A 70,188-nucleotide genomic window follows, 5' to 3' on the forward strand; every position below is an offset into this window, starting at 1 on the left:
GCTGAACTGCATGTGACCCTCTGAAGAGACACATTAGCTTAAAATATTACTACATGTTATTTAGTGAAGATAAAAGAATATTAGAGAAAATATACAAGGCTTGAGGTCAAAGATCCCGGTGCAGTCCATTTCCCATTGAAATTGAATGGCCAAATTGAAGAGGTCAGCAAAAGTTTGCTTGAATTTGGACTGAGAGAAAACAAGGGAAGCTCTTTGCTCACTCCAGGGAGTGCTGTTATCAAGAGGATTTCAGCATAACAGACCGAGGCCAGGATTTTCATACGGAGTTAATTGGTTTGCTTGCCTCTCTTGAAGCATGCTGACCAGAGCTGCTTTTGGGAAGGTGTGAGAAGCCACAGAGCACCCCGGAGACCCACGCTGGCCCTGGAAATCTTAACCAGCACCCTGAGTCTGATTTGCAATATCTGCTGTCAGATCAAGCTCCAGGAAATAGATGAATTTTTGACGTGGGCAAATGTGGATGAAGTGAATGCTGTTGAACCTTTTCAGTGCCCTCTTGGGCATCCCCACTCAGTGTCCCTTTTTGTGCCAAGACAGGCACACAGAGCCCAAAGAATGGAGATACCTCCTGCTAGTTTTAAGATTTTGGGATGTGCTGAGCTTACCAAGGCAGGTGGTGAGACCTCGGGAGTGGTGCTTGGAAGACAACAAGGTTGAAGGACTCCTGCAGTTCCCAAATGCTACTTTGGAACTGGAGAGTCAAGTACTGCCAGTTCCTAGAATCAGCTTAAAGTTAACAGAGCGATGGCAGGTGCCCAAACATCCTCGCAATCCTCCATTTGCGAGGCAGATTTCATCACAGAACAGACAAAATAAAATGGTTTTTAAAAACAACACATCCTGCAGGTCTCTGTCCTTGCCACTGACGATATGAAATGAAAACTACCAAAAAAGAAAGGGGGGAGAGATGAATTCTTATAAATAATGTAATTGGATAACCTTGAAAGTGTCAAGAATGTGTGAGACTTTGATGCATTTTTATCCTTTTAAAATAAAACAGATGCTGAGGGGAGGTTATAGGAAGGCGTCTCAGGAAGGCTGGTGCAAAATATTGAAAGAACTGAAAAACTTTTTTTTTTTTTTTTTTTTTCAAGAATAAAGGAAAGATCTGGTCCTGTGTACGTGGATGTAGTAATGTATGCTATGGAAATAGGGTGTTTTGGCATGACCTGCAATTGCAGACTTGGAAATGAAATAGGTTTATGGAGGTTTATGAATGAAATAGGTTTATGGTTTATATGTGTATTACTCTGAATTTTTAATAAAGATTTCAGATCACCTCAAAGGAATGATTTTCAGGAACCTGGTGGGGGACTTTCACCAGAGATGGCATTTTTCAGGTTTTATGGATTCCTTCGTGATACCTCTGTGGGGTTGGTAGCATCCTTATTTTAATGTTGTAGCAACAGAGACACAAAAGAATTAACATGTTTTGTCCACGATCACCCAGCAAGTCCCATTTCTTCTCACTTGACTGATGATGCCACCTAACTTTGCTGCTAATGTACACTGACAAATTAAATCTCACATCTACGGGTAGTGATAATAGGGGTAAAATATGAAATAAGTTAAGAAATGGATGTCAGGGGAGTCCCACTGGTGTACCAGGCATTGGGATTAACACCTGGCTCCAGAGGGATGCTTTGTACTGCCCTGAAAGCATAATCTAGTCCCATGGGTGGATAAAAAGCAAGAAAGTGAGAATAATGCTCTTGAGTTTCTGCCTCCTTTGTCTCCATCCCTGTCTTGGGCAAACCTCCTCCGCTCTCTGAGCAGTTAACTGAGCACAGATCTCACTATTCTCCTCCCTATGGTTTATTATGAATTTATTAAGAAGAAAAACCCAATCCCTTCAGCGATGAAAATTACCCTCATTTGTCTATAAATAGGCTTAACCTCTTAAACTGTTTCAGATGCTGCTGATTCACCAATCTGATCTAGATCTTCAGATGTGCTCTGCTCCTACGGCTCCAGGGCAAGTGACTCAAGCTGTCTGCAAGTGCAATATCCCACTGAGCCTCTGCTGGCCGTGTCTGCACGTTTCTGCTGAAACCTGGGCAAGGGATTTTCTCCTGATCAAGGTGAGCTCGCCAACATCCTGCAGCCCCAAGCGCTCTGCTGTATTTGCATGAAAATCCATGTATTCGCACTAGTCCAGCCACAGATCAGCAGAGGAAAAACGTGTTCTAGAACCAAGGAAATATGATAAAGGCAAAACCCTATGGATTCGTGTGATCCCTTCCCCAGCTGTATTTCCCTTCCCTGCCTGTCAACCCTAGGAACATCTATCTGCACTACCTGTCACCTTACCATTGAATTTGCCTTGGAAATATGAAAGGAAAATGTCCAAATTATTTCCGGACAACCTAAATGGCTTTTATAGCTTGTTCCTGGAAATCAGAGAGCCCTGGGCTATCTGAGTGTTCCTCCCTCCTCACGCATTGTAAAACATGGTTTTTTAAAAGCGGAAAAGATTTACATTCACATTTTTAAAATTTATTTTTTATATTTTTTCGCCAGTTCCAGGAATTGTCCCAACCCTTTCTTGGCTCTTGTCTGATCCTGTTTTTGGGCTGATCTGTGGGAAGGTCTGTGGGTCAGGGAGACACTGGGAAGAGCTGAGTTTTGGCTTCAGTGTACTTCAGTTATCCAGGTTAAGGTGTAAGGTGTTGCTCTTGCCTAATGCATGAGCTGGATGCTCTCAAACTCCAGCTGATGATGCTCTGAGGATCATCTGTGTTCTCTGCTCTGAGTCTGTTGCAAGGTTTTTGGGGTAAGAACCGGGGTATTTTATGTTGCCATCATGACAAAATGGACTCAGCTTGAAATCTGTGATTAACTGGACATGTTTCCTGCCTTTAAAAACATAAGATCAAGCTTGGAAGGGCAAACACACTTTTTGCTTCTCTGTCAGCTGCATTTCACTCTGCAAGTACCCCTTCTTTCGCTGGGCGTTTTTCTCCTGAAAACACTTCCAGAGCCCTGTATGACTGGAGAAGGAACAGACCACTTTGACTGGCATTTCTTCGAAGTTTCAGTGAGTAAAAAGACAACTCTTGTAGGCTCTAAACAGGGCATCTCAGCTAGAAGCCATCAGCTAGCATCTCCCAAGCCCAGGAACTGCTATACTGCAAAAAGGATGAATTCTCCATTAAAAAATAGTGTCTTGAAGAACATCTGTAGGACCTCCCCGTTTTTATAAAATCATCTAGGTTGGACAAGACCTTCAAGATCATCAAGTCCAACCACCCACCTGACCTACCGACTCCCAGCACTAAACCATGTCCTGGTTCAAGGCTTGAGCTGGTGCCCAGCGTAGCTGCTGGGATTCTTCTCCTCAGGATGCCCTGCCCACATTTGTTCTCCTTGCACGAGCACGAGTTTGTTCATCCCACACGGGGAACTGTGGGATGCCATTAATCCGGCTGCAAGCTCCTCTGAAGGGACGACCCAAGGCTGAAGCGTGGCCTGAAGCCCAGAGCTGGAGGCACCACAGGCACAGCCTGGGTGACAAAGAGACCTTCCAGCCTTTTGCCCAGAATGATCTCTGGGAAAACACCTGGCAACGGCAGAAGAAGGAGTTGTTCTCTGCCACTGGCATCCTATCTGTGAACCTGAGTCCTGTGTCACACTTGCTAATGCTCCTGGTGCCAAAGGCAAAATTTTCCTGCCAGGGGCCACGCTCTGCAGTGCTCAGGCTGTCTCTAAGAGTAAGAGCCCTACCCGGGGAACAGATAAACAGAACAATGTTTGAGCCTCTGGTACTCTTTAATGTCATTTGGGGGGAAATATATGTGTCATAACAACATAAAGCAGGCGTATTTCCCTCACTTTCGACCCGCCTAGTGCCAGGGTCCACGTCATTTCGGCATCAAAACAGATCCAGCAAGTGCATGGTGCCTTTGCTCACCCCGGTGCTGCCCGTTTTGCCCCCTTGGTACAAATTTGCCTCTTGCCTTCCAGCTTTCCTTGCCTCTGGCAGCTGATGTCACATCTGTTGTGGTTAACGTCTTCGTTTTCATTGGAAACCCTTGGGAATCGTGCCCTTATCTCCACATACCATGCACATCAGAACTGTTTAATCAACCCTATTAATTCCAGAGCTGGCTGTTGAGCTGGATAAAACCGCCCGCTCTCCCAGCACTGAAGGTTTGTGGCCAAGCTGCACATTGCAGTAGCCTCCACGCAGTTTGCACGTTCCCCGGCTGTCCCTGTGCTCCTGCAGAAAGGCATCAGGACTCTGCACGAAGGCTCAGGTTGGTTTCAGCTGTTTTGTGGACCAGGAGCATCCCACCAGCTTGAGAACAGCTTTAAAAGGAGTTGAGTCCTTGGTATTGTTCCCTGCTGTCCTGGGCAGTCGCTGCCACCTCAGGGCACCTGCAGAGCACATCTGCTACAAATTTTGGCCTAAGAAGGTGCCCAGGAGCAGGAAGAAACCTCAGCAAGGAGCCAAGACCAGGGCAAAACTGGTCCTTATGGCTGTGGTGGAGCTGAGGAAAGCGATGTGCCTCTGCCTTGACCCCGCGTGTCTGCCTTAGGGAGGTGTGGTGGGACAGGGCCTATTCATCAGGTCCAAGAAACAAGCACAAGAAGATTAGATATGGGAGGATGGGATATCAGAGGATGGGTTATAGATATCTTCCTGAACAGGTGAAGAAGTGGAGCAGATTCTGCCCCCTTTCTTCGCCCCCAGCAGTGTTTTACCCCATGGCTTGCCCCCAGCAGCTGTGGGGATGCCTTGCATTGGCAGGCACCACGAGGGATGCACCGCGAGGCCCAGGCCCGCTCGAGACGTGCTGCTCCTTGCTCTTCTCGGAAGCGGGTCTTGCAACACGACAGCAGCGCAGGCAAACAAAGAGGCACCCAGCAAAGTGACAAGCGGCAGCTGGAGCACGGGGGGTGCCTCGCGGAGTGACAGGGCACTCGGGCTCCGCGCCGCCCTGCTGCTGTTTTGGAAATCTCAACAAACAGAAGAGGCCGGATCAATCTCAGTGCCCTGGCACCAGCCCTCAGCAGTCCTGCTGACTTCAGTGGCAAAGGCAACCTGAGATACCTGTTCCCCCCAATGCACCAGGCTTCATTTGCACCCTGGGCAAGCTAGCCCGAAATAGCTAACGAAAACATCATTAGCAGCCCGCTAATTAGCAGGCCTCAGCTCCTTTGCTGGTGCAAGCTTGCACCTAGGAATTTGTGCTCATTTGTGCCGTGGAGAATAAGGCTGTTTAATTTCTGCGGGAAGCTTTCAAGCAGCTGGAAAAAAAAAAGAAAGAAAAAAAAAAGTATGGATGTTTATATTTTGAAACAGGGATTGTTTTTGCCACTGTCAATTATTAATGGCTCTCAGGTCAGGCTGAGGAACAATGCCAGGGATAAGTTACCCTGTAGGCTGCTCAGATGTGCTCTGCCCAATTGTTTCCTTCTCGGCTACAGGATTCACCTCGCGGTGAACTCCTCGACGGCTGGAAAAAAAGGGCTGACGAGGGGCTGAACTCGGTGTGCCCGTTTATTTATGCAGCAACAGCTTTCCTACTTTGTCAGGTGTGTTTAATCAAGAAGGAGCAGGAAATGCATTATAATTATAAACACATATTAGCGCGCAAGGAAAAGGCTGCCCTCGGAAAGGATCGTGTTGTTTGAGAAATGGTTGCAGTGAGAAAACACAGGCTTAACCTACGAGGCTCTTTGCTAAGATCAAAGCAAAGCTGCCTACCGCCGCAAGCTGCCTGTGCGGCGGGGTCCAGCGTTGAGAGCGCAGCAAGGGAAGGGGAAGAAAGCTAAAAAGCAAATGCTATCATCTCCTTTCTTCTTCTTCTTCTTTTTTTTTTTTTTTTTATATTTTTTTTCCCTGAAACTTTACCCCTAGTATAAAAAATGACTCAAACGCTAAATATTTGCTATAAAAAATTAATAGAATTAGTGAAGAATCCAGCTGAGAACACAATAATTAGGGCCCGGTCCAAAGCCTGTGGAGAAATTCATTGTTTTCAGCAGGATCTGGCTCGGGGCCCCGGCGAGCCAAAGCAGAGATGGAGTTAAGGCACAGCACTGGGACAGCCTGCGTCTCCCGCAGTCTTTCCATGTCACCCTGCCCGAACTTGAGCACGTTGCTCAGTGCTGAGGCCAGAGGACGACTGAACCCAAGCTTGCAATCTGGCAAAAAGCAAATATCCTGCTGGGCGGGCGGTAGGTAAGATGCAGGAGGGCTTCGCTGCTCTGCTCAGCACCGCCAGGCTGAGGCAGGGCGCTGCGCTTAAGTTAAAAGAAGCAAAACAAAACAAAACAAAAAAATGACAAACTGGAAATTGTCCAGGGGAGAGCAACAGAAATGATCGGAGGTCTACAAACATGACTTATGAGGAAAGATTGAAAGGGCTGGGTTTGTTTAGTCTACAGAACTTGGAAGTGCTAATAAACTTTAAAGATGTAAAAAAGATAAAGTGTAATCAATTGCCCTCTCCCTGGGTGGGGATAGCTGAATGTATAGCAAAGAGGATTTAGGGTAGCTACTATTAAAAGCTAAGAGGTTAATAAAACTCTCCGATATGTTAGGGAGTGAGCAGAGAGTCTGTCACGGGAGATTTTCAACGTGTTAGATATGTACCTGCCACGAGGGGCTGGGAACTCGCTGTCCCAGAGAGCAGCCTGCTTTCAGCCTCTTCACCCTACAGTTTCCATGATCTGGAGACTGTCTTGGGACACCCGGTCATGAGACCTTGGAGGTGCTGAGCCTTCACAGCCCTCCCTGATTTGGAAAAAGGCAACAGCTGCTCAGACCTTCCAAAAGCTGACCCCCAAATCAAATCAAGGGTCCTTTCTGAAGACCTTTTTTATTTTATTAAATACCTGCTTCCACATGGGGCCGTGGTCATATTTGTGGAGCACGTTGCTTCTCTCTCATGGGGGTTTCCCATCTAAGTGGGCTCTCAAATGCTCAAACGTTAGGACAATGAGACCTCTGGAAAAGCATCTGGTGGCTCCAGCAGCTGCCTGCCCTCACCCAGATGTCTGCCTCCGTAACGCGCAGCATGGTGCTCTCATTTCAACCCTTTCCACAAAGCCCTTGGTCAGAGTTTGCATCAAAGCCAATCAGCCACAGGACAGAAGGCTCTCAGAAACCACGCTTTTTATTTACTGCCCAGGGAACACAAATTCATTGAGTTATGGGCATGAGGAGAGGAGCCTGTGAAGGGAAGGAGCAGGGTTCACAGCTGGAGCAGAGCCCTTTGCAGCACAGGGGACGTGGGGGTGACAGGAGGCTCCCCGAGGGCCGGGGGAATGATGCTGTGCTCATCGCTGCTGCGACTTTGCCTCCTTTTTGCACTCCCTGCCCAGCTTCAGCTGTGCAAGGCACTGTTTGGCCCCTGCATGTACACCAAGAAAATTGGTGGTTATATGATACGGGAATTAAACAAAACCGCTCTGCTTCCAAGTGAAAGCCAATGGCTGTGGCAATGGTTTGCAAACACGGGGTTATGACCCCAAAACGGCTTTTTTTTTTTCTTGGTTCTGGGTACAGTCACGAGCCTGGCAGGGATCTGTGTCAGCTAAAATGCGTGGCAGCGACTGGCGTCTCCCGGAGCCTTGGAGCTGAGTGGGGTCACAACAGGAAGGGCTTTGGGAAGGCGGTACCGAGGGGTTAGGAATAAACATCTCCCCTGGGCAGGCTTTCCATAATTGGCCATGACAAGGCTTCTTTCTCCAGGGAGCTGGAGCTGGCCTGTGAGGAAGCAGAATGAATCATTGCTCCGGTCCAATTTGGCAAGTGCTGTGATTTAGCCCTGCTTTGCACGGGAGGAGATGATGATACAGGCTGAAAGGCAGGAGAAGCCTAGCCAAAGACTTCCGAGCTGGGGGATGAGTTTGGGTTCCCACTCATTTTTTGCAGGTTTACTCAGATCCTTAGAAGGAAACCCTGGCAAAAACTGCTGGTACAAAAACAATTCCCTCTATCAACAATGCAGAGGGAACAATGGGGACTCCTCAACACAAAGCTCGCACAAACAATTATAACCATTTTATTTTGCATTGTTAAAACAGCAGTGGATATCCAAGTCCTCCTTCCAGCCCCCTGCTTCGTTAACTATTTCTGTTAACCTCCTGCTCCCAGACACAGATTTACAGGAGGCGATCACAGTGGTTGGAGTTGGTGTCCTGCAAGGTGGTGATGACCGCATACATGGTCGTGCAGCCTTCCGCAACGAGGAAGGTATTGTGGTTTCCTCGAGCCACCTTATGCCCTCAAAAAAGTCCTACCTTCTTCCAAGCACAAGGCAAACAGGGTGCAGTTTATGCCATTCCTTTCTGGATGTTGGTCACCAATGTGATCTTAAAAGCTCCTTGCTATTTCAGCAGTCTTACCAAGCCTGCTAACCTGACGGTAGTTCACAGCCTGTTCAGTATCTGATGATTAATCCCCTCCCATTGAAAATATGCAGTTAGTGGCAGAACCCCACAAAAATACTGGTGGAGCCAGAGCTGCTTTGCCAAGTGGCAGACTTAGATTTGCTCTTCTTGGAAAGCCGGTTTCCTGTCACTGGCGTTTTCTCATCACTGCCTTCCAGTGGTTTGGAGAGAGGAGAAAGGGAAAAAAAAAGAGCTCCTCCCAAATACTGCTGCTCTTTTACATCCCCTCCCTCCATGTGCTCCCTCTGCTATTCCAGATTTCAGGAATGACATCACCTGAAGAGCTTCCTAACCAACCCCACATGCAAAGGGAGAAACAAGCTTCCAGGAAAACAAGAGCCCTCCAAAAAGAAGACACAGACAATCTTTATTTCCATTATCCCTTCTCCTGCTCCTTTGGAGTGCAGGCAAACGAAACACAACTCTTCACTGCACCATGAAACAGAGGTAGCTCAAGAAAATCAAATGTGCATCTTGTAATATGAGCATTCAGACCAAAGCATCAGCCTTTTTCTAATTTCTAATTTGATGTCATTAAAATTCTATGTCTTACGAGATGATTGCTGTAGCTAATGCAGATAGTTGCTACTGGGCTAGCTACACAACCAGGGCTTGGGGCTTCCTATTCCAAATGCTCCTGCCACTGGAAATTGAAAGCTTGGTCAGCACCGAGCAGCAAAGGGCCATGCCATGCAGCTGAGTAGTTCTGCTTCTTCACATGCTAACATAAATGCAGGTTACCCAGATCTCACGTTCTCTGGAGGTGTCAGCACTCCTATTCACCTTTCATTTCAAAGTCTTCACAAGACCAAATCCTGCTCTGGGTTCTTACCCAGTATTTTTTTTTTGTTTTCTGCTGAGCTGCTGGGTAAGGCCTCGGGGCTGGACTTCAGCAGCACCACACGCGATACTGGTCAGATGGCTATGGTACAAACACAAAGCTCGTGACCTTTGTGGCAGAGTATTTGGGGAATGACCAGCCCCACTGGTACCTTCAGGAACAGGAGTCTGTGGGACTCCATAAGGATTCCCCATGTGCTCTGTGCAGAGCAAGGTGGGTCCTTTCTGGGAAGGAAAACACCAGGAATGTCCTGGGATGCACCAAAAGTCATTTAGAGAAGGTTAGAACAGGGGACGCACTGGAGTGTAAGGCACCCATGGTCAAAGAGTTTGTGTGGCAGTTTTCCCTTTGTTGTCCATGTGTCTGTCTCTGGGTCATAGCAGTCCAAGGAATCTGAGTCTTCGATGATGTTGTCCACAGTGAGACACCGTCCTCCCGTGACATACAGCTTGTTCTTGATGACAGTGGCCCCGTGATGCATTCGCCTGTCCTTCATATCTGCACATTTAACGAACTTGTTGCCTTTTGTATCGTAAGCAATTATTCTCCGGGTGTACCCTAAATACAAAACCAGAGGTGGAAGAGACAGATGGGAATTAGGGTTTCTGTTTCAGTTTATACTGGTACATAATTTGGCAGAATTAAGCTATCTAACTGGGAAGTGATGATGTGTCACAAGACTGCCTGCCTGTCTTCCCTTCTTGTTTGTCCTCACCCTGTCTCCTATCACCTTGGCAGCTAAGACTTGATGAGCACAACAAAACCTATCAGATCAGGCCTCTCAAATACAGCTGGAGCTTGCAGTTTTGCGCGTGCACCTTCAGAAGTCACAGAGTAATTGTTTTTACCCAAAAGGCTCCTAGAGCCTCATTCAGAAATATAGAAAACAGTGATGTGGGAAGCCAGAAAGGACAGAGGGAGTGACAATGCCTGGTTGGGTTGGAGTTAGCTCTGTACCCCATGGAGCTGGGTACTTGACAGCGCAGTCCCACCACTGCTCGCTCCACTTCCTTACCTTCTGTGCCACTTCTGTGCTGGTCACCATGCCAGCGCAACAATGGATAGGGTGGTTTAACCTCACATTGCTGAGAGGGTCCACTGTTATCCAGAAGTAGCTTGTCTATGTACCCATGTAGATAATCAGGACTGCCCATGGCAAGCAAACTGCTTTGGGCCTTGCTATGCAGGCCTTGAAGCCACTTCCCCTAACCTGAAACCATCACTTGGGTCAGTAGAGGCCCTTCGGATAAAAGTATTTGAAGATAAAAGACTTGAAAATACTGTATTTTGGGCACTTTGGTCTGAGATCAGGGTCATCTGTCACACAGGATGGTCTGGGACCTTTTGACCCATCTCTCCCCTGCTCTCATCGCACAGGGTAGCAGCAGCCTCGTGCAGGGGGAACATACTGCATCGAGGCCCTGTGTGATTTGGGTTCACTCCTCTGCTCTGCTAAAGCTTCCCTATGCCTCATTCTCCCTTAAATAATCTAACACGTGCTTCCTCTTGCCAGCCTGCAGTCAGGGAAGCTGCATGAAGGACTATGGAGTGCCAAAGTACCAAGATCTGATCTCTCCAAGTGCCATGGGCAGAGGCTGATCTCTGAGTTGAATAAGACACTGAGAAGTTTCTCCTTTCCAGATGTTTCATGCCCCTTTTGGGCCATTTCACCATCACCCTCAGGAGGAGCCCTATAGCCCCCTCCACCCCAACAAGCCATCCTTGGCCTCGTGGTAGCCGTAACCTCCACCCTTCCAAGAAGAGCTGTCAGGGAGGGCCAGGCTGTGAGTCAGCAGGGGAGGAGCAGGGCCCCCATGGCTTTTTGTTTCTTCCTTTCTCTGCAGAAAGTTTTCCCCAGTTTCCTCCTCCCAGTTTTCCCCACTGAGATTTTGCTACCCAGAGTGAGCAGGTATTCTGTGGAGAGCTTTTCCCCACTGCCACAGCCTTGAGATCCCTTGAGAGGTGCATATTTCTTTTCTCTTTCCCAAGCTTTACAAGCTGTTACAGGCAGCACAGCCCTCACATGATGTTCACCCCCGCAGCGTGATAGCCATGCTTGGCATCAACACTTCTCACTGCCAGCATGGCTGGCTGCAGCTCTGACCATCCCTGGCCAGAGCAGGGGGCATCCTAAAGAGGAAGGGAGTGAAATGTTGCAGGATCTGGGCATGGTCAGGCAGCAGGGAGGGTGAAACAGTGCCCTTACCTCCTACTATGATAATCTGGTCTCCAATCACAACAGCTGGTGCACAGACATTCTTCACCACTCTGGTCTCCATCCGAAACCATGTATTCCTTGAGACATGGTAAACCTGACAAATAAATAAAGATACACACAGCTGTTTATGTTGTTTTTTTGACTGGCAATTGTAATTACAGAGGAACTTATGGTTTTTATTGTGTCTTAATGAATACAATCCACTGGCTCAAACTGCTGGAAATTTGAGAATTTACCCACTCTTTTTTTTTTTTTTTTTTTTTTTTTTTTTTTTTTTTTTTTCTAGTACATCCCCTTGGAAAGCATTCTGGTTCTCCAGGCTTGTCTGCTCAGGGGATGCTAGCACACACACTAAGGCAGAGAGTTTCTGCCAGAAGCAAGCTTCTTCTGGCCATTAAATTGCTGTAACTCCTGGCTAACACTCTCCCAAAATGCAGGTCACTTCGTTTCATTTTCCAGTTACTCTGTGTAGTCCTGCCTTAGCCTTCCCCATTTCCTGGGCAAACCAACCACAATGTCACCCAGCTCTGCTGGTGGCCCCCGTGTTTGCTCTGCAGCTGTATTTGTGTTGGTGGCTGGTATGTGATCAGATTAGCAAAGAGACTTGCTGATAGGACTTAGAAGGATATCAAAGTCATCAATTTACGTGAGAAAAAGAGCTGCTGCCAGATGACAATCACTCAGTCATCTGTACGTGGGTGACACCAGCTTCTGTGTCATGCCATATAGAGATGAATATAGCAAATATCTCCAGGACATCTCCCCATGTTGAAAAACACATTTCCTTTCCCCTGATAATTAAGTAGGATTATCATCGTAAATAAGTATTGCTCGTGTGCTGGTTGCCATCTTGGCTGCTAATGATGCTTCTTAGTTAAACTACCTAAACCACTGAAAAACACTCAAGGAGAAAGTAACATTGCATCACTAAAGCTTCAGATCAGATAAGGAAGGATTTCATGTCTTTTTTCCTCCTAATATACTTTAACCACTGAAAGCAGGCAGAGATCCAGCAACATGTGGCAGGACCCACGCTTTTAACACAACTGTTTATGTGAAATAACTGTCAGTTTAAGCTCTGGCCCTTTGATGAGTGAGAGGCTAATTGCTCTAATGATCTCAAACTGGCATCTTTGCTGTCATTGCGAGGGAGCAGGTGCGCAGCTGAGACCCCAGCTCAGCTGCAGGCTGGCCAAACAGCTAGCACTGATTTTGGTGAGATGATTACAAGCATGGAGATAAGCACAGAGGTCAGTTGTAGCCTGCTGTAGCATCACCCACGGAAACTCCCAGGACCTCTGTGGGAAGCAACTCACCTGCACAGAGCTGGCACCTGAGGAAGGGTCTCAGGGCTTGTGCCTGAGAAACATTCAAGGGGGAGAATGAAAGAATTGCAACTCTTCTCACAGACAAGACTTCCCTGAAGCAGTGTGTCAACTCATCTTGCCTGTTGCTGCAACTCACAATAAAGTTTTTTGGGGGTGTAATTCCCTCATCAAGGTGATGAACCACTAAATACTTTAGATAAAACTGCCTCTGACAAGCAAGACTGACTGTTACCTGGATAAGCCGAACGGGGTTTTGCATAATGTCTTCTCCCCCAAAGAGGTAGACCCTCTGGTCTTTAGCAGCAACAGCAGGGTGAAGAACAGCAACAGGCATGTTTGCCATGCTCTCGCAGGTGTTGTAGATGCTGTCGTATCTTTCCACGGAATTCAGGATTTCTTGGTTTTCACCAATTCCGCCAAATGATAAAATATAATTTTTATATGCCAAGCTTCTGTGGGAGTAACGTGGAACTAACATGGGCTCAACCAACCTCCACTGATTGAGTTTGAGGGAGTAAATGTAAATATTATCGCTGACCGGGCTTTTCTTATTGCTAACAGGCATCCCTCCAAGCACATAAATATTGCTGTGTAAGCTCACTGCAGAGGGTTTGTAGAGGCGCACGGGAAGTTTGGCCAGGCTTAGCCATTGGTTGGTCTTGTCATCGTAGAGCAGGACATCCCTTGTGGTCTGCTTGTTGTCCTTCCTGCCACCAATGATGATGAGGAACTCTTGGTTGGAGTACCTGCAAGGAACATGCACCATGGGCTTGATGTCAGGTGCGTTGGTGCTGTACAAGGAAAACATCTGTCTCCAGGCTGATTCGAGAATGCTCCTGCAAGTGGGTGAAGACTGAACAAGGGAGTCATTGGCGATGAAATGGAAGAGGAAAGTTGGGTGGACGTACTGAAGACGGACCTTCTTGAACAACTCTTGGATGTAGCCTTGTCTTGCCTGGAGGTCATGCCGGATCCAGACCATCAGTGTCTCAAAGACCTGCTCCTCCTCCCCGCAGAGGTCATCGTCCCCGAGGTAATCAAGGAGCTCCAAAGGACAGAGGTCCTTCAGGTCCTCGGAAGAGGCCACCTCAGGAAAGCATTTCAAAGCCATAGCCTTGGCTTTCTTATTCAGGCTCTGGCAGTTCAAGATTTTTGACAGTCTGACCATGCTCAGACAGTTGTCAGGAGTCAGCTTGTCTTGGAGGTAGGCAGAGCAGGCCTCAAACAGCTTGGCGTACTGCAGCATGGACGCCGTCTCCAAGAGGCACAAGACATTCTCGGCAGATATGAGAATCTCCCCGGTGTAAACATAAAGGATAATCTGGTCCAAAATCTCAGCATCAATGCCCTTCAGGATGACTTTAGCCTGGTGACTCTCTTTGAAGTTGTTACAGAACATTGCCTTGAAGTACGGGCTGCTGGAAGCCAGCACATTTCGGTGGCAGGGGACTTCAAAACCCCCAGAGCAGAGAGTAACATCAGTCAGCATCCCGCTCTGCCGCAGAGCATTCAGCTGCCTCAGCAGTTCAGAAGAGAAGTCCTGGTCTTTGAAGAGGAGCTCCTCAGCAGATCCCTCCTCCATAGCAAAGTAAGAGAGAGATGACTTCTGGACTTGGCAGAAAAAACAAATTCTTAGCAGCTTTTATTGAAATATCCAGCTCCAAGGGAACAAATCAGGACTTTGATGTTGCTCGAAATATTTGTTTGCTGTTATGCATAAAAATGGAACATGGGTTAGGCACAGTGGGAAAATAATAAAGAGGCTATAAGGTCACAAAGACCCTTTAAAATTTTTATAAATTTGTCAGATAGGTTGCAACTATGGGGTCAGCATCGCCTGCATCCCTGGCAAGAAGCAAAAGCACTGAAGTTATCTTGCTGATTTGAGATGAAAGCTGAACTGCTGAAGCAACTGGGTTGTTCATTTTAATCACATTGAATAAATGTGCTTAGACATTTATTCACTGTTTTAAAGTATTAGCAGTTTAGTAACTTGCGCCTCTTTTGCCTAGAGTTAGTCATTCCCAAAGAATGTAAATCTGGCAGAGCTGAACTCTGCAGCAGGGCAAACTAAACCCTAGAGACTGGGAATCTGCATTAAAACAGTTATTTGTTAACTCTGCTTAGCTGTGTTGATTTTTTTTTTTCATGTTAATCAGACACACAATGACTAAATTAACTGCCAGGCAGAACAATCTGATGAGTATTTCATGACTAACTGCTCAATCTGCAGTGAAATCGTACGGTAGAAACGTTTACCTTCTGTTGTCCTTCCCTGCATGCACTTACTCTCTGTCGCTTATTCTCTGCTGAGATTTTCCATAGCTAGAGCCTGGGTAAAAACTATAAACCCACAGGACGTTTCTTTCAGTAGGTAAGTGATTCATAGAGGGTGATTTCTGGACGTGTTTATTCTGAAGTCACTTTTGCCGCTTTCGGGAGCTTTGTGCAGGAGCGCAAGGCGGTGGGGCATTGTATACATTCCAGGGCTAAGAATAGGCACATATGGGCTTCTCACTGTTATCACATGTGACGCCGCCGTTGCCTTTTGCAATGACCTGGCCGGTACTGAGCATGCCCAAGTGGTGTTTTTCTGGCAAATGTTTACATATAATAAATAGACACGGAGAGGAAAGTTCACTTATAAAAGTCCTGGCTGTCCGTTTGGAAACAGCAACAGGACCCTGTCCTAAAGTGCCTGGGAACTCGAGAAGCCTGTAAACAGTCTGCAATGCCTTGCGCTAGGTGATGCACTGTCACGTATTTTCGTGCAGAAAGAAGGGCCTCCAGGGATCCTGCTGTGGCGGATCGTGTCTCCACCTTATGGACAGGCCTGGGGAGCACCTGCCCGTTGTGGTCTGCGCTGGTGGACAGGTGGGAGATGGTGCACAGGGACTCCGTGCCCAGGGCAGTTTGTTGAAGTGAGGGCAGCAAGCTAGAAAATCACCTGAGGCATCCAGTCCCAGGGTGGCACATGGCTCCCCATTGCAGATACCTCATTTGGGTCTTTAAGCACAGACACCTGCAAGTGAACAAGGTGTCTGAGCTCCCCTTGCAGCTCCTGAGGCCTGGTCAATACAGCTACAGAGTTATCCAGGTGACCGACAAGCACCACCTGTGTTTGGGTGGGTGAATTGTCCTCCAGGCACCTCTGACTAAATCTCCACAGGCTGTAAGCGCTCACCTGCCTTGGTCATGTGTAGGTGTCTGTGTGACACTCCCATGCAGGTGTCTGATGATGAGCCTAAATCCATTCCTACGGATCAGTTGAGCCCCTTGTGCAACCAGAGGACCCTCTGCATCCCCGACTGGCCCCACAGAAGGGCCAGGATCTCCAGCAGGTCCTGTGTGATGTGTCCCAGCTCCCTGCCGATATTCTGGGCATTTCAGGAAAAATAGCATGGGATGCCCCATGGGTGACTGACCCGGACCCCTTGTCAACACTGCAGTTCCTGCCTTTGTTTTGGGACGGGACTGGCTCTAAAACACCACTCCTAAACGCTGCAGTTAGAGGGAAATAGGAGGTTAAAGCACAACTCCTTCTCATGTTCTCAAAGCCAAGGCTCACTGGTGAGTCATGTCTGCGTCTGGTCACCGCGAGGCAGATGAAGGAAAATCGCTGGGAGCCGCTGTGCCCTCGTGTCAACCCCCGCGTGGTGTTCGCCTCCGCAGCCCTCCGTGGGCTCCTGCCTCCACACCGCATCCCGTGGGGATGGGGACGGCCCTGTCCTCTCAAAACAGCAGCTTTGCATGACGGGCCGTGCCATACGTGGCCTTTCCCAGGGACTTTGTCACCCAGCCTAGCAACATGGTAATGTGCCTGAGCCCTGAAGGCCCAGCCCTGTGTCAGGGATGGGCTGGGGTCGTCCTGGCGTCCCTTCCTGCAGGCTACGGCATCTCCCCTCCCTGCACAGCCTGCGTCTGTGCCCGGTGAAGAGATGGAGGCAAAGGGAAGGAGCACGGGAAGGGTTTTCCTTGATGGGTCGCTGTCAGGGTGCACATGGCAACGTGCAGCCGCTTCCCTCTCCTCGACCAGGGCACGGGCTGGAGGACAGCGCTGGGGAGAACGAGCCCTCCCCTCCATCGCTGCCTCACCAGCTGGCCAGGATCTCGCTGTAAATATTTAGAGTGGCATTAAGAACCCGAGGGAGAATTTCTCTCTCCTCGTCCAGGGAACATTAGCTACCCAAACAAAACGCCCTCTCGCTTTCTTTCTTGCTCTGTATGTATACGCTCTCCTCGCGGCCCGTTTTGATGATTGATGTAGCTTTACGTCTCTGTCTGGCTTGGACTCTTTGCTGCCTGTTTAGTTCTGTCTCTGCTTGGCAGTGGCTGTGGATTATTTTTTTTAACCCTTAAAGAAACAAATGACGCTCTCTGACTTCACTGATGACACTGCTTTATGGGGTCGGGGAAGGGTAGGTGGCATGTTCTGCTTTAGATACTGATAAATGTGGCATTTATTTAGAAGATCCCAAGCTTGGAGGTTTTGCACGGTTATACAAACTCCTGCTAGCACAGAGTACAGCGTGTGCTGTTTGAAAAGCTTATTGCTCTCAGTGTGTGTGTGCTGCTCCCTGCCCCGTCCCCACACAGGTCCCTGCCAATTTGGGGCCAAGACTCCCAAGCAATGAAGCTCCCACTGCCTGCTCTCTCCTTTCCTTCCCAGAGCTTACGGTTTCAGACACATCTCCAACCAAATGGAGATGCTTAGCTAGGATTTCCTTTGTAAATAAACTAGGAATCATTATTTTCATGGCATATTTTACAACACCATGCCCCGTATAGCCCCTATTGCTGCAGCATACCTCAGAATTTAATGCTTTTTCCCTCATGACCGCTGGTAAGAGAAGGCAGAGCTGTTTCTTCTGTGGGGCAGCGTAACTTGTCAGAGAAAGTCTGCTCCTGAGTGAGTCCTTGAGGCAGGTTCCCTAGGTTAGCACGCTAGTTGTCGAGCCAGCCTCACGAAGGCTTAAGTGGTCTGTTTTTTAGGATGATGGGATATTGTGCTAACCATGCAGTGGGATATTGCATGGATAATGGTGACCGGTCTGAACACCATGTGCAGATGGGAAGCGGGTTTGTTGGCAGGTTATGTCGCCCAATGGCACCGTGGGACTTGATGCTGCAGGTCCCCATGCTCCTGAGGAAGGCTGGAGCCATCGGGGCTGTTAAAAACAGCGACCCTCTGCAGCCTCCAGCTTATGAAATCCTTCAGTTGCCAGTTTCTTGAACACAGAAATGTCTACAAAGGAACAAGCGCCCTGCTGCAATGCTGTATACTCACGCTGTTTTCTCCTGAAGTGTTTAGGATTGCTCAGTTTTGGGATTAGGGTGGTTGAATCTTTGATCTGACCCAGAGTAGCTCTTCTTATGTTCTAGTGTAATGGGATGATGAAACGCCTATTATCGCGCACTAAGCAGCAGAGTGGAAAAAAGCTGTAATCTAATCAGCCAGCAGACAGGTGCACGGAGAGGATTGGTGATGTCAGACAACTTCTAAAACTCATACGCTGATCCTATTACAATTCAGGTGAAAATGAACAAATACGGATAAGGAGAAAGGCAGAGAGTCCACCGAGCTTATTCAGCTGTACGTGCACCCCCTTGATAACTACCAGATGCAAAGAACTGGGATAGTTCTCTGCCCCATGCGCAAAATTTGCACTCTAAATAGGCAGGGCAAGAGAAGAAAATATTCCTTATTATGGTCTTTATAAAACCGGGAGATGTAACAAAACCCAGGATTATCATTCCTCATCATAAAAAGAGAAAATTACAGGGATCACAATTAATCAGATGCCATGAGCACGGGGAGATGCCCCAGGCAGTGGCTGCAGCCGGCTGTGGTTCCAGGCTGGGAGAGCAGCCAGCACTGCCTGGGATGCTGCCTGCAGTGGCATGGAACTTGGTTGGTGGGTATCTGACACCATTTTGTATCTTACAAGCTGGAGAGGAGAGAAATATGTGAGCAGATAGGAAGGCTAATGATACAGGGAATTATTAGATTTATGTATCGCATATTTATTACGTATAAACATGTATAATTAATATCTATAGTGAAACAAAGAGCAAAGATACGTCTATACTAGCAAATTAGTATCAAGAGATATCAAGATATCAAGATATCAAAGTGTCAAGATATCAAGAGGGACCCTTTACTCAACACTTACGTCTGTATCTTAACCAGCTGATAGCACCAGGAGACCTAACTCCACACATGATGTCTGGGCCAGACCTGTGAAGGAAATGTTTCCTCGTGGCCAGCACTGGAGTTTGGACTCATCCTGATACTCCCCATTGAAGCATCCTCCCTGATCCGTGTCCATGTTCAGCCTGAGCTGAGTGTGGATTCACTATTCGACTTACTGAATTGGGAAAACAGACCTTTGGTCCTGTCCTCCAGCTCCCTGGTTAACATCTTAGGTTCCCTGAAGGCAACAAAACTCCCCATGCCAGCAAATAGCAGAGAAGATGTTGAAAAGTAAACAGAATCCAAATTGGATACTGGGAATTAGTGGAAAATCATATGTGACAATGAGATGAAGTCCTTTGTGTTACTTCAGGCAACAGAAACGCAATGGCTATTCCATGTGGCACTGCCAGGTGTGGTCTCCTGATCACAAATGCCCTAATTCTTTTAGATTTGTTGGAGGAAGTGAGTTGGAGAGACCCTGAAAGCTCACCTAGCAGGGCTACCCTCTAAGTTTGATAAGGTCACTCAGGGGTTCCTTTTGAATTTTGGAAGTTTTGAAAGATGGAGAATTCACAACCTCTCCAGGCACCCTGTCTGGGCACCTGGTCTTCCTCCTCTTTTGTAAGCCCAGATACCTTTGTGATCCTTCTCTCTCATTTCTCTCTAACTGGTGCATCACTCATTTTCTGTTCGGCTGCTCAGTAGACATGATTTCAACAGGTGCCCTACCACCACCGCTGTCAGTCACGTTGGTGTGAGACCTGGTCCTGATCTAAGGCTTAGTTTAAAACCCGATCAAATCTGGATTCCATTCAGATCTAGTGGTCTGGGTAATGGGCTCTATCTGTAGATACTGGTCTTGGGATTTCAACTTGGATTTTGAACCCGTGACCTAAACTTTTGTCAGAGAGGCATGGGAACAAGTTTTACAGCTTTGGAGACTCAGAGCAACTTCACAAGTGTCACAGCCATCACTGCATGTATTGTGTACAGATAGACAGATAGCTGAACGCAGTGTGTAATTCAGTGATGACTTTGCCCCGGTATGTGTGGGTGTGAAGATGCGTGGGCTCCCGGCTTGGTTTCAGGCCAATCTCTAATTAAAGAGTGAGAGATTAAGATGAAAGCAATTGTGCTCTTCCTTCTTTAGTCAGAATGACCTACTAGCATTAATTAAAACAATCTGCAGGCAAAAATAAATTTGGCTGCCAAAATTATGTGCTTCACATTAAATAAGTACATAGCTTGGTTTAAAGGGTGCTGAACTCCTAGAGGTTTCACAGAAACCAATCATACAGCTTTGGGCACTCTTGCTCGAATATTTCAAAACAAATCCTTTGCCTAAACCAGCTCCTTCATGTGCATTTCAGACAACCACGTCTTTTTGTTCCAACTACATCATTTAAGAATGGGTACCTGCCAGCTTATCTTGGACAGAGCACACAGTGTGACCTGGAAAGGATAAAATATCACCGGGAACACTGGACACCTAAGTAGATTATTCATGTATCCTTTCTATAGTCTCTGATTACAATAGCCCCATAGCAACAGCGAGAAGGAGACACGCAGATCCTGCCCCGCTTCACTCTTTCTGGGTCTGAAAATTAAAGACTTTGATAAAAGTCAAATCCAGTATCATATGGTTCACTTAAGGGTTGGTATCTGCCTCTGATATTTTTAGGTTACTGAAATGTTGTCAAAGGAGGATCAGGCCTCTAAAATGCTGGGACATCCTATTATACCTGTGTGATACACAAATCCTACAAGCTCCCCATTTTTCCCATTGTCCATTTATTTTGTCCTATCTTTACCAACTATAAGTAGATGTCCAGATGTTACCACTGTAACATTGATACAAGCAGGGAGAAACAGGTCCCATTCTTCAAAAACACTGTTTTCAGTGGAAATGAGATGTCAAAGTACCTGTGAGAATTTAGGTCTGAAAGATCTTTCCCCTCACAGTGTAGTGCATGCAGAAGAGGGAGGGGGCCAAACACAAAGAAGAGCTCACAAGTCCATCTCCTTGACCCAGATTCTCTTCTCTCTGTTCTTATTTGTCAGGCCCTCTCATGTTACCATGTATCTACATCTTCTGTCATATGATTATAGGATTTTAGGGTAATTCAGGGTGAAAGGGACCTCAGGTGGTTTCTCATCTGACCCTCTGCTCAAAGCAGGGTCAGCCATGAGATCAGACCATGTTGTTCAGGGTTTTACCCAGTTTGGTCTTGGAAACCTCCAAGGACAGAGACTGTGCAACTGTCCTGAGATCCATGTCTAGCTCTGTAGGAACAGCATTTTCCTGATGGACACATCCACCTCATGAAGTCCTGTCTCTTCCCCAGCCATTCTCCTGTGCCATATCTCAGGAGGTGGTACTAACATGGACTGCAATTCCTTATCTCCTTCATGGGATAACGTAGGAGGTGACGATGCTGAGGCAGGAGCTCACAGACAGGGAAATCACTCCAACCTTCCCTTTTGATAGCGTGATTTTTCTCAGGCTTGACTTAAATCATTAATTCACAGCCCACAGGTTGTTTGAAGAGCTGTAATAATGGGTTGAAAAGAAATTTCTATCCATTTTCTCTTGGCAGGACTGTCATGGCATGACACAACACCCTTCAAATTGGGGGAAAAAGTCAGGGAAAGATCAGGGACAATCTTTGGAACTAAATAAAGGCAATAAGTCTACCCAGAAGAAATCATGACAGAAAATAAAGATTCCTCCACATATGCAGACACAAAGAGGCCAATTTAGATTTAGTTTTTTAACGTGTCTTTATTGCTTAAGGACATTTGGCGAGATAGCCATAACATAAACCTCACGTCCAGCTTTACTTGGCAACATGTTTCCCAGCTGGAAAGAAAATAAATTGGATTTTTTTTCTTTGTGCTAATGCCACATATTTTGGATGCTATTTTGGAAACTAATCAAGAGGTGGCTGCTCAGCATGCTTCTTCATTCTTGATGGCTTTTTAGTGCAAAATAGCCAGCAGCAACTTTCTGAAATCCCCAGAGGTATCAGAACGGACAGCTTCAGTTAATGACTTCTTGTACAATTGCTGGAACTTCCCCTTTATTTCTGGCAGGTCGGTCTGAGGAGACACCAAGAATTTCTTTAGATGAGTGGGACGTGCTTTGTGCAATGTGCCCTGTTTCTACGAGGAACCCCAGGGTCTGACCCAAGGTCCACTGATGCCAGTGGGAGGAAAAGAGGAGAAAGCAGTAGGTCCAAAAACCTTGGACCCAGCTTAATAGTGGGACTTGAGGTAAGCCCATGTCAGATGGTGTGTGGTGAGGGGTACAGGCCTGAGTGGAGAGCCATGCTGGGGTGCCTGGGGGCATCTTTGCCTGGTGCTCAGCAGTGCTGTGTGGGCACAGCATTGGTGCCAGATCACTGCATACTCCTGAGGCCACTCTGCAGTGGCAAGAAGGAGTATCACTTCCAGGAGTATGTTCAAAAGACAGTTTTGTTCTACCCACCCACCATGGTAATTTTCTGGTTACTGCGTGGGGAGAATGAAAAGCCTTGTCTTGAGCTTTCCTGGGAAAAGGTACCCATGGCACAGCCCTGATCTTTATCACTGGTTTTGAAACATTCTCATAGTTAAACCACATCTTAACAAGAGACTACACTGGCGACTAATTTCTCACACTATTGATCACTGAAACGTAGGCTCTCCTCGTCCATGTGAACAACTTCTCTGTGTCAAGACTGGAACAGCTCTGAGGTTATACAATCTCAACAGCTTACATGGAAGGAAGAGTTAAAGGCTGTGTTTATGATCTCAAATGCCTTGTGCAGTTTTGTGCTTTTTAAGATTGCAATTATCTCCTTTGGCTCTTAATTTTTCTTCCCTCCTTCCCATCTGTTTTTTCCCAGCTGGAATCGGAGAGAATTGGTGACATATGTTTATTAGAAACTGTCAATTTGGGAACTGCTGCTTTATCATTACATAACTAGGCATTTACTGTTACACATCTTACTGGGGCCAGACCTCCCCATGGACCAATTTTATTTAGGTACAGTTGACTCCACTTGAAATTTCCTGTATGCTTTCTGTTTTCTTTGTTTGTTTGTTTGTTTTTGTTTTGTTGTGTTTTTGTTTTGTTTTGGTGTGTTTTGCTTTTGTTTCCCAAAACAGAATTAGATGCAATACCAAAATTAGAGTTGCCTAGGTACAAAAGCAGAGTGTGACCTCTGGTGTCATTGGTCTGGAAGGGGCTGGCTGAGCACACGATCTACCAGGGCTCAGTGTACCCTCTAAGTCTGTATTTCTCCCAGAGCTGATGGTATTACAGTATTGCAGGTCTCAGGGTGTCCTACCTCAGCCCTGGTCACAAGGACGCGAATTAAAGTCTCTTCATCACTCCCAGCTCCCTTCATTGACTTGTGCAGAAGTGTAGCAAAGTAACCCGGGCAGTCTTTGGCACAGTTGACTAGAAAACAGTAAGAAACCTCATTACACCTGCACATTTACACTTTGAAATACATCTTCAATGAGAAGGAAATAAATAAGAAAGAAAGAAAACTCTTTAGGATTTATGATCACACAGAGCTAGTTGGGCTCTTGTTCTGTAACTGGCCCCTGACAGCATGTAAAGGAGGTTTGGGGCTTGAATGGGGGAATACATTTCTCCACAGGGAAAGCATGTTACACGGTGTAATGATCAGCGCTGAATGTGCTGCTATCCCACGGTGAAAATGAAATGGATGAGAATGAGCATTTGCCTATCTGGAGATCTCCTTGCCCATCTCTTCTCGGGATACTTGCTCACTCCGCAACTCAGAAGGGGAAGATTTGGGAGAGCCCAGATCCACACGGATAAAATCAATACCAGTAAGCTTACCAGAGGCAGGGTAGAGGTGTAAATACAGGTGACAGTCACCCCCAGTGCCAAACGGCTGTCAGGGACCCTGTATGTTTTGGTGGTAGCCTGGTAGCACCCCACTGATGGTGCCCAGGCATCAGCTGGAAGTTATCAGCAGATACAGCCTCAGGGGAAGCTTGAAGCTGCTCACCCTGTTTTAAAGGGCAAATAACGTAGCCTCGTGAAGAGGAGATGTGTCTGATATGTTTTATTTCTAAAACTAAGGGCTCCAAATCATTACTGAAACCTGGTTCTTCTTTTCCTAGAAGATGAGTCAGCTTCAGTTGAAGGCTATCTCAATAGCTGTCACCTATGTACAGAACCCCAGGAATGAGGGCAAGAACTAAAAATGAAAGCTCTCAACATTTTATTACCAAGAGTGAGGTAAGCCTTCTCCAGATCTCCAGATGTTTCACTTTTAATGGATTCTTCTATGTCTTTCCCACACACCTAGAGGGACAATAAAGAGTAGCCATCAGAGCTGCTGTCTGTACAAGCCATCCCACTGCCATAAAACCAGCATCAGCTTTAGGACACAATGGCAAAAGGCCAGTTCAGATCCTTTTGAGACTTTCCAAGGGTAAGGGAAAATCCTTTCTGGTGTAAGTGCTCACAGATCCGCTGGCACCAAGAAAAAAGGGACTACAAGGCTCGGTAAGGCACAGCAGTTAGATAACCTAAATCAAGCAAGTTGTATGCATACCCCAGGGCTTCTAGGACAAACAAGTTGCGGCTTCTTCTTGAGCAACCCCAAGCAAAAGAGAAACTCTCTGAGCTCCCTCTAACCCCTTTATCAAGCTCTGGCTGGCTTCCACACACAGAAGATAAATTTTGGAACTTTACCAGCTCTATGAAGTTTTGTTACTTCATTAGACTTCATTATTGTCTTTGGCTGCTCAGGGAAAGCTTACAGGCATTGCAGTTGTTCCCTAGTTATTGTATTATTCTGTAGGGAAGGGGAAAAACAGACTACTACTTTAAAACAGAGTTCATCCTGACCTTTGTGAATGTTACAAACCTCAAAACCTTTTACTTTGCTCTGTTTTGCTATCAGGATGGCCCTGCATGGCTTAAAACTCGGGTGGATTTTGTTCATGCCGAGGAGACCACAGGTACAAAGCAGCAACGGGTGCCTTGAGAGGTTCTGCAAGTGTCAGCCTGGTGTAGAGCCAGCCCTACTTATCTTAACCAAATGTGGAGAAGGACTCAAGTTCGTGTGGCTCTAATCTTGGCCCCCTTCTCCTTCAGATGCAGCCAGGCAGGATGTGGTGGTTTGGTTTGGGCAACCTGATCTGCTCGGCTTTATGAATCCAAAAGCCAAGGTAGCTTGGAACCCCCCAGGGTTTGCAGGACTACGAAGAACTACCAGTCAGTGACTGTTGTTCTCCTGCCAGCAGCAAACCAAAAGCTGGATTAAGCTGCAAACATTTTTCCAGCTAAGGGTTCCTTATTGTGCTGACACTGAAATATGGCTGCGATTGAAGGTTTTTACATCTCCCGTGCGCAGGGTTATGGTTTCCTGATGAACTCAGTCATCCTACGAAGCTCAGGACTAAGAGACAGAGGCTGGAGGTGTGGCCCTCTCCTGAGAATAAATGTCACTGCTGAGCTTCCACCTTTCTGCCAGGAGAAGGATCTCCCCTTGCTTGGACTTTCACGGGTCATTTCCAGGCGAAAGGCATCAGTGGAGGTCAGCTCCAGGTCCAGTCACGAGTAAAATGTCCCTGGTGGGTGACACCAGACGTAGCAGCCGGATGGGATCCTGCTAGCCTAGTTTGCCTTTTGCTCGGAGATAGAGGAGAGCACAGCAAAGTCCTTGCAGCAGCTGAGTGCAAGGGGTTGGAAGAGGCACCCCCAGAGACACCAGGGTCTCAGGAGTAAGCCAGGGACTGACCTGGCACATATTCACCCATCTGTGTGCCTTCCCCACTGCCCCCAAAAGGTCAGGCCACTAAAAATAAATGGGACAGCCACCACAAGGCCACCACCACTGTGTCAACTGTGTCCTGTGGTCTTCAGCAGAGGCACCATGATGTGGTGTTGTGGCAATCAATGGGCTGGTCGGGTACGTGGGTTTGGAAGGGGAAGGTTAAACAGTCAATAGGAGTGTGTGAAGCAGGGTGGCCACGATGAGAGACCCTGCCAGGCTCTGCTTTGGAGGAGAAGAAAAGGTCAGAAAGGCAAAGTTCTGCTTCAGGGCAGGAGTTTAGGAACATCTCTCTTTGCTGGTCCTGCTGCAGGAGTGGTGACACCCACAGCCATGCAGTTGTGGAAAGGACATCACAGTCTTTATTTGGCTGGATGTTGTGTGGGTTATAAAGGGGAGTGGGTTCTTCAATGGCAGAAGACACAGCTTTTATCCCTGATTTCTTTCAGGACCCAGTCATATAGAAATAGTTTCGGAGATTCATTTAAAAAGGGCAAATAAAGCATCACCTGCCCTACATGTTGTCATAGGGTCTGCAAACTACATGTGAGGCCCTGTGCAGCCCGCATCACAGAAGGGAATAACTCACCTTTTCATAGGCTTGAAAGGTTGCTCGCAGCTGACTGTAGCTTCTCTTTGCTAAGACCACATTGAAAGCCAGCTCCTCTGTTCCCCAGCGGCCTTCTCCTGCCTTAAAGATTGCGTATCAGTTTTTGAAGCACTTGTTTATTCACAGCAGAGACAAAAAGTCAGCTGGAGCCCTTGATTCACCACACTCCAGCACGTGCACCGCCCGCTTCAGCTCTGTACCCTGCCCTTGCCTCCATGCTCGGTGCATTTTGTTGCCTCCCAGGCAGCACATTGCTGAGCAGCACAGTACAAGGAGGCTTTTTCTGCAGTTTCACTTACTTTATACAGATCTGTGGCATCTTGCTCAGCGAGCTCTGTGTTGACCTGTTGGCTCTCGTCCCGAGTTGCCTACAGAAGAGGATATTACAGTAGGAAAAAAGACCAAGTGCTGATTACAGTCATAGTGGGAAGGAAAGAGGCAATTTCGAAGCCCTCACGTTTATTCTGGTTATAGTTTTGCTGCCATCTGCTGACAGCAGCCTAGTAATGGGCCACTGTGGTGGCGCAGGATCCAACCGTCCAAGTTTACCTCAGACTTCAGAGGTGAAGCCTGAATGTTCATCGAGGCAGGGTTTACCTCACAGTTTTATTTGCTCTGTGCTGAGGCCCTAAGGCCATTGCACATCTGATGCCTCAGGAGCAGGACAGGAATCTTCAAGCATTAGGCTTTGCTGTTCAGCCTTGAGTCAAAAAAAATCTATGGATAACATGCATTTGTCTCTCCTGAAAATATACCAGTGCTTTCCAGACTGGTGTATTTAGTGAATCTTTCCATTTCTGCTCTCTTCAGAGAAATCAGAATTTAAAAACTCACTTCTGATTTTATATAAACCTTGCTGTTATATTAAAAAGTTGCAAACGTAAAGGCTCTTATCCTGAAGAATGCTTTTGAGAATGCCTTTTGCTTATTATAATAACTGTTATATTCATTATTATATTACTTATTACAGTCGCCTTATTCTAAATAGCAGATGATCCTTATTATGATAGAAAAAATGAAATCTCTCTCCCCAGCAGGTGCATAGTAGCAAGTTCCCAGCCTTACCTCCAGCACAGTGACCAACACCTTCCTCAGGGAGCCACTTGTGTCACTTTTCACATCAGACTCTAGATCCTGATCAAAGACTGTGGAGGAAAAGAAATCAAATCTGAGAGGGTTCACTCAATAATGAAGGCTCTAAATGAAGGTGTTTGAAAGGGAACACTACTCACGCCGCTTGTACGCCTCCTTTATGTTTATGATTTCCTAGGGAAATAAGAAACATAAATCAATAGGCAAACAAACAGACAAAGCAGCAGGTCAGTACCATGCCCTTGGTGCTTCAGACGCTGCAGGTGTGGAGCTGGGAGAGGGCACAAAGAGCACAACTCGCCCTTTCCGCCAGGTTGGATGGCCATGCTACCAATAACAGCATTTGGACCACTGCCTGGCTGGTTTTGTTTGCATTCAGGGATGAGCTAAAGGGATTTTTGAAGAGGACTGTGCTCTTGTAAGTGGTGGGAACCTCAGCCAGAGCCATGCAGAAGGCTCTGACAGATGCCTAAAGATAGGCTCCTGGGGACTTCTGCATCCCCAGTGCTGCCCTGCGCCTCCACAGGAGATGTGTGGGGGATGTGTAGGGCTGAGGAAGGAATCTGAATTGCACAGCTCTTACTCTTGTCAGAGTTTTGGCCCTGGTGTGACAACCTTCAGGCTGCAGCAGACACAGGCCCGCTCTTTGCCCTGCTACCTAAGGCACACCACATGTAAAATCCACCCGGGTGTCCCAACCTTGTTGCTTCGTGTGCAGAGAATCTCAATCAGCAGCGACTCGTCTGTCCCAGCACCCTTCATTGCCTTCCGAAGCTCCCGGGCCTCATACTCGCAGGGAAGGTCCAGCAGAGCCAGCATGGCCTTCTCGAAATTGCCACTCAGGTCTCCCTTCAGCACCTCTGCCATGTCCTGCGAGGGTGGGTGGAAGGGTTAGTGCAAAAGCTGAGGAGGGATTAGAAGATTTATTTGGTTGGTTCAGGGAATTTCATGATTTCAAAGCTTTTTTCTGTACCAGAAAGTGACAAAAACATGAAAAATCCATGAAATACACAGGCTTTTTTCATATTAAATACTCTAGATATTTTAATAGTTTCATATTGAAATAATTTTTTCTCCCATCTTTAAATATTAGCCACTCATTTCAGTTTGAACTCTTACTTGCTTAAATACATGTCAACTAGTGTTTTTAAAAGCTTAACAGGAGAGATTTCTCTGAAACACGATGCAGAAACCTTCTTTGAATGAGGTGCACCAGAATGGATCAAGCTTTTTCAAGTTCTCTTCCACTTCTGGTTAGAATTGACTTACTGGGAAAAGCAAAAAAAAATCTATGAAGTGCTTTGCTTTCAAGCCATCAGATTTTTTTTTTCCACCAAAAAACAAACAAAGAAACAAGGAACCCCATAAAAAGAAAGAACAAAACAAAAACAAAAACAAAAACAAACACCCTCTTTCTGATAGTATCTACTTAATTCAAAAATTAAGGTGACCCTGGAGAAGACTTGGCTACTGTGTACGTGTTGGCCAAGCACTCACGCTGAGAATGTCTATCAATGATTTATTTTAAGCCCTATCTGTGGCTGACGTTTCCTGCAGTACAGGAAGCATTTGACAACTTTGGAACAACAATAAAGAAGGCCAGCTTGAAATCTTTTGTTCCTAGGCATGCTCTTACACAATCACAGATGAAGACATGATCTCCAGAGGCTGGCACCAGTGCTGCAGCCGGTCCCAGGAGCAGGTGAGGGCAGTGGTACTTACGGCCCTGCTGCTGCTCTCCCAGATATCCAGGCTGCCCAGGCAGGTGGGAAGGTTTATTATGTGCTCGTTTCACTGGGATGTCCCCTGGAATTTGCCCATTTCTACTGCCTATTTTTATTAATCCTCATTATAGAGCTAACTCAGCCAGGTGTATGCACCCAAACCCATGCTTGCTGTCTGGTTTACATATGAAAGGCTTTCTGTTTCTGCACTGCCTGCCTTATTATCATTGATTAATGACTAAAGTAGAAGCAGACCTTAAGAAAATACCAATTTAATAATAAGCTCTGCAAGATTCAGCTATTCAGCTGTTCACCTAAATAATACACTGGAAGGTTTTATTTTTCTTACATACGAAATGACCAAGGCAGTCCATGCATCCTCCAGAAACCAAGCGCTCCATGAGATTTCTCTGTTCTGCACTGTGCAGTCGATCTCAGCATGAGCATAAATCAATACTAAATCCACTCAACACAACAAAAATATAATGATGTAAGACCAAGTGGTTCCTCTGAATATGCACCTGGTCTGAGCGGGATTTGGAACTGAAGTTAGCTGCATTTGCCTGAAAGCTTTGGCTTCAGGCTTCCTTTTTTTGAGATGCACCGAAGATGAACACAAGCTGAAATATTTTAAATTTTGGTAATGACTTATTTTCTAGCTGTCCCAGCTTTGCCTAAATTGCTCAGATCTGGGTAAGGCTGATTTCAAAAAGACTCTGAGGCCTAATGTTATTAAGATAATCAGTATTTTGGGAGATAATAGAAAATGCTGGATCAGAAACTAACAAGTGACCTCCTTAAATCTGCTGGACCCTTGATATTTGAAAAGCAGAGCACTGTAGGCTACATTTCCCACAGGCAGGCTGTCTGAAACAAAGAGGCTGTTAATTTTGAAATACCTTGCCATACAAAGCATTGTACTTCTGTTTTATTTGTTGTCTCTGCTCCGCTGTTCGGCTTGACAAGACTTCGATAATTTTTTTTTCATCAGTTCCTGAAAAAGAAGGTTGGGCATAGGCTGCATTTAATCGGGAATCCAACGCAGAGGAAAGAAAACAGGACTGAGTGCTCTTGGCTCTAAAGAGAAACAAATTGATGTGCATACATCTACTGGTGCCAACTCTAGGATTTGTAAAAGTACGTGAGATTCTTTTGACAAAACATGCATCTGCAGTTGGCTATAATGTTCAAAACATAAAATACAAGTTCATTGTCTTGTGCAGCTGCTTATATGTTATAGGGAAGCTGAGTCTTCTGTTTCAGATCAGTCAATGCCCTAAAACCAGGGCACTGTCTGCACATAGGCTGATATCCGAATTTTTGCTGGCAGTGGCTGTTTGAGCAGTCCCTGCCCCTGTTTCTACCCCTTCCTGTGGTGCTTTACAGATGTGGCAATGGCCTGGGGACAAGTGGTAGGAGTAGGTGAGGATGTGTTCAAATCATTAACCCACTGCCTGAACAATGTCTCTACAAGAGATGGTGTCAGAAAGAGGAGTGGGAATCAGCCTTCATGGTCTGAACCTCTCTGCTGATGCTGTTTTGTTTGGCAAAAATAAGTGGGAGAATGCAGCCACTGTGAAGTGCAGGTGATGGGCACCACAGGGGCTGCGTCTCTGGGGAGCCTGTGGGGGAACCGATTGCAGACACCCTGCCACGAGAAACTCCTGGGGCAGCTTCGAGCTGAAACCTATGCAAGGATGGAAGTGGCTTGCTAAAGGCAATGACCTTGTTCTTGTGCTTTTCTTGCCCTAAGCCAATATAAACAGATGTTTGCCCTGAACAAAGCTGCTGGGAGACATCAGTCGATGTTTGTGGCTAATGGGACAGGACCAAAGCAATGTTGTTTGGATGCAGGAGTGACACAACAGAGGAGTCGTTGCATTAACATGTGTCCTGGTGTGCTTCTATCTGCGGGACCAACAACTTGCCTTGGGCATTATTTCTTCAAGGCAGGTATTGAAATGGAAAATGTGTATCTGGAGGGGCCTCTGATCCTGCACGGGATGGGCACTGCCAAAATGTCCAGAGAGTATGAAGGCTTCAAATGGCAGATGAAACATATCAAGCCATATGACAGCTCTGCTGATGTACTCACGTCACACTGGTGAATATTGCCCCGAAATCTTACATCTGCTGCTTCCAGCTACTGGGCTTTGGATTGTGTTATGCCTTATTGCAGGCTCTTGGGAGCTAGGGCCTGCAAGGGTTTCTGAGGAGCTACCAGTACAAGCGACAAAAATACAAATGATGTTGGCATTCAATAGCAGTTGATGCGTTTTCCTCCCTGCATGCCATCACTGGGTACATTCAGACAAGTTTAGGGCACCTTGTCCAGTTCTTTTTGCTTGGAAGCAAGACAGAAGGCATGGTCCTATTTTAGAAGGAACAACACCTCTATCTGACAATGTGGGGCTAAACTTTTAGGGGGAGAGTCCTCAGGGGAACTGTCTTGAGTATGTCGATAGGACACTGTTCCTAAAATTCAGGCACTAGCTAATCCCGAGTGTCAGTGCTATACCAGGAAGAAAGGCTTAAATACATGTTTACTGTGCAAATGCCTGGTGTGGATTAATAACTTAATGCTCTCACATGCTGCTCAGCTGTTCTGCCTCTGCTGGACGTTGGCACCTCCGTGGATCTGAGGACCCGTGAGCGCTGGACATTCCTGTTCACAGCAGCGCTTAAATTCAGCCAGTTTACTTTAAGACTCCCTTAGGAGATGGTGGTCGCCAGTACTTTTGGTTCAATCACTGACACAGGTTGAGGAACATCCCTCCCATATTCCTTTCAGCTGATGGAGCTGCAGTGGGCTCTGATGAGCATCTGGAGGTGGTCATGTTTTTAACCAGTCCCTGAAGACCCGGGAGAGGACATATACCCCTGCCCTTAATCTGGCCTGACTGGCTTGACCCCATGACTGTCATATCAGCCTTGACAGCTTCATGGCCCTATCCTAATCCTAATGTTTACCCTAATCCTCTGCAGCCGTGCAGTTAACACACCAGGTCTTACCAGTCTTTGAGGAACAAGCTGTCTTCCCTTCCCATTTATCTTAATCCTATTAAACTCCATGGGTGTGCATGTGCTTTGAGTCAGTAGGTGACAGAAAGGATAAAGATTAACCGAAAAAGGTTTAAACAATTGTTTTTGTGTGTGTGTATGCTGTTTATAATCTTGAATAGGAACCAAGAGTTTTCTTACCGGCTCCTTTGCAGGCACTGTGTATTTTCTTGGCATCTCGGTCTGCATCAAAGCCGTGATGGTGGTGGCGTTTTTCAGTTGACTGGGAAAATAGAGAGACAAAAGATACATGAAAAATGGTTTTGCAGAAATTCAGGCCAGCTTCTCACCTGATCTTTTGTCACGTCATCTAAACTGTAAATATCATGCTGGGCTTTTCAGAAATGCTGTATCTGTCACGAGGCCCCGAGGACTGGAGCAAAACCAGCTGTCCCCACGTGGCACGTGATGCCGATCCCGTGTAACTTTGCTCTGCCAGTTCTGGCTTGTTCAAATAATTTGAATGTAATGACTGTAGAGTAGACAACTTTGTGCCAGATCAAATATGATTTGCCTGCACCACTTTAACAGCAGGCCAATATAAACGACTTATCTGGTGCGGGCAGAACCGTGCCCTTCCTCTGCAGGACGTTTGGGAGGGCTGAGAGCTGCCAGTCCCAATCAGCTGAATACAAACTGGTCCTGTGAGCCTTTCCTGCACCGATGCGCTCAGGCAAATGAGATAACTGGAGATATATAACAGCAGAAAGATGGCACCCTTTTTTCTGTGTGTGTCAGTATTGTACATATGGTTACCTTGAGCTAGACCTATCGGGGATAATAACTCAAAGTCCACAGCCACAGCAGCAGTTTACAGCCTGACATATCAATGTAAACAGAAAACCACACTAATTCCTACTGATCTGATAAGCTGTGAATCAGAGGGGCTGCAGTGCTGGCACATCCTCTACCCGGCTGTTTCTCAGACAAGGGCAGAGGTATCTGCGAGCAGGAGGTCAGTGACATTTCCATCCCCCGTAGTATCACGAATCAGATCATTTAAATGTCTGGGAGCTAAAACAACACTGAAAAATAGCTCCTAGGTTCCTAAATCAATTTGAACTATTTGCACACCGTCTGCCCTGGGGGTTTAAGCGTGCATTAGGAGCGCTTTGGCATTTCCATTCAAATAGCAGCAGGGGGATCCGGCAGCTTGCTTTACACTAACTCTCTGCTGCTGATGATGAAGGGTAGGCACCCAAAGGCATGGCACTGTGCTCTCCCTTAGGGCTACTTGAGGGCTATGCCACCCCAGGGCATGGCACAGGGCTCCTCAGCCCTTCCAAAAATGCCACCAAACAGCAGAAGAGCCTCCGTGGCCAAGCTGCCTCCTGGTCCTAGGGGAGAGCATGGGCCAGAGGTGATTCCTGAAAAACACCACAGCCAGCATCGCTCTGCTGGGTTTTATCTCAAGGATCAACCCCCAGTCCCTGTGCTCCTTTACCTGTGTAATAGACTAAAGACCATTTAAGCATCTTGGCTTTTCTAGCAGTTAATGGCTAGGGTGCAATTTACTGCTGCTGGCAGCTGCTGTGCTGCAGCCATCTCGCTCAGATTACCCTAACTGAAAGCTATTTTCACAGCAGCAATTAGCGAGGTACAACAACAGCAAAGCGAAAAGTTCTCTGGGTCTTATGGCACCTTCCTAACACCTTCGTGTCCTCTTCATTGTCACAAGCATCCCTAGTAAACCTGTGTCCTGCTGTATACTCCCGGCACACCCGTACTTCTTTAAACCTTTCGAGCAAGGTGGAAATAGATGCATGTAAATCGTATTTTTCTAGGGAGAGATTTTATTTCATAGATTTCCAATCTCTCAAGGACTTTTCCAAGAAAATGAAAGGGAAAAGCACAAAGTTAGAAAACAGATCGAGGGATCCCTGTCTGTCCAAAATGAATGTCCTGAATTGCTTCCCTGTTTTTCTAGTGTGACGGGGTGGTTGTGCTTCTTTGATGGAGTCATGTACAAGAGAGGTTTTGTACAATATGCTTGGAAATTCAGCTCTAGTTTCTTTCTCCTTTTCTGATGGATATGGTACACCCTCATTTTCCTTCCCCCCTTGGTAACAGGCAGGTTTACCAGAATAAAATCCACCTTTGTTCCCTGCAACCCCAGAACAAACAACGGTGGCTAGCCAGCCTCAGGGATGAGACTGGGGACCAGAACAACGGCATCCTACATCCCAACAGGAATCCATGCTGGAAATACAGTCCTGAGATAAAAATACCACACACACAATGGGCCTCTTCAAGTCCTCCTCACCCCGTGGTGGGTTCAATGAGCATCGCACGCAGCATCCAAGGGGATGCTCTGCTGCCCATTCAACCAAGCATGCCCCACAGAGAGCCTTCCCTTCTCCCCAACACTACGTTTATCATGCCAAGTGTTTTCAGCTCTTCAGTCCATACCTTGATATATGCTTGTTGGGATTGTCAGTTACCACTGTGTGAGGTAGTGCACTAATTATTTCTTCCGTCTGCATATTGGGGCAATCCCAACAGGCACTGAAAGCTGGAGAGATAATGTCCCTGTTCTTATATTCTGGAGCACAAAATACAGAGAAAGTCGCTAGCTTTGACCACTCTGCTCTATCCAAGTGCTATTTGAATGGTAGCCCCCAGCTTCATGCCAGTCAGGAGTCCTGAGCTGTTGCTCCAGATTTGCTTCCTTCAGACCTGGGAGAGAAGATGTGCTGGGGAAAAGTGAGAAGATGGCAGCTGTGTCAATTTGCTCTACCTTTCCAGCCATCTCTCAAGGACTGAAACACCTACACTGAGGCCCAAAGGGCTTCCAAAGGGTTACAAAGCTGTTTTGTGCTTTGCTCTGCCTCACCCTCCAGCAGCACTGGGCTGTGGGCATCGCTCCTGTCGCACCGGTGCTGCTGCCACCATGGCTCCCACTGCCCCAGCCCCATCAGAGAGGCACCCGGTCCTGCTAATGCCATCCCAGCACCTTGGGAGCGTGGTTTGCTATCCTGTACCTCGATGGCTCTTGGGCTAAACTCAGATTTTAGTGGGTCCCTAACCCCTCCGTGCCACTTGTCATCGTAGAGGTTGGGTCTGCGTGTAGCACGGGTGCTCCAGGTAGGAGAGTGGTAGCAACTGCTACTGAAATAACACCGTGGATTTATGAGGATTCATAAAGACATAAAGAAAACTAGTTCTCAAAGGAAGAGAAGGAAGGCTGGCTTCTCAATGGCGGTCAGGATACGCTTGTTCTAAAGCAGCACAGGAATCTTTTGAGTCAGCTGTGCTGAAGCCTCCATCTTCAAATAAATCCCTGTAAAACATTAACTGATGAGTCTGGGGGATGCCGTTCATATAGTGCCGTGAGTAACACCAGCATCAAAGCTGTGTAGATAAAAACTGATACGCGGGGTAGGGAACTGTCAAGGGCAACTCCTGAGTCACCCGGAAAGCTCTGTTTAAAATCCACTCTCTGACGGTCCCAGCCTTGATCTTGCCCAGGGACATGGCCCACTGACTTTTTTAGTTTTTCATTTTTTTGAACAGTATTCCTTAGTTTAAACAGATTTTGCCTCACTCGCATGTATCTTTAGACAACAACCATTTTCCCTTGCAGCTTTGGCTAACAGATGTATTTCCATCAAACTGGAATGATGATCGCTTGTCTAAAACTAACACTTTTAACTTGTAAAGCACACTGAGTAGTTTTTCCTAGAGTAACTTATACTTCAAGGAGGTGGAAGATGAGTTTATAGCTGAAGGTGGTTGGCAATGTTTAGAGAAGCATTTGGAGACTTTTCTGTGATTTGTCAGCATGTGGAGGAGCTCTCGTGGTGCACAAATAAACAGGTTAGCAAAAAGGTCAGCGAAAGCAAGAAAGAGGGGAAAAATAAGATCTCTGGTGGATTGAAGGCATCAGCTGTTAGAATTGGAGAGAAGTAGCAATACGCTGTGAAGATGTCAGAAGACAAAAGCTAAGAGCTTCCTTATACATGCTGCTAGCCTGTCAGAAGACAAAAGCAGCAGGAACACTGCGGTGAGCGTGCCAGGTAGCTTCCTGTATTGCAAAACAGAGACAAAGTACTCCACCTGAAAATAGCTGATAATACAGCTCAGCAACCACAGGTATTTTTCCACCCCCATCCCCTGAAGCAGATGCATGACCATGCTCGAGAACAGAGGTTTTGGTCGAGGTGCAGAGTTAATAGGTGTGGGCAGAGCTCTGATAGGGGCCAGGCTGACCCAGGGATGTCGGGTCTTCCTTTTTGCCAGGTCCATTTCTGTGATTTATTTGGTGGATGTCTTATTTCAAGCTTATATTTGGTTGCTGCAACCCATTTTTCTTTGGAAAATAGAAATAAAAATGTAAAGTGGCAGCCCGCAGCAAGGGCAGGCTGACCCAGCCATGCTCTTTACAGCACTGAGTGTTGTCTGCAATAAAATTTAGGGCAGTCTTCAGCTGCCTGGTGCCATTAGAGCTGCCCCTGGGTCAGCTGCCTGCTGCCAGTGGGAAGTGCATGGTCTCCTGTGTCACCTGCATCTCCCAACCTGGTGCGGAGATCTCACGAGTCTGAGGGCATCTGCAGCGGTTACTGGAGATGGGCATGGCATCAAGCCCCAATTATTCTACCCGTCCTGTTATTCTTCACATACATTTAATTATGAACACAAAAATGTGTTGGAGAAAACCAAGGTTTGAATAAGAATGACAGAAACCAGTTCCACATGCGACAATCTGAGCTTGCCTCCCAACAGCCTGCTTTCCCCCAGATTCACGTCTCCTGCCTTTGGTCTGGTTTCAGTGCCTGTCCTGACACAGGACACGCATCAGGCTTTGGCTTATGGAGCTTCTCATGTAGCTTCTCTCTCTTTTTTTTTTTTTTTTTTTTTTAATTTCACAGCAGCTAATAGTTTTGCCACTAATACCCTGCCGGTAAATTCAGCTAAAACTTTTCCAGTGGGTACACATATTTTTAGCCAAGTGTCCTAGTTTTGGCTGGAATACAGCTGATTGTTTTCCTATCACCCTATATGGTGCTGCATTTTGGATTTGTGACCAAAGCAGTGCTGACAACACCCTGATGCATTAGGTGTTACAGGACAGCACTCACCCAGAGCCAAGGACTCCCCAGCTCCTCGTGCTGCCCTGCCAGCGAGGGGCTGGGGGTGCCCCAGGAGCTGGAGGGGACACAGCCAGGACAGCTGGCCCCAAATGCCCAAAGGGACATCCCACACCACGGGGTGTCATGCTCAGCAGTAAAACTGGGGGGAATTGACCTGGGGTTGCCATTGCTGGACATCAGCCAGCTGGTGGTAGTAGCCAAAACAATTGGAAACCCACCACAAATCACGAACTGGAACCTGCTGGGATTTCTCAGTTCTCCCCCTGCACCGTCACTGAGCCACCAGCTCCAAGACCTTTGGGGAGCCTCATCTCCAGCCAACATCTCCAGTTCCCCTCCAGCTCAGCGCTGAGAGAGCTGTCAGGACTGCTGTGGGGAGAGCTGCTCTTGCTGTAGGCAGTGGGTAAGTTAGCTGACATCTCAAGGTTCCCTTCCAACCCCCTGCTCCATGAATTTCTGTTTCCCTCTTCTGTGTGAGGAGGAAAATGTGTCATCTCTGTCTGCCAAGGAGTGCCCCAAAGCATCTAGCCACCTTGTTAGCACGACGGCAGGGCTGGGGTGTTTATCTCATCAGTTCAATCATACCCAATATTTTACGACCACGGAAGACAGCTTGTGGCAAATCACCACCTAGGTGATCAATTTTTTATCAACGCGCACATACTTAAGATTAATTATTTATCCTTGCAGAAGCCTTTAATGGGCTGTAACTCAACTGGAATCTGAGGTTAACTAGACTGACATACTGGAGAGGAAAAAAAAAAAGATACTTTGTCTTCGAACTTGTGGTTCTAGCCCTCCACTACATCACGCATTACAGGATAACCCCCTGTGAGCAGAACCAGCCCTTATCTGAAGGGATAGTCCTAGCGGCCCAGTTCTCATCGCTCATTTCCAAACACTTCCTTGTGTTAAGAATAAAACACGAGAAATAAACATGGGAGAAGGCTGCTGGGTTTGGGTCCCGATTTACTTCGAAAAGCAGACTGAAAACATGCTGCTATGTTTGTGGTTCATCACTGGGCTGCTTTACTAGAACGGGCATTTACAGTCACAAATATTTTTTCACCTCACTGTCAGGTTACCTTAGGCCCCTTGGGACTGCCTCAATTTTTTGGATCAGAGCAGGAGGTATGAGCTAACAGGAACAGCCACAGCCTCCACCACCGTACGAGGTATATTCCTCTTCTGTATTAATGTTGCCTTATTTTAAGCCCATCCACTCCTACTAGCAAATATATCCTCCTGCTTTTGTCAGCCAAAAACGCAGTTGGGACTGGAGTGAACATCAGCAAAGGGAGGAGGAAAAGTCTGGCAGATATTCCTGGGGGACGAAAGGGTGAGTTGCTCAGAGAGCTCCAGACCATCAGTCAGAAGGGGCAGAGACCCCATTTCATTTCAGTGCACAGGCCATAAGACAAACCTCCACGTACTAGAAAAGCTCAATATAGAGGAGAAACAAAAGAAACAAAGATCAGTGACTGGAAGTCAAGGTCATGCCTCATCTAACTGGGAAAGGTTGTTCCCAGGTGAGGATATTTAGTCATTACTGGGCAGTGGGTTCCCCACTTCTCATTATTCTATCAGCATAAGATGTTCTTCTGCAAGCTCTTCTTCAGTAAAATTCAAAGAGTTGGGCTCCACGATTCAGGTAGGAATTTTTGTGAACTGTACAGGTTTTAACACCGAGGTCAGGGTAGATGGTAGGCAATATTTGAAAACAAACAGAGGCCAGCAGCTGCGGCATGCTGGCAATAGGGCAGTATCAACAAGCACCAGGGTTTGTGCTGCGGTAATAAAAAGGTGGGGTTGATAAACATCTGTAATCAGAGGGAAGGCTCGGTCCTGTTGTTCAAGGACTGCTGCTCTTGCTCCTCGCTTCGGATGTTTCTGTGCTGTAGTGCTGCTCAAAGGGATGGGTTCTTGGGGAATGTGAGGAGATCAAGCACAGGGAGGGACAAGCTTACACCAACCAGACGTATGTCAACGGGGAAGCCCTACCTTAAGGACTACACGTGTCCTTTTGACCGCGAGCTTTCTTCCTCTGCTGTTTTGCAAAACATACCCAGCATTTTTGTTTGGTTGAGCAATTTTCTCGGCCAATCACAATGTTGGCAGCTGGAAAATTGCCACCTGCCTCCTCGGCTGCGCGGAGAACCGCACCAGCCTACCTGCATGCCATCTGCCAGGCAGGCTGCTGCTCTCCAAAATCCCCATGGCTGGTTTAGGCATCACAGCTGTTGGCAGCAGCACACGCCTAGGCTAGCTTCGTGCTGCTAGTTCGCTGCTATTAGCTAGAAAACAGTTTCTGTATGAAATGTGAACGGGGCAATGCCATGCAAGGCATGTAGACCAGACTTCCTTACCCAAAAGACTTGCAGTGACCCAGTGAATCCTTCCAAATCACCTTATTTCCTACATCTGAGACTAAAAATACAGAGATAACAAGATCCTACTAGAATTAGTTGCATTTTTTTTTCCCTGTTATAAACAAGTGGCATCAGTGCCACTGATTGCTCTGACGGCTATTTAAACTGCAAAGTTTAGACAAGCTCTCTCCTGCAATGTCTCTCCTGTTTCTACGCAGCCGTTAATACATCATCTCAAAAGGGCCTCTGGATAATTTTTAACAGCTTAATATCTTCATACTCATTGCCATGAGAGATAAATCCATAATTAAGAGAAAAAAAATGTTTTTGTGGGTATCTCTCATGGCAGAATTTTGCATTGTCTGGTTTTAATGCGTCCAAAGCCTTTTGGGTCTGGTGGAGATCCTTTAAGCAGATTACTTTTGAAATGAGAGTTAGTTATTAGGGTACTTTTTCAGCTGAGGTCCCAAATCTCTGACTTGCATACTCATACAGAGCATGAGATCAAGTGTTCTTATGTCTCATTAAAACTTTTCCACTCTTCTCATTACCTCAGCTGAGACTTGTGATGAGTTTTGGTAAATTGATAGAACTGAAGTTAATTCTTCTGTGTGCCAGCAAAAAGGCTAACTTCACTTAGGTATATCTATGTAGGGCTGAAAGACATGGTCATGGTCTTTGGGAATGTCACACCAACTCATCTGTACTTTCTAAATCTGAATTATTTAAAAGGAGAAGAACTGGAGGGAAACAGCATCCCATCAGGGAAGACCAAGGACTGCATGCCTCTTCCCTTGGTCCCTAATGCTTCACTTTTTTAAAACACTTCCCTGCAAGATGCATTATTGCAAACCATCTATGTATTTATAGGTACATACACGGGGTGTTACTGTTCAGGCATTGCATGTTCAGTGTCTGACAAACCACCTGTACTGGCCGAACTTGGAGGTTTCTGTGTCTAACTCCCTTGACCTCACAGGGTGGAGGAAGTCTCAGGATGCTCCCAGGTCAGCTGAATCACACAGGTAGGACATACTAAAAATGTGAATACCAAAAAAAGCGTTAAGAGTCCAGCTATTTGAAATCTTTTTAACAAAACTAATCACCCTTTGATACCTCAGAGAGTTTGGTTTTGTTTGAATGCTTTTCCATAAATGAATAATTAATTTTTCATTACTAATAATAATCATTAATTAATGCTTTATGCTTGTTAACACCTACATCAGTTGCACTCACAGCGCAGCATCAGACCTAAAAGGAACAGCAAATGTCCTGGGTAGATGGGGACCATGGAAATGAAAAGAATCAGCCGTGGTTCTTCCCCAGTGCTGTGTGGTTGAACAAGAAGGTATTTCTGTCTTCTGCTGACTGCGGGCTTAGGGCCAGGGTCTGAACAAGAATCTATTGTCACTGAATCCTGGTCTGCCAGGGGAAGTAACAAGTAGCTACTGTTGAGCTTTGTGATGAGATGATCAAATCATGCTGCAGTAACACTTGTACTAATGAGACATTTCTATCCTTGTAAGCCACACAAAAGCCCTTGTGATATTTGTGAGCTTGTCCTCAAGAGGATCTATCAGGCAGATCTGATCTTCAGGTTATACTTACTTTTTTACCTTCCAGTTCTCAAACCAACTGGCCCACAGCAACCTGCTGCGTCCTTCTTATTTTACAGAGTCCTGCCTGGCAAAACGTTTGGGCTGCTTTACAATGAGAGGGTGAAACTCAAGGGACTCCAAAAGAATCTCAAAAAAAAGGTAAATTAACAACAAAGCACTCGTCCATCCTCAATTCAAGTCACAAACATCATATAAAACAACAGAATAATGCATATAGGATCTTGGATTCTTCAGAGACAGAGGGTTAAAAATCAGTTAAACAATTTCACAAAAGACAAAATCCATCAAAGTTTTCAAGCCATCGTATCATGAAAACAATTGCTGCTATTCCCAAAGTGTCCCCAAAGCACCTTGCTTACAGCAGAGCCGCTACCCAGATTTTCAGGTGCATTGATTCTACTTGTGGTGATTTTGAAGAAGAGCAGAGGTGCAAGTAAGCGTGAAGATGCAAGGCTACAAATGGAGAAAATAATTAGACATTAAATCTCTAGTGATGAGCAGTCAAGAACTATGGCTGGTTGTAGACAGAGGGACCAGACCCAAGTCACACAGCGAAAAATGGGTGCAAATGTGCAGGTTTGGAGCTCTAATGTTGCATCAGGTGCAGCTCTTAAACAAGAGCTGATTCAAACAGAAAGCTACTCCTTAGACTGGTTGGAAATTTTTTGTTGAAAGCATATTTTTCAGTAAAATTTGTAACTTTTGTTCAAATGAACATGCTTAGGAATCTATTCATTCTGATGAAAGCTTAATTTTCAATATGAGAAATTCTGATGTAGCTAAAAATTCCCATTTTAACTTCCAAGTGATGTCACCTTTCTTTTTCCTACAAACATTGTTCCTTTGAACAATGCTTAGTGGTCAGTGAAAATTTCATTTAATAACACTTTTTTATTTTTATTTTTTTTTTTAAGTTTTAAAGCTAAATCCATCTAACCAGAACAAAATACCTCAGTTGACATGGATGATTCATTTTCTGTTTCTTCCAGTAAAATTTGGGCCAGTTCAAGAAATTTCATTTCTGAAACTTCAAAGCAGACAACATTTTGGAATGATGCAGAATTCAACAGATTGAAACAACCCAGTGTTATCCAGCTTTACTAGTGCCAATCTACGAAAGAGAAGTCACCTTTGTGCACTGCAGTGCCTCCCAAAGCCACCATAAACCACTGCAACGTGCTGTAACACCACAGTGCCCCTTTCAGTCTTCAGAAAAAGAGTGCTTACTGGCTTGTCTGCTGACAAATTGGTAGTCCCTACCGTTGGTTTCCGTACATCGTCTGGGAGGTTGTAAGACTTGCTCTGGAGGTTTAAAAAACACAATGCATAAGACACTCGTAAATCTGTGGTTGCGAAATACGAGATTAGGAGAAAGAACAAACTAGAGCTGAACACCTCTGTTAAGAACTGAGCATTTTCAGGCTGTTCTAGAAGTGGTTCTCTGATGCAGGTTCAGGCACTTGTCCAAGACTGCCTGTAATTTTTGTGGGGACAAACACAGAATGAAGATAAGGGAGCTACAATTCAGAAATATTCAGAAATGTGTGAATACAATTCACAAATAGTTGTGCCCACAGCAGAACTTCAGCATACTGCATGTCCATCCAGGCCACCTAGTCCAGCACGGAGCTCGTACAACTGCTAAGCCTGCCTGAGAGGCAGTGCTGTGGTCTCTCACCACAGATAGACCTCAACTGGCTACGTTAAATCTAAATTAAATACACTTGTTCTACACTGCAAGGCTCTCCAGGGTCAGAACCCTCAGCAGATGCCTGCTGACAGCCCTGTGGTACATATGGTGAGGAGATGGGAGCATCTACCCTTCACAGAGAGACAGCAAGCTCCTTGGCTTAGCAGCTGGAGCTTTGCACAAAAGCTTTGGGCTCTCTCGCTTGGTCTGGCAGAGAAAAAGTCCCGAGGAGCTGGTCCAAAAGGAGCAGATTCTCTGCATCTCTCAGGGCTTTGCTGAAACTGAATTGAAGAAATAGTGGCGTAATAAAACAATGCGAATTCTAGAGAAACTACAGTAACGTTAACCCCTATCAGCAAACAGGCTGGCTTCTATTGATACATACTGTTGATAGCTGGCAATCAAGATTGACGCACAGCTGAATAAATATTGTCATGCATCCACGAGTTCTAAAAGTGAAGGTAAAAACTCCCAACTTCATCAGTGAAAGCTACCTCATTTTCAGAAGTGCTGATCATTCACAGCTACCACCCAAACTTGTGACAGTCAGGCTGTTTTGAGGTCAAATATCTTTACACACACTTAGATATTTACTATTAAGCACTGAAACGTTGGCCAGAATTGCTCCAGTCAAAACTTACATGGTAATTCAACGTAGCAAATTCTGACACTTGAATTTTGACCAGACCCATCTTCAAGCACCACACTTTGAGATTAATCCTATCCCTCCTATTCAGTGAGGAACTTGGCTGAATTTTGCAAGTGCTGGCCTCTGGAACAGGAAGCTTTTCACAGATCTTTAGGGAATTATTTTTGTTCCAAGGCAAATTTGCTAATCTAACTAAAATTAGTTGTCCCGTGACAACTGATGCATCATTTCGTTTTCTCAAAATTAAAGTGCTCCCCTTTTTAACTATGCCATTAATGTTAGAACACGCAGGACCTGTGTGCTACAGTAATAGTTTTATAATTCACGTAATCCAATGAACTGGATGTTACAAGCTGTGTACACACAAATTGCCCGCCCACACTTAAAATAGACTTTGAGTTTAAAACTTCATTTGCAGCTATATTCATGTCATTGGAAGAGAAAACAGACAAAAATAAAACCACAAAATTGTTGCATTCTTGACAATGCAAATTAAAGAGCTACTTACATGCGAGCTGCCCATTTTTGCTTAGCCTGGGTGTGGAAGCGTGAATTCTTCTGCTCTTCAATAAACCAAGCATTCAGATGGAACTGTCAACTCTTACGAGAGCTGCTAGGTCCTACCCAGCCCAGGGTTAATCAGTAACTTCTGACATATTCCAATTTCAGTCATTTCAAGGTGGGGTGTATTCCATCATTACACGGTGCCTTTATCATCCCTGCAATTTAATAGCACATCCTGTTGGGTCATGAAGATGGCTTTTTTTTTTTTTTTTTTCCTCCAGGGAAAATCAGGATTTCGTAATATAAGCGTATATATACCCTTTTACTTCATTCTCATTACAATGATTTTAAATGTGTAACTACGGTAGTGTCTAACGTGCACTTTCAAATATTTTAGAACGCAGGATGCCTGCCCTGAAGTGTTTGCAGTGGTTCTTATAGGACTTGGTGGTATTTGACATGTCATTGAGGACCCTCAGCTCCCACAAAATATTTCAAACAGCATCTCGCTGCTTGTATGGGGTTTATGTGGCAAGGCTTTGGTACTGGGGAGAGGGGGCTGCAGGGGTGGCCTCTGTAAGAAGAGACCAGAGGTTGTCCCTTCACTGGACAGAGCCAGTTCCAGCTGGCTTTGAAATGATGGCCAGAGCTGGGCCAGTCCGTGATGCTGGTGGCATCTCTGTGACACGTATTTAAGAAAGGGTAAAAAAACACTGCACAGCAGCTGTGTGAGAGAGAAAAATGAGAGAAGCAGCCCTGCAGCCCCCAGGTGAGTGCAGCAGGAGGGCAGGAGGTGCTCCAGGCAGGCAGCACCAGTTCCCCTGCGGGCTGTGCAGGGAGAGGCCCCTGGTGGAGCAGGCTGTCCCCCTGCAGCCCATGGGTCCCACATGGAGCAGATCTCCACGCTGCAGCCCCCCCATGGGTGGAGGAGCCCCCGGTGGAGCAGGTGGATGTGGCCTGGAGGAGGCTGCGGCCCATGGAGAGCCCCCACAGGAGCAGGCCCCGAGCCGGAGCTGCAGCCCGTGGAGAGGAGCCCACGCAGGAGCAGGGGGTCTGGGGGGAGCTGCCACCCACCTGTGGGGGACCCGTGCTGGAGCAGTTTGCTCCTGGGGGATGGACCCTGTGGGACAGAGCCGTGTGGGAGCAGTTCCTGAAGAGCTGCTGCCTGTGGCAAGGTTAACCCACCAATGTGCCTTGGACCAAGGCACGAGGAGAGCCAGAGAAAACTAAGAGAAGAAAACCAGTACACTTGCATTTATAGCAGTTCACTTGATTAGCTAAACAGTAAGCAAAAAGAAATCACTGTGTTACCAGAATGAATGTTACCAGAATGCAATAATAATTCTAGCCTGGGGAATATTCATCATTTATTTAATACTAGTGTGTTTATTCTCAAGACATTGGTGTATGTTTTGAACAGTTTGTCAGACAGAACTTTCCTGCAAAGACCTCACTGATCTTCTAACACACTAAAATAAATGAGTTTTGATTATGTTGTTCTAAAATAAGATGTAAAAATCAAATGTGAGTCTGAAGAATTTTCTCTAGAATACAGTGCTTTGTGGTGACATACTGCCTCAAAGACACCTTCAACACCTTCACCGAGCTGGGAACTATCTATTTCTTCCATGATACTTTCAGGAATAAAGCTGACCCAACCGACATTAAAGGAAATAATGAAATTGGAGAGAAAACAACTGCAGGGTTTTGATGGAATCTGCTCAGAAGCTCCAATGCAGGCTGGTAAACCTACTGCTCCCATCGGTTGTAAGTGAAGTACAGCAGCCCGGCACAGCTCATTAAGGATTTAAAGCAAACAATAGGTTGAGTCATACGATATCATGCTATGCATGCGCGTGGTCTATTTGAACATGCAAATAGGGTTTCAGCAGGAAAACTATGTGTTACTCCTAGAGATCAATTTTATTGACTTCAGTTTATGTCCTATGAATTTAAAAGTTTGCAAAATTAACAAAAATAAAAGATTGAGTGGTACTTCTGAGCCTTGTAAATAACAGGACTGCCTCCCTGCCAGAGACTTGGACATCATATTCCTGTGGGTGACATAGCCCAGGCAAAAAAAGAGGGGTATCTCTTGGTACCTAGTGAATAGAGTCTGCCTCCACATATTTCCTCCTTCTTTTGCCAGCAGGATGGAAAACCAAGGGAGGAGTATTACACCATGGCAAGATCAAACGGGTTAGATGCAGGGCATGAGAAGGCACTCAGGGCTTATCAAAATGGTGTCTATTAACAGCCATTCTCTGAAAGGCAGAGCACAGCAAAATGAAACAGGTAAAAAAATAGAAGAGATGAAACATTATCCCATGTAAGAAGCACCACACACTACAGCACGCAACCATTGACTGGTAATGCTGCTACTCTGGAGATTATAACCAGAGAGTGGTTAAAGCTGAGGGGCCTTAAGTGAAGCTAAATGGCAGAGGCCATTAAAGTCTTTAATCTAGTGAAGGAAGTGAAATAATGAAGGACCAAGGTGGTAACAGATAAGAACAAAGTGAAGCTGAGCTTTGCAGTGAAGATGGCTTGTGCTCTTTGCAGAGCCTGTTTGTGGTGTCAGTCTGCCCACGTGGCTGGACAGTGGGATGGTGTCTCATTTCTCTGTGAGAAGAGGATGATTTTTCCACTGGAGTGACAGACACCTGGATTTCTGAGCAACAGAGAAACACTGCTTGTGGATCACACCAGAGTCAACAGAATTAATTACCTTCACCAACCTTGACTGCAGCATTGGTATGAGCTACGAAACTGCTCTACCAGTGTTAGCGGTGCTTGCCATTCCTTTCAGCTCTGCTGAACCCTGGTGATCCTGCATGGGACAGATAATTTCAAGAAAGTAAAGACAATCACCAGAATTCATAACAGTATTTCAAGATTTATCCAAATAAACTAATTAGTTAAAAAAAAAAAAAAAAAAAAAAAAAAAAAAGATCTCACTGCAACTTCTGAGTGGAAGAGTGGATGTCCAGAGAAAAGCTGCACTGATGCAGCTCAGCTAGCTCTTTCAAGCACTATTTTTTACTACACAGATATGCCAGAGCCATCTGTGAGTGGGAAAAGCAAATCAGCGGGCCACCACCAGTCTATCACAGTTGTTGAGCACATAAAAATCAACTTGTATTTCAGGAAACAGAGGAAATCACTTGAGGAAGCTGTGCTGCTACTTCTGATTTTAAACAAGGAGGAACTTGTTGAAAAAACAAGGAGGTGCCAGTTTGAAAGTGGTAATGATACACAGAGTTAACTTATTCCAAGGAAAAAGCACAAAAGACCTGGAATGAGGGGAAAAAAAAAAAAAAAGTTGATTTATTTTTGAAAAATCAGTGAACTGAAAGGCAATGTCTTTTGAGAATGTAATCTCAAGAATGAAGGCTACTGAGAATAACCGAAATAAAGAATATTAAAGCCCAAGAGGAAATTTTCTCTATAGGAGGGAGAGACGGGCAGTTCAATAAGAAAAAATACGTCTCTGTAAGTCTGCAACAGGTACTTTTTAAGAAAATGAAACTTCAAAAGGCAATAACTGAGACTGCATGTAGGTGCACAGGACAAGAACATAGGAACCAATTTAGAAAAAGCAAATAGAGTAAGAGGCATTAAAGGCAAAAAGAAAATGGTCTAAAAATATCTCAGAAGTGAGAGACAGACAAAGATAAGTGTAGATTTATTACAGAATGTGGAAGGAGAGCAGCTAATGGATGATGCATGCAGGACTAAAGTGTTCAATCCCTCTTTTGCTTGTCCTCACAAAGGAATATTATTACTGCCAGAAATTAATGCATTTAAGTAAGTAGTCATGTGCTAACCAAAATGGAAAGAAAAATAAAAAAAGAATATTCATTATATATAGTCAGCAGCAAAAGTCTACTCAGTCTTAAACCAGGGCTAAACAATCTGTGAACCAAGGCTGATTACCTGTGAGAATTAATGTAGGTCAGGGGAAGTTGTGAAGGACTGGTGAAGGCTTTACATAGTGCCTGTATTCCCAGGATAAATCTGTACCTTGCTGCATCTGCCTGAAGCGACAGCTGAAGAAACTCTAAACTGTGCAACATCCATCCATAATAGCAGGGCTGGGAGGGAGTGGATGACATCCTAAGGTCTGGATAAAAGATCAGGCCAAGAAAAAGGATCTCTTACTATCCAATGCTCACTGAATTGTGCATACAAGATTTACACCAATGTGATTGTAACTTCAGGGTCCAGTGACCTCAGTCAAAGGTGCAGGAGTTCAGAGTGTTTCATCTATGATTTTTACTCAATGAATTTGAACCTGCAAATTCTCAAACATTAATAAACACAGAAAAAAAAAAAAAGTTGTATGGTACCCTCTCTGGTAGTAAATTCAGATCTTGTTAAATATGCCCACTGTTGGCTTCTAATCATAGCTCTGATCAGTTATTCTGTCTATCTGTAGATCTACTGTATGTCAATAGTTTCTTTCTAATTGCCTTGGTTCTGCTTCCCTTCTGCCAGTGCTATCAATGAAAAGCCTGAGGCAGCTGATAGGAATATAATGGAAGCCTCCAAGCTACAAAACAGGTCTTTTTTCTGCATATATTACTGTAATTCTGGGCAGCTACAGCCTTAGCCTGTGGATTCTCATACCTGTGTCTTATTAAAATGGTAATTTGCGTGCTGGTGCCACTACCAAGAGAATTTACTTCAGAACCATCCACAAAAAAAAAAAAAAAAAAAAAAAAAAAAAAAAAAAAAATCATCCTGCCCTACTGTGAGGCGTGTCTAATTACTGATATCAAAAGCAAACAGACAGTACCAGCCAAAGACCTGCACCGCCTGGTTTACGTAGCAGCAGGCAAGGCAAAAATGGCTTTTTGTTGGTATCTTTTCAATAGTTTATTTATAAACCAACATAGGGTGTGACAGAGAAGGACTCTTAAGAAACCTGGTGACTATGATTTGAAGGATGAGGTCACTTCGGCAGGCTGTGACCATGTTCCTGGACTGCACCCTGCCAGTGGTACGAACAGGGAGCCCTTGTCTCTGGGGCTTGTGAGCTTCTTGCCATCTCCTCAGCTGCAGGATCTCTGTGGGACACATCCACTGCCCAAGGCATTGTGCCTCTGCAGCTGTGCAGGAGGGAGATCCTGGAGGCAATGGTGACACCAAAGCTGTAGAAATGGGTCTGTCGTTCACCAACTCAATAACAGAGCAGTGAGCATCTTTCTCCTGCTGTTGGTCCCCCTTCACCTCTGTCACCGTGGCTTGAAGGTTATTGCCAAGCAGGCAGGGTAAGAGCTTCATCACTTGAACTGTGCAAGGAGTCAGGGGCTGACTTGCTTTCACTTGGTTCTGCTTATTTACCAGTTAATTCACCGAAATGTTGTGTGGTGTTAAAAATGAAGAGTTCTAACCCCATCAGTATTTCGCTGACAGTTATGAAAATGCTTGTGCATGGAACATTGGCACTGATTTTGACACTTATATTATAAATAACTCACAAAACCCTAGTTCCTAATAGAAGAATGGCATCTGCTGGTGCTGTTTTATTTGAGGCAGTTTCCTTGATTGTACTAATCTCTCCAGTGCTATCCTATTTGAACAGGATGGGCTGCAGCTGGTATCTGGTCTCCCCTGAGCCTCCTCTTCCCTACACCAACCACCCCCAGCTCCCTCAGCCGCTCCTCACAGGACTTGTGCCCCAGGCCCTTCCCCAGCTTCGTAGCCCTGCTCTGGGCACGCTCCAGGGCCTCGATGTCCTTCTGGGACTGAGGGGCCCAAAGCTGAGCACAGCACTTGAGGGGCGGCCTCACCAGAGCAGAGTACAGGGGACGATCATCTCCCTGCTCCTGCTGGCCGCACTATTTCTAATGCAGGCCAGGATGCCATTGGCCTTCTTGGCCACCTGGGCACACTGCTGGCTTATGTTCAGGTGAGCATCAACCAACACCCCCAGACACTTTTCCTCTGCAATTCTTCAGAGCCGCTCTGCCCTATGCCTGTAGAGCTGCATGGGGTTGTTGTGGCCAAAGTGCAGGACCCGTCACTTAGCCATGGTGAACTTCATCCCGTTGGCCTCTGCCCATCGAGCCAACCTGGCCAGGTCTCTCTGCAGGGCCAGTCCAGGTGAGAGCACCGTGTCCAGGCATGAGTGCTAGTGCCTGAGCCTCAGCCTGTGCCCAAGAAGGTCGATGGTATCCTGGGGTGCATTCAGAATAGTGCTGCCAACAGGGCAGGGGAGGTGATCCTGCCCACTACTCAGCCCTGGTGGGGCCGCACCTGGAGCACTGCGTCCAGTTCTGGGCTCCCCTGTACAAGAAGGACATGGCAGTACTAGAGCAAGTCCAGAGAAGGGCTACTGAGATCATGAGGGGATGGGAGCACCAGGCTGAGTGAGTTGGGCATGTTTATAGCCCGGAAAAGAGAAGACTGAGGGAAGACCTCCTCAATGTGTGTAAATATCTGAGGGGACGGTGTCGAGAGGATGGAGCTGGTCTCTTTGCAGCTGTGCCCAGCGACAGGACGAGAGGCAGCGGGCACAAGCTGCAGCACAGGAGGTTTTGGCTGAATATGCGGGGGCACTTCTGTACTGTGAGGTGACAGAGCACTGGGACAGGCAGCCCAGAGAGGTTTTGGGGTCTCCTTCTCTGGAGACACCCCAAACCCGCCTGGACGCCATGGCGTGCAATGGGCTCTGATTGATGGCGGGGTTGGACGGGATGAAATGCAGAGGGACCTGCAAACCCCGGCCGTTCTGGGACGGTGTGACTGCGACACTGTGGGATTCTGTGGGATAACGTGGGTTTTTGTGTGGTTCTGTGCTTGTTTTACTGTGTAACTCTGTGACTGCCACCGCACAGCACACGGTGACGCCCCCCGCTCCCGCCCCTTCCTCCCACCCACTGCCCACACCTTCCCGCCCTCCTCCCCGCCGGAAGTGACGCCCCCCACTTCCGGGGGCCGTGACGCGGAAGCGGCCGGGCGGCAGCGGCGGCTGGGAGCGGGCCGGGCGGGGCGGCCCCGGGGCTGCGGCGCCCCCCGGCGGCGGCGGGGCCTGGGCCTGGGCCTTGGGGCCTGGTGTAGGCGGCAGCAGCCGGGCCCCCTCGCCATGAACATCGACGTGGAGTTCCACATCCGCCACAACTACCCCTGGGCGCGGCTGCCGGCCAGCGTCAAGCAGGTACGGCCCGGGGGGGGCACGGGGAGAGGGGGTTTGGTGTGGGGAGAGGGGGTGTGAGGGGAGAGAAGGGGGTGGGAGGGAGGTGTGGGGGGCGTTTGGGGGCTGTAAGGGGGGAGAGGGACGTGTAGGTGTAGTTTGGGGGCTGTAAGGAGGGAATGGGGGGTATAGGGGTGGTTTGGGGGCTGTGTGGGGGGAGTGGGGCTTATAGGAGCGGTTTGGGGGCTGCGTGGGGGGAAATGGGAGGTATAGGAGTGGTTCGGGGGCTATGTGGGGCGAGAGGGGTGTATGGGAGTAGTTTGGGGTCTGTGCGGGGGGAACAGGGTATGTAGGAGTGGTTTGGGGTCTGTGTGGGGGGAATGGGGCATATAGAAATGGTTTGGGGTCAGTATGGCGGGAGAAGGGCCTATAGGAGAGGTTTGGGGTCTCTATAGGGGGAGAGGGGCTTATAGGAGAGGTTTGGGGCCTGTATGGGGGACATAGGGGTGTATAGGAAAGGTTTCAGGTCAGTGTGGGGGGAGAGGGACATATGGGTATAGTTTGGAGTCTGTAAGGGGGAAATGGGGTGTATAGGAGTGGTTTGGGGTCTGTATGCGGGGAGTGGGGCTTACAAGTGTGGTTTGGAGTCTGTAAGGGGGGAATGGGGCGTATAGAAATGGTTTGGGGTCAGTATGGGGGGAGAGGGGCCTATAGGAGAGGTTTGGGGTCTGCAGGGAGTAGGGCTTATAGGAGTGGTTTGGGGTCTGGTGGGGGGCCGAGGCTTATAGGTGTGTTTTGGGGTCTGTAAGGGAGGAATGCGGTGTTCATATAGGAATGGTTTGGGGTCTGTGTGGGGTGAGGGGAGGCCGTGGGGGTGCAGGGGTGCTCTCAGGGCCGTCCTGTGCAGCCCCAGCAGAGAGCAGCGCGCCCTGAGCCTGGGCTGCCAGCAGCACCCGGTGCTGCGTGGAGCAGAAAACCTCATCAAAGTTTGATTCGCCCGGCGTCCCAGGCCTGTGGCAGCAGAGGGGAGGCAGCGTGTCAGGGAGAGGGAGGTGCTCGGGTCACCCCCATGGCCCAGCGCTGCTGGGAAGCTGGCAAATAATTCCTGCCTGCTCTTGGGCTCCGAAAATACCTGCATCTCTCTGTGGGTGTCCAGTCGTGGGCCCCAGCTGTGAGACCGAGCGTGTTTCTTTGTCCCATACACGCAGCAAAACACCTTTTGAGCTAAGGATCTCTTTTGCATGTGAGCATCAGCTGAGGGAACTGGGAGAAGAAAACCTCCTGGCTTTTTACCGGCCACAGAGTAGAGGGGCAACGTGGAGGGTTTCGCAGGACAGCTGCTGAAATAAGGCATTTAAAGCTCAACCAAAGTTTGCTTTTTATCTTGCTTTGTGATAGTCGAGTGCTGCACTGCGCTTATGCCTTCATCTCGTGACCTAAGATCACTTGATTGCCTGCTCTGTGAAGCTACCAGGGAGGTTTCTTTTTTTTTCTTCTTTTTTTTCTTCTAAGCTTATTAGGTGCAACAGCTGAAACTTCACAATAAATGATTTCTCTTGCACTCATTCTGGGTGCTTCTTCAAGGGTGCAAGGTGCTGACTGCGTGGTGAAATGCTCCGTGCTTCCCGTAATCAAAAAGAAGTTTTGCAGCCTTTGATTTGGAGACGAGATGCTCCCACTTTGGTCTGAAGGGTTCTAGGAAAAGAAAAACAACAAAAGATTGCTGTCTGAGTCCCCGTCCTGTGTGGAGGGACCCATTGAACTACAAATAGTCTTGATCTTGTACCAGGACTGAAGATCTCTCACTGCAGTGAACCAGGGGACTCGCTGACTGATGACAAGTGATCGTTTGGTTCTGTATGAGCCCCTTTGCAGTGGTTTCACTACACCAGGTTTTGTGCATGCCAGCTGACAGCTCTTCTTCTTTTCAAGGGTCTCGGGAACTCTCAGAGGGAGTATGAAAGGCAGGTTGTACTCTACAGCATTCGCAATCAGCTACGGTACCGGAATAACCTAGGTGAGTAAAGAAACAAAAAACTTCCAGTCGCTACCCGGTTCTTCCTCCTGGAAGGCTCTTTCCTGAGAAACTCCAAGAGCTTGCCCTGTTTCAAGGTCTGGCTCTTAGGAGCTGTTGGTTACAACTTGTTTGCTCACTCCCAATGTGTTTTGTGTTGACTGCATCCAGTCCTCCTCCTGTAGCAGATAATGGCTTTGCTAATTAATGATAATTTCCAGAGCCTGCATGAGTGGTCTCTCAGCGGGCCACTTTGTTGTAGCCCATCAAATAAATCTGTGTAGTTCTAAAGTGATCCTTAATGGCTCTGAGTGCTTGTTGTGTGTGTATAAAATGGGTGCTGAATGCCCTGCACCACTCCTTTGTTTGGTTTTTACTTTTGTCAATCCACATTTTGCTATTTCTGATCCTTTTGCTGTAACGTTTTCCTGTTTTTTAATAAACCTCCTAACTTTTTCTCCCCTTTTCCTATAGTGAAACATGTCAAGAAAGACGAGCGGAAATACTACGAGGACCTGCTGAAATACAGTCGGGATCACCTGATGCTGTACCCCTACCATTTGTCTGACATCATGGTTAAGGGGCTGAGGGTAACGCCGTTCTCCTATTACACGGGCATCATGGAGGTGAGCAAATGCTGAGTTCTGTCCTACAGACAGCAGAGCTGCCCCAGAGTGCGTGCAGGGCAGTGTCACGGGGCTTGTTGGCTCTGGGTAGGGTCTGCTAACGAGCTGCAGGTAAGGAAAGCTTCTGGACAACTCCTTGTACCTGCAGGTTTTTCCCTTGGGCCCCTGTAAGCCTTTCAAGGACTGGACTTTGTCACAGCGCACTCAGTGGGCTAGGCTTTCTTCTGATGTTTGGTATCTGCAACTCGGAGTCTTTTATTTAATACAAATGAATTCTGTTTGATTAATAAAACAAAGGGAATTTTTTTTTTTTTTTTTAAAGAAAAACACAACACAGATTTGAGCTGTTTTCTTTTCAAAAATGATAATTGACCATATTAGAGATCTCTTCTCGGAGAATTAAGACAGTTCTGTTTTCTGTCACACGCTGGCAATCTTCTTTTATTTTCTTTAGATGTCGGAAGCGACTGCTTATTTTCTGTTTAGTGACTGCACGCTTTATAACCGCTTAGTTCCTAGCTTATTCTGCATTATTGCTTAGCAATTTCCTGTGCTGTTTTTTGTTGTGACGGCAGATGCAGGATTTCACCCTTATTGATCTGTAGATCAGCATTTTTAGCTTTTTAAAGCTTACATCAAACCAAAGTATAATTTTTGTGTATTTAACTTACTGTGTGATGAGTATCCAAGCAGTTGGGAAGTTAACTGGCTCCAGGGGGTTAACCACAGCAGGCAGCTAACCCCACTCAGGTGCTTGCTGCTTTCTCAGTGGGATGAGGGAGAGAATTGTGAGGATATGAGTGAGAAAACTTGTGGGTTGAGATCAAAGACAGCTTGCTAGGTAAAGCAGAAGCTGCTCCTGCAAACAAAGCACAACAAAGAATTCATTCATGACTTCGCAGTGGCAGGCAGATGTCCAGCCACTTCCAGGAAAGCGGGGCTCAGTGAGATTAATGGTTACTTGGGAAGGAGCATGCCGTAACTCCAAACATCCCCCCCTTCCTCCTCCTTTCCCCCAGCTTTTGTTGAACATGACATCAAATGTTACAAACATCTCTTTGGTCATTTGGGGCCAGCTGTCCTGGCTGTGCCCCTCCAGCCCCTCTCTGGCAGGGCGCTGTGAGAAACAGAAAAGACCTTGAGGCTGTGTAAGCACAGTGCTCACTAATAACTAAAACATTTGTGTATTATCAACATTGTTTTGGTCACTAATCCAGAACGTTTTCTACTACAAAGAAAATTAACTCCATCCCAGCCAGAACTGATACAATGGCTTCAGTAGATTTCTGTTTTAATTTCAATTTGTTTTTGCAAGACAGTGATTTTTGGATCTGCTTCTCTGAAGCAATAACTCTCTTGTTGGAACTAAGTTTTCTTTTCTTTTTAAGGATATAATGAACAGCGAAAAAAGCTATGATTCGTTACCCAACTTCACTGCTGCTGACTGTAAGTATTACCTAGCTGCATTGCTGCTTCCAACAAGCTGGGGTTGATTTGCAGGGCACCCGTTTGCCTGAAAACATGTGTGTGAGTGAAGGTATAGAAGCATTTGGTGGTATTAAGGAGCATGTGCTCTGCATGCAGAGTTCTGTCCGTATGATTTTTTTGGTGTGTGTTGGGTAGAAAGCTTTGGGGAGTCCCCGAAAGGCTGTTGGCACCCCTGTGAATTAACATCAGCGTACGAAGAGGAACCTTGTACCAAAATGTTTCGCTGTGATACCTTCGGATGTCCCAGCTGTTTTGTCTTGCTTTCTGTTGTGGGCACCAGAAGGGGTAATTAGGGAAGTGAAAATACAACCTCTGGTGTTGAATTTGAAGGAGAACAGAGCGATAGCCTGCTGACAAGTCTTACAGAGGAAAATGCAGGTTGCTGACACAGGGAGGGTGTTCCTGAAGCCTGCCACTGGGAAGTTATTTATAGCTACGTACTTCATTTCTCACCTTCCCTATGAATTTATATGGTTCTCTTTAGGTATAATGTACAGTCAGCTGAGGCGTAGTCTGCAGCTTTGGAAAGCAGTTTTTATTTTTATTAAACAACACAAAACCTTGAGTTAACTGTACTAATTTGCCTCTATTTAATGTTCACACTGGGGAAACAGATAAGGAACTTTTTGCTCAGCATGACGTAGGTTCCTGGAAATCTAACATTGTTCAGGAGTCTGTAGACAAGAAAGGCTTCTTTGTTTTTTTTTTTTTTTTTCATAGCAATCCTATTATTTTAACAGCAGCTGTGAGTCAGTGACTGAAGTAAATTGAGTATCTTCATTATAATTTTTAATAAAACTAGTGTCAAACCAGAAAGCTGGATGTAAAACTGAGACAGAATACGGGTCAAAGCTCAAAACTACTTGAGTAGTTTTCCTATATCTTTTCACAAACTGTTAGTGATTGAAGGCTAGGGGTTATAGAATTAAATCTTGATTCATTTCAACTCAAAGAGTTGTTAGTCATCTTCCTTAAAGGCTTATATGGCCTTTGTGCTCTAATTCTTAGCTGACAGAGTTGTAATCCAGTGCGTGGTGTGGTTTTAGGCTGGGGAAAGAAAGCTATCAACCAAAATCAGGTACAACTTTAGTCCTCTTGATCTGAGGTATAGTTATTACCTGTTGATGTAAGAACAGGAGAGCAAGGGGTTAGATTATTCCATGCTACCTTGCAACTTGAGAGAAATTAATTTTTTTTTAAACCTTTGTAGAGTAAGTAAATGGGGCTAGGTTGTGGTTTTTAGATGCACGTGATTCTCAGTCAAATTCAGTTAGAACTGACTTGAGGCTTTCTATTATTTTGGGAAGAAAGAGTAAGTGAAAGTCTTATTTTAGAAGTAGGCCTGATTCTTTGAAGAATGTTTTCTGTATCTTCAGCTTAAACCCTTCTTAAGGGAAATAAAAACTTAATTATTTTTCAGGTTTAAGACTTCTTGGTATAGGAAGAAACCAGTATATAGATCTAATGAACCAGTGTAGATCTTCAAAGGTGAGGTTGTCTTTAATTTTCCCTTTCTTCCCTCTCCCCCTCCCCCATAGCATATTATTTGATAGGAATGGAGTGGAAACATTTCATGGGCCTTGTTTTAATAATGTCTAACCAAATGCAACATAATATATTGCAAATTATTTTCTGCTTTGTGATATTAATAAAGAACTTTTAAATTAAAATATACTGAAGAAAAGGATATGTGGCATTGCCTTTTTTAACGTATTTTTCCACGATGTATTTGTTCCGTAACTAATGTTTCCTGGCCACTATAAATATGGAATAGTGGTGTTGGTTTTAGAATTATTCCATGTTTCTGTGGGTGCAGCTGAGAGCAGGAATTCTAGGACTGTCCTCCAACTAGGAGGTTGCAATTTTGTGATATGTTTGTTGCTCTCTAAGACAACAGCAATGCACCTGAACAAGCATCCGTGCATATGAACAGCATGGAAAACATTGCAGTGGCTGTTGATAGCCACAGAGGTCTTTTTATTTTGCACCAGTACTTCTCTTTCTTCAGGAAACTCATAAATGGTTGGACCAGATGATCTTGGAGGTCTTTTCCAAGCTTTATGATTCTACGAAATACTCTCACAGTAGCTTCATGGCACTCCTTCAGCCTGGATGCTGATTGAGAATGTGGTGTACTTGGTCTTTTAAAATAAAACTGCTCTTAAAATGGTTTTTAATACCATTGAACTTCTTAAAATATACCATTTGTATACTTCCCTGTGCTGTTTCTGGACTTGATCCTGTTTGAATAGTGTTTTTAACTAGTGGCACATAGAATACGGTTTTATGTGAAGATTTGACAGTATCACAAGGAAATATTTTTTTTCCTTGTCGTATGATTTGAGGGAGGAGGGAAGCACATTTGTTTCTGAACAAGGATGTGCTTTCACTAAATGACAAGATTAATAGTGTGTGTGTGGCCAGTCTGTGAATGTAACGTACTTAAAAATGGATGCTTATAAAAATCAGCTTGTATAAAGGTGAACAGCTGTCTGCACGTGTGAAGTGCTACTTATTTCTATCTCAAATGGACTGTACCACTGCAGAAATTTTTCAGAAGGAAAACAGCCCGTGATCTGTTACCTGTCAAACCTGTGGAAATAGCCATAGAGGCTTGGTGGGTTGTGCAGTCTGGCTACATCACTGAGGATGACATCAAGGTATGTGAATATGGCTTACACCTCTAATTTTGGCTGAATACCCTGACAATAGGCTTCCTTTTGAGAATTCTACACAAAGACTGTTGTAGGTTGGAGGTTTATAACAAGTCTTTTATGGAAATAGAGACTGGAACTTGTAGAAGTGGCTGTTCTCTTCAGCATATTCTGCTCTCTCCCTCATTTGTACTTTGTGTTGCGTGAAGTGCAGAGGTTGCTTTGGGTCAGCCAAACTGTGGCAATTGAAGCGTGTACTGCTGTGCTTTATAGGGAACATGCAGCAAAATAGCTTCTCTTAAATTTCATATTTTAACTCTGACATCTTGTTTTTGACTAAATCTTCACCTTCGATATAATTAGAATGCTAGTGGACTTTGATATGTATCTTCTTTTCTGCTCTCCTTATGTCTCCATATTTTTTTCATTGTTTGCAGACAAAAAACGTGAGCTGGCTTACTGCTTCTTCCTCATTCTACTTTCATTCTCACAATTTTTCTACAGGCAGCTAGTCACTTGATCTAATTAATTGATTTAATTCTTTCTCTGTAATCTTTTGTTTGTTTAGATTGGAATGTATTTAAAGCAGTGATGAAATCTTTGCTATCACTGGGAATATCTTGGGTAGCGATTGCTTGTATTCTGACATTCCATCAATCCAGAACAGTTAACGTGGAGCAAGTTGCTTTGATGTTTTTGATGTTTTATTTGACCTCTTTATAGAATGGTCCCAGTTGCATGGTTGAACACTCAATTCAGAAGCTTTAAAGAGCAAACCTGTCATACTGTGGACTTCATTTGTCCCCTGTGCAGTTAAATACCATTCCTAGAGCCCACATTACTTTGTGCAGGGACAAGAGCAAAAATTTTAAGACTTGAACAAGAAGGGCAGTGAATTCTTCAATGCAAGCATTTTGCTGAAGAGCATGGTTACTTTGTTTTCTCATGACTGATCTGAGCATGAGATACTTGTGGTTTTTGAGTGGTATTATTATTAAATTGCATAGACTTATTTCTCCAACACTAACAAGATTTTGCTCACCTAGATTTGCACTACGTCGGAGAAGTCTGCTATCGATAAGATCATTGATTCAGGTCCTCAGCTTGCTGGTTCATTAGACTTCCATGTAGTTCACAGTAAGTGCTTGACTGACATTATTTTTTATTTAATCTTGGTCAAAATCAGTAAATTCTGAGAGTAGTGTTTGAAAACTAGGAACAAAAGGGTTGTAGACAGCTGATGCATAGAAGGATGTGGAGGAAAATACTCAAGAGCTTGTACAGGCTACGTTCAAGACCTTGTAAACAATTTAAGGGTGAGCCTTTAGCAGCTGTTGATGTGCAATTTCAAATAATTTGTTAAATTCCTTCATTACAAGGTGACAGTAGAGATCGAGGGAGGGGAAAGGAAAGGGAAAGGTGGTAGATGAGGATGAGAGAAAATAAAAATGGCAGAGTTGATGATCCCAGGTGCCAAAACTTCAGTTCGCTTTTCAAAGAAGAGGTTTTGAAATTTCATACTGTTTGAATGCCATCAAAAATGGAGCTCAAATCTAAGAGCCTGACTCTCCCTGTTTCAGTGTGAGAAGCATTAGCTGTAGACAAATCCCATTAGTCAAGGGAATACAAATTCACTGACAAACTCTGCCTTGAGATGTTGGTTTGTAAATGTTTGGTTTACTACAGGCAATTGGAACTGTGTTAGAAATTAAGGCCAAATTCCATTGCCTGTTACAGAAGCAGAACAAGACAGAAATTTAAGAACAAAGAAAGGTGGGTGTAGTACAAGCTCTGTAGTGGATCTGAAACTGTAGGGCTTAAGAAGACTTGAATTCAGAAAACATTCAATGATTTTTCTCTATATGTGGCATGATGTTGTTTGTGGAAAGGGCTTAAAGCTTGGCGGGAAAATAGGTTTAGAAGGATCCAGTCTACCTTTCTACCTAATTTGTGGGTATTTCTTTTCTTAAAAACTTTTCCCTGTCTCATCTACTGTGTAGAACTCAACTCAAACGCTTAGTGCTCAGATCATAGTCATGTGTGGGAAGTGTTATTTGATATCTGCCGTGTCGTATGCCGTGCTCCTCTGTATCACTTGTTCTTTTGCTGATACCTTGTGCTGATGCGCCCTGGAATTTATTTCTGTAGTTGTATAAAAACATCTTTCTCTGAAGATTTGTGGGAAGGACATGTGAGGACCATCAGAGCTCATGTGACTTAGTTTGTGTCCGTGCTACAAAGCATGCAAGCTCTACCCTGGGTTAGAGCAGGCCAAAATGTAGCCAGCAGCCTCAGGTGACAAAACTAATTCAGAATAACACTGATAGATAGTACAGGGATGGTGGTGAAAACAAAGTTAACTTTTAGGGAGAGTAACACTTGTTTTTATCAAATGTAGCTGCTTCAATTTCTGGTCCTTCAACCATACCCAGTCACCCTAGGAATAGTTACGGAGCTCCAAGTGCACTGCATCAGAGATCAAGTAAAGAGCTCTGTTTTAGGGTGACACCTGCTGAATATTACATGCATTGATCCACGCATTGCAAAGTAAAATTGTACTGTGCAGGTTTATAGAGAAAATTACTTCAAATTCTGAATTGACTGGTGGGGAAATCTACTTGTATCATCAGTACTCTGGGAAATGCTTTTTCTGTAACGATGTATTTTTGTTTATACAGGCTTGTATAACAAAGGATTTATTTACCTTGATGTACCCATATCTGATGACAGCTGTATAGCAGGTAAGTCAATATTTTTATGATATAATAGCTATGTTTTATTGGATCTATTTCAGTTATCTTATAGTTGTCTGTCTTGGAAACTGCTTGTCTATGGGCGTGAGTTTGCTTAAAGCATGTGAACCATGAGAATTTTTCCCAACAAAGTATTTTTCAGCCATATTAAAACTTTTTTTATTGTACATGAGACTTAATTCAACTTGAATTCTTGCGCTTTAATATAAGTATCTAGGTAAGCTGAGATTCTTTTAAAGATTTATGACATGACTAACATGGAATAAGTACCCTCCTGTATGCCTGTAATGAAAAGAAAGAATAATGTCAAGAAATGTAGCTGCCTTGCCAAAAGGATGTGACTTTTTGATTCCTGTGTGGCTTTTTTAACAGATGCAGCTTTTTTTTTGTTCTTTTTTAGATACCACTTCCATCCTTCATGGTCATGTCACCTTAATTATAGTAAAGTGCTGTGTCTGGGGACTAGGTAGGAGCTTAACACAGTATAGCTGCCCTTTGAACAATTCATTGTTCTGTGCTAGGTCTCAGGGGTTTCTGAACTGACTGTGATATGCAAAGAGGCATTACTTGGAACCTAGCTGTGCAGAACCATGTGTCATTGCTCTAATACAGAGCAGTTAAATGAAAGTCCTCTAATTGCAGGAGAATTACTGCTTAGATATTAGCTTTGGGATTCTCAGCCTAGGGTGGAAGTGTTTTTTGTTTTTGTTGGTCCCCTTCACCCCCTGCCTTCCCATTAGAAAACATTTTATTGGCTGGCTGACTGGGAATTATCTGTAGTGGATGGGTAGGAGTCTGCAAGATGATGCAAGGCAGAGTGGCTTTATTTTTTATAAGAAAACACATTAAAAACCATTGCTTTTCTTAAGGAGAATTTTTAATACCATGTAAACTACCTTTAGGCTTTTATTCTTTTAGACTCTGGAGAGAAATAAATACCATGAGAACTAAATCTCTGTAAATTTATCTTCCTGTTTTTATACAGTTTCAGTTTAAAAATTCTAATCTTGGAAATAATTCTTTTCAGTGCCACCGCTTGAAGGTTTTGTGATGAACAGAGTGCAAGGTGATTACTTTGAAACCCTCCTGTACAAGATTTTTGTTTCAATAGATGAACACACTAATGTGGCAGAGGTAAGTAAAACTTCCCTTGTAAGAGGGAGACAGGAAAACTTGAAAAGGCCCAAAGCACACTGGTGAAATACTTAAGATAGAGGTAGTAATAGATAATCAAGTGATTCTATTTATAAGTATTGCCAGACTTCTAGGATTTGAGATGCAAATAGATCCTTTAATATTGAATGTAACTTGGTAGTGTTGCAGGCTAAAGGTGTACCTTCAATTCAGTGAAGCAGCTCTATCAGCTGGAGTGAATTTATACAGGAGTGACTTGTGCAGCAGCTTCTGTACAAGCTAGAATTGGAGAAATGTTTTCTCTGTGTCCTAAATGGATTGGTTCTGTTTTACTAGTGTGAATTTAAAATAAAAATAAAAATTTCTCCAGTAGTGAAAATACGTAAGGTATTGGCTTATAGTAGGAATGTACCTTTTGCGTAAGTACGTACAATTTTAATGAAATACCTTTTTCATAAGGTCTGATTCTCAAAACTTTGTGAATAAGTATCTGAAAAATATCCACTAAATACATCCAGGATTTATTTGCTTCTTTGTATATCTGCTGATACACACAATTAGTCTAGAAATTACATACTAGAAGATAACCTAAGATTTCTTTTTCATGCTTTGATGTGGAGCAATCATGAGACTTCATATGACTTTCCCCCCCTTCCTATGTTGTTTTGGCCAGGACAAAATTGTTTCTGCCATTACAGGCTGTATTGAAGTATAAGGAGACAAAAACAACAAAAAGATGTCAAAGCCCACAAGTGACAAAACTCCGCATTTTAAATTCTGTATTGATGAATCTTTTTTTCTTTTTAGCTTGCAAATGTCCTAGAGATTGATTTGTCTTTAGTAAAGGTATGTATCATACATCTGTTATTTGATGTGGAAATCTCACTGTCCTGAAAGTTGTCTTGATAGATGGGTTTCATATTGCAGTTCCTTATTACGAGCTTGTGTGTTTTTTCAGAATGCTGTGTCCATGTACTGTCGGTTAGGCTTCGCTCATAAAAAAGGCCAAGTGATAAACCTGGATAATCTTCATCCATCATGGAAGAATGTTCCTTCTGTAAACAGACTGAAGTAAGTGTCTCTATTCTTTCAAAAAGCTTATTTTCTCTTTGAAGAGAAAGCTAGCACCTAAATCTGATTGTAGAGCTATCAGTTGCTCTCTGACTTCTGTAACAGCTGATTTCATTTGGCTTTCCAATATGTACAATGACAAATACTTGATTCTCCCTCAAATCTGAGGATAAAGGGTGATAACTTACCCTGTAAGTTCAATTTATTACTTCTGTTGTTGTTACTCAGAGCAGGCTTTTTGACTTCTAAGTGCCTAGCTGCTTGCTTTTGAAGCAGACAAGTGTGTGCTTGTTTTGAAGTGCTGGGCTCAGAAATAACAGCTATTACTGTGCTAGTACAGAGACAAAGTCTCTTGGTACTGCTGCAAGTGAATATGCACATACATAAAGCTTGCTTGCTGTGAATAGTTCTTTCACTGACATTCTTTATGCATATCCATATTAAATACTGCAAAAGTGATGTTAATGCAAACAAAGCAAAGGGCTCTCTGAATCGGGGTGCCAAGTTAAATTATTTAAGAATTGTCAGGCACTTCTAGTTCAATTGCTCTTAAGCCACTTAAGCTGAGGCCTAGTTTTTTTCTTTAATGTTAACTCAGAATGTGAGAACAAAGCAAATTAGACTTCTCCATTGGATTTTTCTTGAAAGCAGGTGGTTTGACTTTTTCAGATCTGTCGTTCAAAACCTGCTATTTTCAAACCACCAAACAAGCTTCTCTTCTTAAGCTAAAGCAGGACTCTGAGGGACATCACACTGGGCTGGTTTAGGGCTTTGAGGTATTGAAAGGCACGTGTTGGGTGTGCCTGTGCATGGGGTACTAGCACTGGAAGGCGGAGATGCTTCTCTGGTGCCCCGGTGACCTATAGATGTGGATTTTAATTCACATTAATAGGAGTACTTTGGATCCTCAAAAGATGCTGCTTTCATGGGACAGTGGGGAAAACAGAAGTCCTATACAGGAAGCTGGGTCATCTGCCACAGATACAGATACCAACAGTCAAGATGATCCAGGTTAGCACTCAGTGACTTTAATATATTAGGAACAATTGTTTCATACTTGTAGTGCCATAGGCTATGAAGGGTTCTAGAAACAAATGAAATGCAGATTGTGTAAATATTTTCTTTCATATGGAATGTACAATGGGGGAGGTGGTGTCTGTCTTGGTTTGCAGTTTTTCAGCCTCATTTATTTGGGGAAAAATCTATTTATCTCTTTATGGATGTCAATTAGTGCCAAGATACCAACATGTGAATAAACTCATTCAGGTGCTACTTTAATAGTGATAAGGGAATTCTGTTGTACTTAGTATGCCATTAACTAAGGGTTTTTGATTTTTTTTTAAGTAGTTTAATGACTTGTTGATATTATATTTAAACAAAACAAATATGATCATTTATTTTCTTCTTGTTCTTTCTTAGCTGAAACAGCCAGCGTGAGCAGCCTGAATCTGTCTAGTGGACATACCAAGCGTATTGCCTTCCTGTTTGATTCTACTCTCACTGCCTTTCTAATGATGGGAAATCTTTCACCAGTATGTCAAAATTGTTCACTGTGTTACACTAAGAATAAGTATGTAAAGTTTTAAAATAGTTTGACTTCATTATAATGAAGTTCTACTTACTTCTAAAAACTTTTATATTGTTTGTGGCTAAGAAACATTCACTTAATAATTTTTGCTTGCACGTTTCCTTTTCAAAATAATTAAAACAGTGTTGTTTTGTTGTTCCAGAACTTGAAAAGTCATGCAGTTACTATGTTTGAAGTTGGGAAACTGTCAGATGAGTCTCTTGACAGCTTCTTAGTGGAGCTGGAAAAGGTAATCTGTTACATGTATGGCCAAATGCTTTTTCAGCGCTTGTGTAAGGGGCTAGAAGACGCTTGTATTTTTTGTAGGACTGCTTTAAGAGTCTCACCTAGCAATGCAGTGCTGTGAACACAAACTTCATCATGCTGAACCTAAGTGTTTCAGTTAAAATGCTGCTGATTTGCAGCATTCAAACCTTTTGTGGTGTACACAAATGTGGTGAGAGTCTGGTTAGCAATGTGAGTTCAAGAGCAGTATTTGCCCAAGTCCATCTGTCCAGGGGCTTGCTTGTTAAATAGAAATCACTTGCTGTTTAGTAGGGTGCTTCATATATTTCTAAAAATCTGCATATAATTCTTGTAGGAAAACTTAACCATTATATTCTGGTATGTTTAACCTATCTACCCTTTAAAGATAATTCTGCAGTTGCCCTTTTGGAATGATGTAGCAAGACTTTGCTGTTAATTGCTGTATTCTTTTACACCAGTTAGGTGTAAATAATATACATGTAAATCCCTGTTTAAAGACTGAGGCATGGTTCACGTTTATAGATGTCTGTGTACATTTTGACAGTTTGCCTAGCACGTTCAAGACTCACTTTTCATTTAGTAGTCATTGTGGATCACCTTTGCATATAACCTGCAGGCTTGTTGTTCAGTTACAAAGCTTTAAAATGTTAGTTTGTTAATCTTTCCTATTGTGTGATTGATGCTTGCAGAAAGAGTGTGCCATTTATGTGTATGTATTTTGCTTCTTGTTTAGGTTCAAAGCACAGGTGAAGGGGAAGCACAGCGGTACTTTGATCATGCACTTACACTGAGAAACACAATACTTTTTCTGCGGCACAATAAAGATCTAGGGGCACAAGCTGTGCAGCCCGACCAACCAAATAACGGTACTGAGAATACTTTTAAGGAAATCCTTCAAACTTTAACTTTCATGGACTCATCTTTTAGATTAAGCTTCTGTGTTGCAAAGCAATTGGTGTTCCCTATTTAATTAAAAATATTTTGAAGCCAAAACCTCATTACTTTATCCTTTGTGTCTGTGGTACTGAGCAACTTTCTTCAGTATTTCTGCATGTTCTTCTTTTCTGGGAGCAGTTGGTGAGGAGCAAGTTGCAGCTCTGTTCCAGGGAATTCTGTGTGACCAGAACTGCTGAAATTATTTGGATTAACTTGAATAAATCTGTATAATATAAAATTTAGTTGTGGAAAATACTGTATGCGTGGTTTGACAGGGTGGAATGGAAAATCTTAGACCATACTTTGTATGTTCTATCTCAAATGATAATTTAAGAATCTTACATTCTCAACTCAGGGTTTCCCTTGGACCTCTTACGATGTGAGAGTTTGCTCGGCTTAGATCCAGCTACCTGCAGCAGAGTTCTCAACAAAAATTATACTCTGCTGGTTTCCATGGCACCACTCACCAATGAAATTCGACCTATTAGCAGCTGTACGCCCCAGGTAAAAAAAAAAAAAAAAAAAAAAAAATACTGTGGGGGGAAAAAAAAGTATCTAGTAATATAAATATCTCTAACTTTGTTTTAGATATGTCTGTCATGTATCTCTTCAGAAGAGATGTAATTATTGCCACATAAAATAGTATTTAAATTTGTCTAAAAATGCTTAGTAAAATGTGAATGTTTACTACATTCACTTTAATTTATTAACAAATATAACTGTTTGAGTGGGGTTAATGACAGATACAGTGTTCTTGAACTCATTTATAGAAAATACCTTAGTGTCAAGAGACCGAGTACCTAGAATATAATCTCTCCTTATTAAATTAATGCATTTGTACTCCTTCCTGTGCTGTAAAGCTAGCTTTATTTTTGAGACCTGATGATTAAGTTATATCTGTACATATAAGAGTTGCAATAATAGGCTCTAATTGCTCTGAATAATCTCTCTTCAGCATATTGGACCTGCAATACCAGAAGTCAGTTCAGTTTGGTTCAAACTGTACATTTACCACATAACTGGACAAGGACCACCCTCTCTTTTGCTCTCTAAAGGAACGCGTCTTCGAAAACTTCCAGATATTTTTCAGGTAGTGTATACGTGGATTTGTTTCCTTTTTCTAAATGTTTCAGAGGGTGCAGTACACTAAAGCATTCAGGGATAGCGGTTGAAGTCGGGAATAGTAATTTTTCCTGTAGTTTAAGTGACATAATATTTTAATAAACATTACACTAGGTTGGATAAAAGGCTTCCTTGGTTCAGTAGCCAGTCTCTAGCAGTGGCTGTAGCTATATGGCTATGTAGTATTTCCTCTTAAAACCTTTCCAGCCTTCCCGTGTTCTGGTCTGGAACTTGGTGAACTGTATGTGATTTTTGTGTGCATAGAGACCATAGCTGGAGATCTTACCTCTGCAGTGATCAGTTGCTCTTCCTGAACAGTGTTTGTCTCTCACTGATAAGAATTCATAAAGTATAAACTAATCAAAAGTCTTGTTCAAATTTATAATTGGAGTCTCTATGCTTTGCATCTCTTCGTTCTGAGTAGGCACTTGAGTTAAATCCGTTACAATAACATGGAGACACTCAGAGAGGGATGCGTGTTCTTAGGTGTATCTATGTCAGCAGTCATCTCTGGCTTTAGGGTTTGTAGATGTATTTTTCATTCCTCCAGCATCTTCCACATCTCTCTTCCCTTCCACATCATGTCTTTTTTGATCTCAAAAGTTTTGTGGGTTGCTTCTATTTCTAAGTCTAATTTTAAAGCAGCACAAGATTAAGTGAATCAAGTCTTCTAGAGAAGGCATTTTGTAAGGCTCTTGGCAAAGAATTTCATTCAACCATTAGTAAGTCAGTAGCTTAAACTAGTGGTAAATGTTATGGATTGCATATTTTCATTAATGAAAAGCATTCAGTGTGGTAGCCTTAGAAGATTTCTATAGTAACCTGTATTTTCAGTAGGCTGATGGGTCTGGTTTTCCTGTAGCACATGATTTCACACCATGTATTATCACAAACTTGTTAGAGCCTTTTTTCCTCTGTGTAGATGGGGATGCTTCTCTCCTGCTACTGTTTTGCAGTGTCATTTTCTTAAGGAACTGTTGAGACATTTCTAAAACTCTTACAGAAAAGCAGACATGCAGGACTTCAGTCTTGAAAACTAAGAAGTAAAAATTATTTCACAGTCAGCATTCTTGCCTCTCTGCCCCTTCTCTTTGGATATGTATTTTAGGGTGGATATATCATTGGTCTCTCTTGACAGTGTTAGTTTATCTAGCTTTTATTTTCTTTTAAGTTATATGGGATTATTTTCATCTCCTATCGGTTATGAGTGTGCTGCAAGGGCCACGTAGGTACTGCTGACAGATACCTCCTGCTCCAACTAGCATCTTAATTTTGAGGTTGGCAAACTTCTGTCTTTAATGGAAGTATGAGCACGAGTGATACGTGGAACAAAGTATAATGCTATGAGTTGTAATTACCTGCAGTTACTTCAGAATGGTGACAGTACGTTATTAGCCTAACTAATCCTGCACTGTGTGCTTGGATAGTCTATTACTGCTGTAAATTCTCTTCTGTCTTCCAGGGTTATGATCGCTTACTAATAACATCGTGGGGTCACGACCCAGGAGTGGTTCCTACTTCGAATGTGCTCACAATGTTGAATGATGCTTTAACACATTCAGCTGTTCTAATTCAGGTATGGAGTATTCCTATAAGTGATTAAAACCTACCTAATTTTGAGTAAAGCTGTTGCATGGTAGAGGAGATTAAGAATGTAGGAGAGCTATGCTTTTGCTAGGAGCTGAAAAACGTTTAACTTCTGTAGCCATCGCTGCTGTGATTTAGAGATGGTAAATACATGAGTTTGGAACTGAGTGCATATTGCGTGCCCGTTATTGCTTTATGGGCAGACATAACAGGGTTTTGCTAAATGAAATGTGGATTTGTGGGTGTGTTGGGGATGTAGGGGACTGGAATGCAACTGAAGAGTCCACAAGCATTTTGGACTGTAGCTACTTCATATGAGGTGGCTGGAAATATGAACTATTTTTCAAGAAATGCGTTTTTTTTCAGGGTGCTTAGTATTTAATTCTTATGGTAAGCTACAGTTCAGGTAATTAATGACTGCTTTTATGGGAAGCTAAGCATGCTGTTTGTCACAAACAGCAGAAACAGAGTGGGTTTGTCTGCTTGAGAAAGTAGAGTAGCTTCCTTTGGTATTTCATCAGTTCAGCTGAATTCTTGGAATAATCATTTAAATAGATGTTTAATATTTGTAGCAAACATAAAACTGCACATTCTTGAAGGCAGCCTTGATGCTCAAAACAGTTCCATACTTAGGTGGTGGAAATTCCTTTATTTTCCTTCAGAAATGCTCAATTATTATGAAATTTGTTTATAAATAGTATCGTAGAGAAATATTGCTCCTCTTCAATTAAGTTTAACTTCATTCCGTTTATTCACATGCATTTTAGAGGGAAGGGTCGCGTATGTTATTCAGTCTTTATTTCAGCAAAGCGAGTATTTTATGTAAATACTTGTGTTTATTTTGTCAGCGTGACTGGTACCCTTTAAAAGGGAACACAAGTAGAGCTAAGCTAAGTTGATGAGCGTATTTTTCTGTCTAATGCAAATTTATTGGTGTTCAGGGGCATGGCATGCATGGAATGGGAGAAACTGTGCATATACCTTTTCCATTTGATGAAGCTGAGCAGCAAGGAGGTAATTTTCTTTAATGTTACCTCCACACCACCATATTTATTTTTCCTGCATGTTATCTCATTCAGCAAAGTCGTGATAACAACTTTAATACAAGTTTAATACATTTTAACAATTGTTAAAAACAATTTTTAATTACAAGATTGTTTAATTGTAATTAAACAATCTTGTAATTATGGATCAAATTAGATTAAAAAAATGAAAAAATATTTAAATAGTTGACAAACCTGTTCTAAGCTTAGGGATGCGTCTCCTTTTTGTATTGTGTCCTAAATAGAATGTGTTTCCTGGCCTGTCTTGTGTTTCAGTACAGACAATAAGAAATAACTTCCACAAACAACTCTGAATTTTTATTTGTGTGTATTTATTAACTGTATAAATAAATCTTCTATGTATTCTTCTCTAAGACTTTCTTCTATTTGGCATTTATTAACTATGAGAGTTGAGACCAAAAGCAAACAAAGTTAACTGGTTTAGTAGTAATAGAAACTATAACAGAGGATTCCTCACTCTACTAGGAAGAGCTTTGCTAGCAAATCTCCTTCAAAGTTTGCCTAGTTCAACTATTTTTAAAAACACAGGGATTAACTTTCTGACATACTC

At 44.6% G+C, this 70,188-nt stretch overlaps 3 protein-coding genes across 3 annotated transcripts in view; 1 reads left to right on the top strand and 2 right to left on the bottom strand.

Annotated features, from left to right (window-relative positions):
* Positions 1 to 9,536: 9,536 nt before the first annotated feature.
* On the bottom strand, positions 9,537 to 14,393 carry KLHL38 (kelch like family member 38). Its single transcript, XM_032181161.1, has 3 exons — positions 13,044 to 14,393; positions 11,472 to 11,577; positions 9,537 to 9,823 (listed from the first exon to the last, which is right to left on the bottom strand). Exons 1-3 carry the CDS (start codon positions 14,391 to 14,393, stop codon positions 9,537 to 9,539), a joined length of 1,743 nt encoding a protein of 580 aa, XP_032037052.1.
* A 7,593-nt stretch (positions 14,394 to 21,986) lies between these two features.
* ANXA13 (annexin A13) lies at positions 21,987 to 44,236 on the bottom strand. The gene is made up of 12 exons (XM_032182815.1): positions 44,222 to 44,236; positions 42,602 to 42,676; positions 32,438 to 32,519; positions 30,136 to 30,230; positions 28,212 to 28,382; positions 27,653 to 27,686; positions 27,486 to 27,565; positions 26,720 to 26,788; positions 26,400 to 26,501; positions 24,258 to 24,333; positions 23,339 to 23,451; positions 21,987 to 22,106 (listed from the first exon to the last, which is right to left on the bottom strand). The coding sequence occupies exons 1-12, from the start codon at positions 44,234 to 44,236 to the stop codon at positions 21,987 to 21,989; spliced, it is 1,032 nt and encodes a 343-aa protein (XP_032038706.1).
* Positions 44,237 to 51,256: 7,020 nt separating this feature from the next.
* Positions 51,257 to 70,188, top strand: part of FAM91A1 (family with sequence similarity 91 member A1) — a 25,898-nt gene continuing 6,966 nt past the window's right edge. The window contains exons 1-19 of the mRNA XM_032181221.1: positions 51,257 to 51,379; positions 53,288 to 53,372; positions 53,844 to 53,995; positions 55,384 to 55,441; positions 56,904 to 56,971; positions 58,030 to 58,143; positions 59,184 to 59,274; positions 60,816 to 60,878; positions 61,918 to 62,024; positions 62,832 to 62,870; positions 62,983 to 63,095; positions 63,988 to 64,106; positions 64,515 to 64,627; positions 64,826 to 64,912; positions 65,663 to 65,795; positions 66,221 to 66,369; positions 66,821 to 66,955; positions 68,450 to 68,563; positions 69,516 to 69,588. Of these exons, the coding sequence (XP_032037112.1) occupies positions 51,308 to 51,379; positions 53,288 to 53,372; positions 53,844 to 53,995; positions 55,384 to 55,441; positions 56,904 to 56,971; positions 58,030 to 58,143; positions 59,184 to 59,274; positions 60,816 to 60,878; positions 61,918 to 62,024; positions 62,832 to 62,870; positions 62,983 to 63,095; positions 63,988 to 64,106; positions 64,515 to 64,627; positions 64,826 to 64,912; positions 65,663 to 65,795; positions 66,221 to 66,369; positions 66,821 to 66,955; positions 68,450 to 68,563; positions 69,516 to 69,588 (1,885 nt within the window). The 5' untranslated portion in view covers positions 51,257 to 51,307. The remainder of the gene's footprint in view (positions 51,380 to 53,287; positions 53,373 to 53,843; positions 53,996 to 55,383; positions 55,442 to 56,903; positions 56,972 to 58,029; positions 58,144 to 59,183; positions 59,275 to 60,815; positions 60,879 to 61,917; positions 62,025 to 62,831; positions 62,871 to 62,982; positions 63,096 to 63,987; positions 64,107 to 64,514; positions 64,628 to 64,825; positions 64,913 to 65,662; positions 65,796 to 66,220; positions 66,370 to 66,820; positions 66,956 to 68,449; positions 68,564 to 69,515; positions 69,589 to 70,188) is intronic.

This window comes from Aythya fuligula, chromosome 2 (genome assembly GCF_009819795.1).
Source record: "Aythya fuligula isolate bAytFul2 chromosome 2, bAytFul2.pri, whole genome shotgun sequence".
In the NCBI taxonomy this organism is placed as follows: Eukaryota; Metazoa; Chordata; class Aves; order Anseriformes; family Anatidae; genus Aythya; species Aythya fuligula.

What these genes read in the sequence shown, in the direction of transcription:
- KLHL38 (XM_032181161.1), bottom strand. Translation starts at nt 14,393, where the DNA reads ATGGAGGAGGGATCTGCTGAGGAGCTCCTCTTCAAAGACCAGGACTTC. An exon ending in ACCCCGTTCGGCTTATCCAG is followed by an intron (nt 11,578 to 13,043) that starts GTAACAGTCAGT and finishes TTTATTTGTCAG; the next exon opens with GTTTACCATGTCTCAAGGAA. An exon ending in CCAGATTATCATAGTAGGAG is followed by an intron (nt 9,824 to 11,471) that starts GTAAGGGCACTG and finishes TTTTGTATTTAG; the next exon opens with GGTACACCCGGAGAATAATT.
- ANXA13 (XM_032182815.1), bottom strand. An exon ending in ATTTGTCAGCAGACAAGCCA is followed by an intron (nt 32,520 to 42,601) that starts GTAAGCACTCTT and finishes CTATTTTCCCAG; the next exon opens with TCAACTGAAAAACGCCACCA. An exon ending in AAAGGAGGCGTACAAGCGGC is followed by an intron (nt 27,566 to 27,652) that starts GTGAGTAGTGTT and finishes TTTCCTCCACAG; the next exon opens with TCTTTGATCAGGATCTAGAG.